Genomic DNA, 72,089 nt, shown 5'->3' on the forward strand with positions numbered 1-72,089 from the left:
CTATAGTATGCTAGCGTTAAGCTAGCGGTATGCTAAGCTGCTGATGCTGTTTTGAAAGTACATTCATAATAACAAATAAACAGCTTGAAGCAAAAAAAACAGTTTGAATTTCATACTGGATACATTTTCCTCCATGTTTCCATTCAGGATAGATTGTGCCAAAGTTGCGGGTCACATGGCCAGATGGCGCCACCAGCCATGCGTGAACGCCATAAATATTGCACGCCGCCACCCGGGACGCAAAGAATGGGGAAAAATAAGAGAGAGAGAGAGAGCTAAAAACTATCTATCTATCTATCCATCCATCCAAAGTGGAAATGAATGCTAAGTTCTGGCTACATGCTAGCTTTTTTAGCGCTATGCTAACTGGTCAAGAATGTAATAAAGGAGAAAAACTGATATTTAAATATATAATTTTTTTCTGATAAAATAAGTAACAGGGTTGCGTTTGTTTGGATGACTCACCATTACGGCTGAAAAGATGTATAAAATATGAAAAAGAGAGGTCGTACCTTGGGTTGACCAGTGGTCATAGCAATAAGCTTGATGATGTCTATTTTGCTGAGTCATATACCTCTGTTTTTTTTCTCTTCCTCTAGAACGCAAACTTTTTTTTTTTTTTAGTAACAGGGTTGCTGAGTCAATTTCAGGGCAAAATTTCTGCTTGGACAGAAAATGTCCTCCAATTCCGAAATGAGCCACAGATGTTCTGGTACGCCGCATCCTTAGACGATAGGGACTCGACTTGTAGGGCTTGTATCAGAAGAAAGTTCCGAAGTCTTCACAGTGACACATGGCTGCTGATTAGCGGCTTACGGCGCAGTCAACTCGACATATTTTTTATTTCCCATCGTCGGGCCGCAGCGCTGACAGGAGTCAAGGACGCCGCTGTCGCTTTGCATTAAGCGACACATAAATCGCGACCGGGCGGCAGGAGAGCAGCTGAAGTTGGACGGCGACAAGCAGAGCGACGTAAATCCAGCATGATGAGTAGCTCGCTGTCGTCACGACGATTGTGACTCCGACCCACGTTCGCGGCAACGAGCAACAGCGTGGCTGATTTAGTACGAGATACAAACATACTTGAGATGAGTTTTTTCTTCTTCTTTATTTTTAAAAAGCAGCGGCCCTTCAAAAAGGTCAGCATCACAAATTAGAAGTTGTTCTCAAAGGACTTAATAAAAGTGACTGTGGTTACACTCCGAAGAATTTTTTTTTTTTTCAGCCCTGGGTTCCAGTTTCACTTAGCAACCTGAAATTTGGTAGGCGTGCCTGTTGCGGCATGAGTCGCCCCACAAAAAAAAAGTCTCAACAAGCCAAACCGGAAAAGACACAGCAAGGCAGCCATTTTGGCATGAAGCGGCCTCATGTTTGCCATTTACAGGATTCTTCACAGGAAAATCATCAGAGGTTTTGATTTCTACCAAATTTGCAGCCCATATACTAAAAAGTTGATGCTGAAGTGCAAAAAGGGAGACTTTCTGCCATCGCGTGTTAGTCAAGCAGCAAAATTGGATGGCACTGCCAAACTCTTCTTAACTCAATCATGTTATCGAACGTGATATCGCATCAAGTCCTCCACTTTTAAGAGATGCTGGTTAGACTTTTGGATGGATGAATAGACAAAAGGCTGCGATGTTCATCGATGAAAGATGGAAAGCAGAGATCAAAAGTAGAATGTTGGAAGAGAAAAACAAAAAGACTGTTGAATGTGAACCTTTTGAGATGACGGATTCGATTTGTTCGACATGTCTCTTGTCAAGTAGCCTCACAAAAAAATATCAAAAAGCCTTGTCTGAAAAGACAAAGAAAGTGTGCTATGTTGGTTTCGGGTCTGCCCAAATTCCAGCAGTCCTTCAAAAATGACCATGACGGGTTGACAAATTGATGGACGAAGGATGGATGGACAGAAAACTGACCAGTGAACGATGGTCAATCAGTGGGTTGAAGGGTAATGAGGCGAAAATCGAGAAGGCAGGGTCGAAATGAAAGTTTGGAAGATGCAAAATGGCAAATTGATCAGAAAGGCTCGATGGTAAATTGATGAGTCATGGAGACGTCAACATTGGACGGACGGACGGACGGACAGATGGACAGAAGTATTTTAGGTGAAGAAAATGAATGAAACTTATAATTGTTTTATGATGATTCATGGAACGATTGACGCAGGTTGAAGATGCATGTATAAAATGAAATATGGCTGTTGTGAATGCTTCATTGGGTTGTTAAATATTCGATTTGTGTGTGCGTGTGCGTGTGCGCGTGCGTGTGTGTTCACCTGACCAATACAACTGCGTATCGCTTTCTAATCAGCGGCTGCTCGTCAATAACACCAACGTCAATGTTGTCGTTGCTCTCTCCTTCCTTGCTAATCACGGCAAACATTTGAAGGGTGAAACACACACACACACACACACACGCACACACACACAGTCACGCACACACAGCAAAGTGTGTGCTGTTGTAAGCGAGGCAGCTCCATTGATTCGCACTTCCAGCTCTTGTTGGGGCCGAGGAATTAGCCCTCTAATCTTGTAGAGACTTATTTGTTGGCTACCAATCACACAAATTAGACTCCTTGAAAGTGCTCTGCAATGCACACACACAAATGTAGAGACACACACGACAATGCACACCATGTGGTACACTATACTGCAGCAACACACACACACATATACGTGTGTCAATAGAAATCATCCGTTCGTTTTTTTTTTGTTTGTTTGTTTTTTTAAAGAAAAAGAAAAAAAGAAAAAAAAAGAAAAAAAAAAAGGAATCATCCGTTCGAAACTGTTGACAGGATAACAATCTTTTATCTTTTTTTTTTTATTAATCAGAGTTCCGAAGCTCGACTTAATGACGCAGTATTTGGAAAGCAAAGCAAAATAGGACTTTTTTTTTTGCGTTGCTCTCGGTGAATTGTGCGTCCAAAGAAGCAGCTTGAATTGTTAGCACGTTGCTAACGACGCTTGACAACGGATCAGAGGCGCTCGGCAGGCGTAGTTCACCAATGTCAGCCCTTTCTAATCATCTCCGCTCCTTCCACTTCCTCATCTGCCGCCGTCATTCCCCGCTCACATCCCCCCTCCCTCGCTCAGCCCTCATTCCGTGGGGGAGTGCGCGAGTGCGCGAGTGCGCGAGTGCGCGAGTGCGGAGACGGCGACAGGCCAAGCAGAAAGTCATTTTTCACTTTAAATGCCAAGTGGTGATGTAGCATAATATTCCGTCAGAAATTAACCATCTTTTTCCGCCACTGCTGCTGCCTGTCAGCAAGTGAGGACGGAAGGCGGGTGAGGCGGGTGGTGGCGGGTGGTGGCGGGTGGTGGCTGCTACCACTGCATAGAACATCACAGTACCACAAGATTTCATATCTTCTGGTCGCTTTAATGAGCACCTGTTTGAGACACCATTTGCTTTCCACCTCCCACGCTTTGGCTGAATTTAATCGGGTTGAATCGATTATGAGTCGAGTTAAAAGGAACTCGTTTGCTCTATATTATTTATTTGGTTGTTACTAACATAACTATGAGATTCATTTTTCAAAAAAAAATTTCAGTTAATTTGGACATTGTTATTTACGTCGCAACGCATTCAGTGCGTAATGACGTAGAATGGCGGCAGGCTCCCGTAAAGAAAGCGAGGTGTCTGGTCGGTGCTGGATTTCACCTTCCTTGGTTTTCTTTGGTCCTTCCTCGGGTCTCCTGACGGCGGTGTTCGGTTTAGGTGAACGGTATGGGATTTTTTTCTGATAGGTTTTTGGTGAGCTAACAAATACACGCACGCACGCACGCACATACAAAAAAATAAAATAAATAAATAAATAAATAAAGAGCAATGATGATGACATTTCCGAATGAACAATACTAAGCTCTTTAAGAAAAAGAAAAGAAAAAAAGAAAAAAAAGAAAGCAAGGTCAATCTCGTAGCGTTCCTAAAGAAACAACATGCGATCGGGAGAGCCACCCTCCCCCCACGCCGTGCTCTCGTCAATCACCAGACGCATTTAAGAGTTTTGATCACTTCAATTCAACGAAATCACTCGTCTCGCCTTCCGATGGGTTAATTAACAGATGACTTTTGACTTAAACGTCTGCTGCCGTCAGCAGATCGTAACGCTCTACCAAGCAGCCAAACGTCGGACCAACAAGACAACACAGTGTCCAAAAATAAGATAAGGACAAGAATTGCGGCTATCTTTGCTAGCTTCGGTTTTATTCCGATCACTGCTCGTCTTGAAATATTCACACCAGCAGGACCGCACGATTGGTGGCAAGGATCGACGGCGATGAGGATTTCGCTCCACTTTAGGTCAAAATGTTGTTTGTGTTACCACACACACTTTTCATTTATCGATATAAGTTGTTTACTGCATACGATATCGCAAAATACTCCAACACAGACTTCAGTATACGGCCGTATGGTCGATACAAGCATATGGAAATTTTTTTTTTTTTAAATAAGACCCGTTAGAAAGTCTTTCCACAAACACACTAAAAACAGTAATAAACATTTTTTTAATCCTGCCAACGATGTCCCGTCTTGCAACACGTTGAGACTGGCCAGTTTGTTGAAGAAAAGCTTGCGCTGAATTCCTTTCATTATTTGGTTGGGGCTGAGGCATGCGTTGTCAATTCATCCCTTAAAAAACAAAAAACTCGACGATTGTTTAGTAAGATCCCGCTCATTTGTTGACTTGAAAAACGTTGGGTCGGAACGCCGCCACTTTCCAACTTTTCCCATCCCTAACACCAGCGGGAGTGCCATTCATCTTCCCAGCATGCATTGGGAGCGGCGCTGGCTTTTTGGACACCGGGAAAGTCATCATTCTCCGTGCTCCGATCCAAAACTCAAAGTGCACCGCAGGTAGGACAAGTCACAAGTCTTAACCTTCAACTTTCAAGACATTTCCAAGTTGCAACGTGAAAAATAAGCAAGTCGAGTTGAGTCCAAAATTCCAGTTAAGCAAGTCATGCAATCTTGCGTTTTCTCAACATACTTGCACATTTTCACTTCGTAATCTGTTGTCGCATTAGTTAACGGAAGCAACATAAACACAACGGCAATGTTTTTAACAGTTCCTAGAGTTTCTGTATTGCCGCTTTATCTTGACATATGCATAACCCACATGAAGCTTAGTTCAGGTTTGACCTAAGCTAAGCTAACCTGAGCTAACCTATCTTATGTAGCGATCTGCTGGAAAATGTATATGGAACCTTGAAACTGATATCGAGTCACATTTTTTCCCATGGCGGCGTGTCCGTAGACCGGCGGTGTGCAATTGCTTGATGCGTGACGAAGAGTCGTCAAAGTGTCATTTTTCGACTCCGTTTGGCCGCTTTTGCTTGTTTTCGCAACGGGCTTCATCTTTGAGTTCTGGTCGTCGTAACCAAGCAAGTCCTAGTCGTGTGACCGGAGTACCCCGCACCCCCCCCTCACACACACACACCTCCCCCACCCCGCCAAAACCCTTCGCCACATTCCGGCCTTTTTGATTGTCGTGGAAGCAGGAAGCGGATCGATTGAGGCTTTAAGAAGCAACTTCTTCCATCCATTCCGCGACGTTAACGACAGCCATAACTCAGTAGGCTGGCGGCGGGCGGGCGGGGGCGGGCGGGGGGTTGGGAGGGGGGCATCATATATATATCTAGCACCCCCCCCCCCCCATCCCCCTCTTGAGGTGTGACCTTTCTGTCTCCCCGCTGACAGCTCCTACAGAAAAAGGTGTCAATTAATGACATTTAGAACATTTCATATCACTCCCAATAACTCTCCGGCTTTTTACAACAACTCCTTTATCGCTGCTGAGGACTCTCGGGTAAAAGGGGGGGGGGGGTTGGCGGAGGAGACCTCGGTGTGTCATTAATGTCGAGTTTCAACACCATTGCGGTGAACTGGAGATGTTGTAAAGGCCAGCGTGAAAGGGTGCGCAGACAACCATCACTCAGGCCGTCGCTCTGCTGTGAATATATAAGCGACGTGCTGCCAGACACGGAAGACGCTCGTCGAATTCGACGGGCGATTTGGTCCAACTTGTTAGAACACGTTCGGTGGAACAGCAAGAGTAAACATTATAGGATAAAGGAATTATTTTCAGTTCAATTTGGGCGCACTGCTTCATTGTCCCACTTTTCAGCGTTTTTGTGAGGTTATCAGAGTCCTTGGCGGCTTCAAGCAATAATGTACATCCGATTCACATAATATTAATGTTTTTTAATTTGATGTTTCCAATGTAAAATGGATTCCAGTGTGAATCATCCCACTTTAAAGTGTGAAGTCATTTCTTGCGCAATTTCGCTGCAGTTACCAGAAGTGGATCCATCTTGTTGTTATGCTAGCTTTACACCGAACGCCAAATATTGTACTTTTCCTCACGAGGGAACTAAATGGCCATTTTCAAGGACCAAAGACTTTAAAAATGGGACCCATTTGCCTCATTGCTTGACACTTAGCATTAGGGTTGGAATTGGGGGGTTAGATCACCAAATGATTCCCGAGCGCGGCCCCTGCTGCTGCTCACCGCTCCCTCGGGGGATGGGTCAAAATGCAGAGAACTAATTTCGCACCACTTAGTTGGGTGTGGCAATCAATGGTACTTTAATCTTAATCTTTGTCGAAGCAGTGAAGAGGAGGGGGGGGGGGGGATCCTCCTTCTCCCCCCAAAAAAGTTGAACATCGTTAGTCAATCTGTGACCGGTTGTTGCTCTAAATGCTATTTTGTATCTTGGTTGACAGTTGAACAGCTGCAAACAATCAATGCACTCACCAGATACGCCAACTTCCTCGCTCGCCTTCTTCTTTTTTGGCTGGGTTCCGGTTGCTATCGGAACCCGACTGTGTTGTATACCTCTTGGTCTCACAGACCTCGATGACATTGTCCTACATTGTTTTGATTTGTTTGATCTTGTTTGTGCTTGTGCTGTTGCCGTAGTGACGACGCTACAAACGGCGATTAGCTATCGGCGACGCCACAAAAAAGTTTTCGTTTACAAAACCCCGGATAATATGGCCGAAGAAAACAACATTTTCACTTCTAATGCTTCATCTGTGCCGACCGCTTTGCAGAACTGTGTTGACGCTATACCACTAATGGAAACGTGTCACCTGAAACGCTCAGCTTATATTCCGAACCTACGGGAGCATTCGTCCCACATGTCCAAAGCTGCCTGAATAAACTTAAAATCGGCACCGAATATAAACGCAAACTGCCTTAAAATTGATTAAATTCATCCGGTGAATGCCCATCTTTCAGATATGTGAAATAGTTGAAAGCAAACATCTGTATCGTTTCTTCTGAAGCATCTGACCGTCGTTAGTTCCCACATGACTAAAGCTGCCTGCATCATCTTAAAAATCTGAGTTGAACATAAACAGAATCTGCCTTGCGATGTAAACTATTCACAGGACCTCGCAATGTATGTCCATCTTTCGGATAAGTTTAATAGTAAACTTTTGGCGAGATTTCCCGTATCGTTTGTTGTGCGGCAGCGTCGCGCCGGTTACCTGCCCGCCGCGGCGTCGGTGTAAACAGCCAGCGGGCGACATAACCTTTCACGTCGCCGTACACAAGTAATTGAAGCCCTTGACCCCGTCGAGCGGCACCGGCTTGTAAGTACAAACCTGACATTTTGATACCGCTTCGGGGGTTGGCGGCAGGGAGGAGGAGGGGGGGGGGGGATCCCTCACACCCGTTTATTTTTATATTTCAATAATCCATTAAGGCGGTCGCAGGGAGCAAACAGTGAGCGCGCCCGAGCGAGCGAGCGAGCGAGCGAACGAAGCGGGCGGGCGGCCACCGCCATGTGGGAAGTGTGAATGATTAAGATTGTCAAGCTCAAATAATGCACTGGCAAGACAGACCATAAATCAGCTTTTGTGACATTTTGCGAGCGAGCGGCGGAGGTTTTATGCTTGAAAGCAGCCATGCAATCACACACAAACAGCTCCCTGCCCCAAATGCCACTCATTCATTATTAATATATGCTATATTTATTTATTTCCCGCTCTTTTCCCGCTCAGTCGCACTAGGCGTGTAACCTTTTCCCGCACCAACATATACTGGACTTCTTTGTAATTACGTGGCGGCCGGCGAAGGTCAGCCCAGGACGGTCAATGAATTTTGGCGTGGCTAACGTTAACGAACGGCAGATATTGACCGCGGTGCGGGGCCCGGGAAGCCGCGGCGTGACCTCGCCGGCCGGCTTCTTCCGGTGGCTTCACGCTTGATGGTTATCCGCCTCTGCCATCCTCATTATCGCCAACGCCGGCCCCCTTCTTTAACATTCACACTTTAATCACCGCTCGCCGTCATCCCCCCACCAGCAGGAAAATTTACGGCGCCATCAGCGGCATTTGCATGTCGCTTTCCGATTGAGGTCGTCCCGAAAAGGCGGCTTTTAAGTCGTTACTCCACCGCCAGCCGCCGCCTCCCCCCCCCCGACCTCATCCGCCCGACAAGAGCAATAAAGTTAATTTCACATCAGCTGATTGACTCGCACCAACCTGCTAACATAGACAAGAAACAACATGCTAGTCTAAATTCGCAAGCCAATGCTAGCGCTACTGCTAATGCCCAAACAAGAAAATCAAACGCAAGTTATAGGCTTTTATACCATATTGCTTTTCAACTGATAATGTATGAAAAAGATCCCATTTTGGCTTTTTATTTATTAATTGTTTTGGTACAATGTCATTCCGCAACCAAAAAATGCTAATAGTTCAAAGGGTTCAAAAACAACAATGTGAAAACAAAGGATATGTACATGTATTAAATGTTCCATATTATTCTTTAAAAGAAGAAGAAAAAAATAATAATTCCATATTCTGGAGCAGGGGTGGCCAAGTTGGGTCCTCGAGAGCTCCCTCCCTCAGCGCAGCTGAATCTAACGATCAGCTCATCAGCAAGTTCTGCAGAATCCTGATAACGATCCTCATCATGAATCAGGTGTGTTAGTGGAGAGAAACATGGAAAACAGGCCGGATGGGGGCTCTCGAGGACCCAACTTGGCCACCTCTGTTCTAAAGCAATCGTGCTTAGCCAATGCTAGTGCTAATCAGTGGCTGCTGATCAATAGAGGGTGCTATGGCGTTAGCCCACCGCTTCGGAGTCACTTTGAAGAAAGCGAAAACAAATGCTTGAAATATAGCAGAGATATTTAGAAAAAATATATGTACTTATGTGTTAGCTAGCATTAGCACTAAGTTAGCTGAAATGAAAGCAAAGCTATCAATTGTTTTAAAGACACGACATATAATTCTGGTTTAAGTTAATAAACTACTTTAATTGTGTCTGCCAAAATGCTGCTTATTATAAAGTAAAATGTGTCAGTGCTACTATAAAGTTTGCGCTCACGAAATCGTGAAAAATGTTGAAATAAGTTGAGTCACTCATATTTCAAGGCACCTCTACATTTCCTACGTGCCTCGATGCTAAACAAGGCTAACGGTGATATTACTCCCCCCCCCCCAAATTGTTGCTTTTGTCCTTGTGGCCCCCAAATGAGGCCGTGTTGCATTCAGGGCCCGCGGGATATTGGAGCATTCTGCGACGGTGGCGCTGTTTTGATACGCAGCCGCCATCTGCGTGAAATATTAATGCAGCCGGCTGATTTGGGGTGTCGAGCGGCGTGTCACTCATTTGCCTTTTAATCATGCGGCAGCTTGAGGAAGGGAAAAATAACTCTCCCTTCCTGGGTGGCTGTCAACGTGTCGGCAAAAAGTCACCAGGCTGGCGGCGCGTCATTGACAGCTGCTCCTTTGGCTCGTCGCAGGCCGCCTTTCGCCGCCATTCGCCGCCTTTCGCCGCCTTTCAGCCCAAAACAAGGAACGCGCCGCATGAAAATTTAAACGCGCCGAAATGTGCGAATTAGGAGGATGCTAAATTTTTCAACGCCGCCAAATTGGCTGCACTCGGGACAACATTTGGAGGCGCGCGTGATGACGGTGATGGTTTTGACAGATGATGTCAAGGTTCTCGCATTGTGCCTCTTGTCACTAAAGAATGTACATTTGTCACCAAAATTCCTCAGTGCATGGAGAGCAGCTTTTGGGGATGGCCTTCCGAATACATCATGACTGCACTTTGAAGGTTCGACCCAATAAGTTGAGGGTTTGTTTCATCATCTGAAGTATAAAATCGTTGTGAAATGTCCTGGCATGTGGGCAAGGAGAGCCACAGTCAGAGATGCACTTTCAACCAAACAGTCAAACAGACAAATGCAGTTTGTGAGGAGCTGCTGTAGGCCACAGCTCACGGCCGCACGTTAACACACGGACTGACTCCATCTTCTGATGCCATTCATTAGGCCACACCCCTTAACTCATTCAAACCCAAAAAACGAGTAAATACGTTTTGAATACTTTGTCCTGCACTCCCAAAAACATATTTGTTTTTTAGGGTTTTTTTTCATGCTAGAGCATACAGAAGTCTTTGATGCAGCTTCTGTCATGAAGAGGTGGCTTAAAACAATGGTAGTTATTACAAAAAACGGCCAGCAGGTGGCAGCAGAGTATAAGAGATCAGCCAGGGCCATGTTGCAAAGAAGCTCTTTTTCCCAGTGTTTTCAACAAGTTTGTGAATAATGATGAAACTTAGCGAAATTCTAATTGCTGCAAAGGAGAAACCGATACAAATGTCCTTTTTTTTCCTGATGAAAGAAGAGACTCCAATCTTTCTTTTGGTAGGTTTCATGTTTGTTTTTTTATAGCAATAAAACACAATATTCTGTGGGCCTTGCAAAATCTGTCAAAATCCAGTAAAACAGCCGGAAAGCAAAGGTTTTTTTTCTTCAGTGAAAATTGCCAGGAGTGAATAAGTTAAAAGTATGCATACATACTAAAGTCATTTACATATTTTTTTTAATGATGTTTTATTGTGTTCTTATATATTATACTGCGGTTATAATACTTTTTTTTTCTTCCAGTAAAGGACTCGTGCCATCTTTTTTCAATTTCCGCTATTGGCGGACAAAAACTGTAGCAGTTTTTTATCAATGTTATAAAATTGCTTTTATGACTACACACGTTTCATTTGCTCTTTTTATTTTTATTTCCACCTTTTTAATGGACTGGCTGGATCACATTTAAAGGCAATAAAGTGCATTTTTGGGTGATTGCCGTTGATGAAAACCTCGGCCGAGCATATGGACGCTGATTATGCCACGACGGCGTTACGGCTGGCGTGTAATTACTTTTATGGAAAGCATCACACTTGACAGACATGACAATGTTCCACGCGAAACAAGAGCGATTAAAAGCGACAGCCGTTTCCGCTCGCCGCTAATTGAAATTTGCACTTTTTTTTACACTCAGACAGAACCTTCATTAAGCACAAATCCAATAGGAGACGAGTGTCAAAAATGCTGTGTTTACAAAGGTAATAATGATATTTTAATTGGCGGCTACACGTTATACCTCTTCTGCATTTTCATGGCCGAGCTACACGAGAAGGTCAAAATATTATTTATAAATATAGTAGCTGTTATTCGGTTAATTTTTTCATTAGTAGGATTTCACCATTTACAAAGTTTATTTGTTAGTTTGGCAGCATTTAAATCACGCGCTTGGCATTTTCTCCGTTTGTTAGTTTGTTCAAAGGTTTGTGATATTTGTTGGGGTTTGCAGGATCACGTAAATCACGTCATTTGGTCGTTTGCTAATAATAGGACAACACCGTTCACGCAGTTTGTTTGTTAGTTTGGTTGCTTGTTGAAATTCATACAGGAAGTTAATTTGTTGATTACTTTGTAATATTGTCGAATTGCTGTTTGTTATTTTGTTTGCTCTGTTCGCTGATTTGTGAGTTACTTCAGTTTGTCCTTCGCATCAAGCAGTCACTTTGTTAGTTTGTTCAAAAACAAAAGAACAAAAAATAGGAAAAAAAAATGTTGGATTGCGCAATTTGTACCGTTTTTCTTCGTTTGCACGACCGTTGGTAGGATTACGCAAATCATGCATGTAGTTTGCTCGTTTTGTTGAAGAAGAGTTTTTTGTGAGTTATTAGGATGCCATAAATTACATTTTTTTTTTGTCTATTTCTTAGTTAGCTAGTAGCATTACGCGAATTACTTAAATTTGCTCACTCGATTGTTCCGCGTGTCACCGATCTCGCTGCCTGAGAGAGCGCTAGGCTAAAAGCGCCGGCTAGCTACCTGCTGGTCTGCGCCACTCTTAACGCAAACGTGAGGTTTGACTACGTACTGTGCTTGCATCAGCTGCCGTCATTTCATGAGCGCCACATCAGGTAAGCGCGAGTGTAAGATAGCAAGCAATGTTGTAAATCTCACCTTCAAAATTGAACCGGAAAACTTGAAATAGCATTTCCAGTAGAAAACAAGTCACCGAGTACTTTTTATGGAGGAATTGATTTTCTCTTTTTTTCGCCGTTTGATATGCGATGAAATTGGCACGTTAGCAAACATTGGACAAAACGGTCGACGGATAAAACCTCATATTAGCTCTTTTTTTTTTACCCCATCCGACTTGTTGGATGTCTTATTTTCCCCCTTTCTTTTTGCTTTTTTGACAAGGCTCCAGATTGCGCGCACATCAGGTGACAATTAAGACATAACAACGCAAATTATGTGCCGTCACATCCACTTACCTTCACTGGCTGACAGTTTGTAGTGCGTTAAATTAACAGCGCCACTTCACCGCCGCAACGCTCACCTGTAATGAGCAATTAACGCCGACGTCGGCCCCATCTGTAAAACTTGATTTCCCTTCCTTTCTTCTTTTTTCCCTTTCCCAAGACAATGCAACGACCGGCATCTTCACCGCCACTTAACACGGCGCATTTCAAACTATGCCGAACGCGCCTCCTAAATAATTCAGCGGCTGCAAACATAAAACAACTGTTAACACGCCAGAATAATTAGTTATGCTTGCTTGACATGTTTGCGCCATTAATAATTAATGCCTTTGTCTTAATTAACAACAACACTGCTTTTCTCCCCTGTTACAAAAATAAAGCAGAAAACAGGCAATTACGCCATAAATATTCAGCACGGCCGCTTATTTCCAGCTGGCATAATGGGCCGAAGACATTCCGGAATGATCTGTTTCAAGAGGCCACTCGTGCTTTCGCCATTACGAGTTGCACAAAATGCGGGCTAATTATCCGACGGTATAAAACACCTTGGGCCGGAGAGCCGTGTTGCCGTGGCGACCGCTGCGACTGTTGACCGGTCGCACCCACACTCTCACTGACAATTATTATTATTATTATCCATCCATTTTCTTACCCGCTTAGTCCTCACAAGGGTCGCAAGGGGTCGCTGGAGCCTATCCCAGCTGGCTTCGGGCAGTAGGCGGGGTACGCCCTCAACTGGTTGCCAGCCAATCGCAGGGCACGCAGAGACGAGCAACCATCGACACTCACGATCACACCTAGGGACAATTTGAGAAAAAGACCCATGTTACATTAAACAATACGTCAAAACAAAATGCTCAAGGAATATAAACCCAGAAGGTCAGCAGACTCGGGTCAATGAACTAATTTGCTCCCAAAAACCTATAAAAAAAAGTTCCATTTCAAATATTTTGGGGACCGAAAACGTTTTTTTTTTTTTTTAATGCTCGAGCATACAGAAGACTTTGATGCAGCCTCCGACCTGAAGAGGTCGCTCAAAGCAATGGTAGTTATTACAACGAACGACCAACAGGTGGCAGCAGAGTATAAGAGATCAACCAGGGCCATGTTGCTTGTTTTCAACAGATTTGTGAATAATGATGAAACTTGAGCTACAAAACGGAAACATAAACAAATGTACTTTTTGTTCCTGATGAAAGAAGAGACTCTAATCTTTCTTTTGGTAAGTTCCATGTTTCTCGAGCAATAGAAGACAATATTCTGTGGGCAATCAGACAAAATCCAGTAAAACAGTCCAGAGCGAAGGGGGTTGCTTCAGTGAAAATGAGTTCAAAGCAAAATGGGGCATCAGCATTTAGCTGTTGTGCTGCACACACATGGAAAAAAACTACGAACAGAACTGAGGTCTGAAGTTAAATGCTTTTAAATCCAGGTTAAAAAAATATATATACATATGATTATGATCATTAAGAGCAATTTTTCAAAAATTGTGCTCTGTTCTTTTAGTATTTCGTAATTTCGTAAACGACACTACTTTTAAATCAGATTTTAAATGTCTTAAATGTTGTTTCGTAACAAGCACATTGAGGTTTGTCGTGTATGAAAATGCGCTAAATAAATAAATAAAACAGCCTCCCTTTGCCGAAATATTTACAAAATTGTTCAAATTGAAGACTGAAACAGTTTTATGTCCAAAAACGTTTGCAAGGTTCTCTGACTGCACTTTAAAGCGTCTTTTCGGGAGGCAAAGGTCAAGCCTTTAGCGGGTTGCGGGCCAGCGTAGCGAGTGAGCCCGGCTTTCGTCAAGGTTAGGATGAAGCGAGCTTGACAGCCGGCGAGCGACTTGTGAACAAAAATCCCACGCACAAGTTGGCCAGTCCATTTGAAAGCGCTGCCGTCGGTGCGTTTGTTGCTCAAAGGTCAGCGAGTAATACGGCGCCGGCGTACAAACACGCGGCGCCACTTCCCTTCATGCGTTGTCACAAATCGCGGCGGCTAATAAGCGCACGTAGGCGCCGTAAATTGGCTCTCGGGGATGATTTATACGCCCACGCTGACCCGCCGCCGCTTGACAGTTGCTTTCATTTTCTTCAGCGCTCGCCAAGGTCGTTTGGCGAGCGCAGGAGCCTCTCCCAAGTTTTTCACCGGCTGTGAGCCCCCCCCCCCCCCCCCTCACTTAGTTCCCCATCCCCCGACGAGCACCCCGGCCTGATGGCCCCATGAATCATCCCGTCTTTCCCCATCGAACCATCGGCCGCCGCCTCCTCGCAACCGGGCCGATCCTTCTTCATCGCGGCTAACAATTTGGTAATGAAATATTGATTTTTAGTTAGATTCAAATGGATGTTATTAACTTTGCATTGATAAATCGCTGCCCTTCCCTTCTTCTTTGTCTCTCGGCCCACCTTCGCTTTTTTGCGAGACGCCTCCTGACCTACAACGTCTCCAACGAGCTTTTGCAACCTTTATTGAGCCAACACGCTTGCGGGCGGCGCCGTGACGTACGAGTCGGGCCGAACAAACAATTTTTAAATTCAAACGCACATCCCAACGAATTTCTGCACTGTAAAAAACACGACTTTGCAAACACGTTGGAACAACCTGAAAGCATAAATTGATATTTATGGCAACAATGTTTGGCAACAAGCAAATTGCTCCAAAACAATATGCTGAGTTGATTTTCCGGAAATCTTTTTTCTTTGGTGTGATATGCGAGAGAGTCAATTTTCACAACAAAAAAACTGTTGAATTGCTTTAACTTGCCTTAAAAAAATATTCATCCATTTCTTTTTTTACAGTGTAGATAAGTTGGCGCATTACTGTATTTTATAAATGTGAGATGGTTTATTGTAGTGCCAAATGATTTATTGCTCGTGTTTCTTAAAACTTATATGGCAAGCGGACCTTTTCAGCAATAGAAAGTTCATATTTTGTCCAGAATGAATTTGATAACTTCATTATTTTTCATGCGCAATTAATACCTTTGAAATCAAATGTTTCCACTTGCTGTCGACTGAAGATGACATCAGCTGTGCTGAGGAAGTAGGTAACGACCAATCATGGTTCACCTGCTTTCTGGGTTTGGTCTGCAAACTGAGCCATGATTGGTCGACAGCGACAGCAAGTGGAAACATTTGTTTAAGAAGGTATTAATTCTACATGAAAAATAATGAAGTTAGTACAAGATATGAACTTTTTACTGCTGAAGTATTAAATCACAATCGCGATATTGACGATACCAAAAAATATACAATTAAAAAAAAATTCAAAATGGGTCAGCCCAAATTAATACACAAGGTCAAATGAAGTTCATGTAAATGCTCAAGTGCTTTTTGTGATTTTAGGCTCATCCCGGAATTTGACTTGAGAGCTGAATAAACTTGTTTTACGAGCCAACATCTACCGATTACTGGCGGCAGGTGAATGACGGTCGTCTTATCGAACCCCTGGCCACCGACTGGCCTTTTCAGAGCGGTTGATGCGTAACGCGGGCGGCGTCCCGACCACGCCGACTCGACCGGGACATGATGACTGTATCAGTCAACAATGAGCTGCCGCATCCGATCAATGACGCTCGTTTCCAATACAACAAAAGGCCCGCATGCGATGAACTTCATTTCCACGCGACGCGTTCACATCAACCAGCAACGACAAAGGTTCGGCTTCAAGGCAACTCAATTGTTTTCTTTCTTTCAGAAAACGTCTGTAAAGTTGAATAAGTCCATTGGGGTGTGAATGCGTGTGTGAATTGTAAAGCGCTTTGAGCATCATCACATGGTGCAGTTAAAGCGCTTTATAAAAATAAGTCCATTTACCATTTTTTTTTTACCATTAATAACTAGGGGTGTCAAAATGAGTGTGTTCATTTGGAGTTAATTTAAAGTTCCTCTAATGGCACACATTTTTTTAAACGTGTGATTAATGACTGCCTCTTACTTGTAAATCCTGTATGGGGGGAATTCCCGTCGCAATGCAGCAGACACGTCCGCATCAAAATTGAGCAGTAATAATATTTCTTATATTTGTGGAGACTGGAAGAAGTTGTGTTTGACAATTTTAAAGAATTTCGTAAGTTACTTCATGTTAAAGATGAGATAGCTTTGAACTCATTTGCTCTCAAAAACGTATAAATACGTTCCATTTTAAATATTACCATGCTCTCAAAGACGTATTTATATTATTTTATTATTTTATTATTTTTATGCTAGAGCATAAAGAAAGCTTTGATGCAGCCTGTGAACTGCAGAGAAACGGTTGAAGCAATGGTAGTTTACAAAAACGGCCAGCAAATGGCAGCAGAGATCAACCAGGGCCATGTTGCAAAAAAGCCAGTGAATGAGTTAATATGAAAAGAAAAATGCACTGAGCTGTCACCGACGTCTTACAAATGCTTTTAGTTGAACATTTTCCCACTTTTATGTTAAGTATGAAAACTCCTTTTATTGCACATTTTGAACAGATTTAAAATTGCGATTAATCGTGAGTTAACTATTGATTAATGACAATAAAAAATTTCAACACCCCTATTATTCACGCTTTCATTTAAACGTCCACATAAAAATGTCTTTTCCTGCTTCGTCTTCTTGCAGTGCACACACGAGCGGCGTATTAAAGGCGCGCTACTTGACACAAGATGGACGCGGCGGACAGGCGGGGCCCAGGGGACGCCACCGAGGGCTGCATGTGACGCGCGGGTTACACGGAGGAGCATTTACATTTCTGTGCGCGCGTCCTGCCTGACAGCGACACAATTTCCTGTTCCGAGTGGCGAGCTTCTTGACTGCATGCGCGGCCCGCGAAGGCGACTGAATGTAATTTTTCGGGGCTCACGGGGCGAGAGCCGCGCCTCCCTGGAGGATTCCCTCAAACCCAAAACCTTGAACTCCTACTCGGCTAATATTTCCGTGCCGCGGGGACTGCGGGTTTGTTTGCTCTGACAAAACAGTGCGCGTCAGTGGGGGAAAAAAAAAGGCCTCGTTGAGCGTAAATATGGCCGCCGTTAATTGTGCTGTCGTGTTTACGTTGCACGGTTTTGAGCCTTCTTGTCGGGATTTGTTCAAAACCACAAAGTGACAAACACCAAATCGTAAAAACAGTGAACAAATGAATTCAACAATTCCACATTAAGCATCACTTTTACAAGGGCTCGCTATCGATAATAGGATATTTATAGTCAGCTAAGTGTTAAACAAACATATCAACATATATATAACAAAATATCTTCATTATTCAAATTTAGTCTTTGTTAATATAGACTTAAAATATTCTGAATGGTCGTACGATGCAGTAGGTCGGGTCTTTCAAAAATGTAAGGAAATACATTTAAATTGATGTGAGCAGTACATTTCAAGAAAACAGTCAAATGATACGAATATAAAATAAATTGGACTTTAAAATTCCATTTTCTTAAGAATTTATGGGAAATAATGGATTCATGGTTTTATGAATCGATATTGGGCTCGAAAAGGGAAATCAATTTTATATCGATGACTGGATTGTTTTGACCTTTTATTGAAAACTTTTGATGACGTCTGAAAGATGGCAGAACCCGAACACTAAAACCGCAAGCCCGAATTGGTCCCGCGGTCCTCCCACGCCAAAGCCCAATGCGGGATCCACTTCAAGTCCTGCCGACCCCGACTGCGATAAGCAGCACACAAGCCGTCTGAATGGACATTTTGAAATGAGCTTCCTGCAAACAAATTCTGCGTAAGTGACCGCGTCGCGTGGCGGCGAATGGCGCCGAGCGCCTTTGATGCTGCGGCGATAGCGTTGACCTCTGTTGTGCCGGGCCAATAAGGACATATTCCATCAAGATAAGGCGCCGCGTATTAAGTAGCGCCGCAGTCTCATGCTACATGTAGATAACCTCCTGTTATTAGCTCCCCGATGGCCAATCAATACGCCACTTCCCGAGCCAGTCCCGAACCGAGATAATCATCTCTCGGCGCCTGACGCCCGATAATTGCTTGCCGCTCAATTGCGGGCAGCTTTGACAAGGCTGCTTTGCATATTAAACCGGAATAAACAGGCACGTATGCGTCCTATCGGGAGATAATTGAGCTGGGAGGCCTCGTCTGACCCCGAGCAGCGCAAGAGTTGCCGCGATGAAGAGAAGCGCGCTTGATTATTTGTGTGATGACTGGAGGATGGCGTCTGCGAGTGGGCGTCGTCCCTGATGGCCGCCCCTCTGCGGGACGTCTTTCACGCCGACCAAACTGACACCCTGACGACGACGGCCGCGCTCCAACCGGAAACCCCGTCCGGATAAATGTCTTTACTCGTCGTTCTCGTCAAAGCAAGTTTGTTTTCATGGTTTCAGTCCCGTCCTGACGTCCGCTGCAAAACCGTTGCGATGGTGACAAAACCAAAAAACGAAATATGCCCCTCCCCTAAACCTGACCATATCACAACAAATCTGCAATTCGACACTTGCCTGAACTCTGAACGAGAAGCACAAACCCTGAAGGGGGAAACCTGAGTATTTATTTTTGTATTAAATTTTTTTATTTTCGGATTTGACCCAAAAAACTTGATAGTATAAACCCGAAATCCTAAACTCTAACCTTAATAATAATAATAATAATGATACATTTATTTTCCGTTCCGTTGTATAATGCTTTTCAAGACACTCAAAGAGGCTTTTTTTTTTTTGGGACTCTCTGTGAAGTCTCTTTGAGTGTCTTGTAAAGCGTTATACAAAAAAAATGTTCCGTTCCGTTCCGTTCCCAAAAAATCGAGAACGATAAAATCAGTACAAAAACGCTTAAAAACGTCCAAAACATAAAATCAAAATCAACACAACAATAAAATCAGTACAAAACCAAGCATTCAAAAAGGGGCTGACCCAACTTTTTGGGGTTATTGAATTAACCCAAAAAGTTGGGTCAAATAAATAACCCACAAACAACCCCCCAAAAATGGCTTTCTTTGTGTGACCCAACCTTGTGCGTTAAATAACTCAAAAAATTGGTTTGAATCATTTTTGACTCAATTCAATTGGGTTATTCAATGAACTCAAAAAGTTGGGTCAAATGAATAACCCGACCGATAGAAATTGGGTCACTTTGTGGGTTATTAATTTGATTTGATCCAACTTTTTGGAACTTAAGAATTTGGGTCGGCTCATTTTTTAATCAACCTGAAAAGTTGGGTCAAATTAATGACCCAACTTTTTTTTAAATTGATAATCCACTAATAATTCATTCCACCTTACTTTTGGGCTTAACAACTCCAAACGTTGAGTCGGTCCATTCTTGACCCAATTTGGGTTATTTTTGACCCAACTGTTTTTCGAGTGTATATTGGAGGTTTATCAGCGTTTTCTCCAAATTTGCCCGGGAATTTCAATAACCGTCAAGTCGAGACGGGTTTTTGACGATACGCAGGCCAAAAACCTAAAGCTATGAGTAATTATTTATTTATTAATAAAAGGTGTCATTTGATTTGTGAGGAAGAATCAATGAAGGAAATCACCTTTACATTCAATTGTTCAACTTGTCTCGTCTTTGGACTCCAAAGAGAACTTTTTGTTAGCACTGGACTCTTTAAACAAACAAACAAGACAAACACTTCTTGAGTTTATTTTCATTTTATTTTTGTTGTGAACTCGGCTGTCATGCTCGTTGGTCCCGCGGCGCCTGCGGGGGGGCGTGTGCCAGTCTTGCGAGGGCAACGTGCCGTGTCAGAACCCGAGTCTAACGACCCAAGCGCTTGGTTGGCGGACGTCGGCTTTGCTTCCTTCCAGCTCGCCGGCGCCATGTTTAGATGTTGACACCGGCCCACAGGGGACGCTATTTTTTTGGGGGCACGGCTGCGGCCGCCCGCCTTGGGAGAGTCGGGGAAGGATCCCTGCTTTTTTTGGGGAGCAGATGTTGTCATTGCTGGATCAGTGAAGGAGGCCTGGACCCGCAGGTTGAGACCGCAAATGCCCCCGGGACGATCCCGAGCTGCAGAACGTCGGGAAGAACAGAAGCGGTATGAAATCCTAAATGTACGGTCACAACATTTTGGAGTGACAGGCGCGCAGACGCATCTTCCGTCTTCTGGTCCCGACCGCATGTCGGTCAAAATGAAAAATGAAGTTTCACAGCTCGTTGTTTGAAAGCGATGCTTGATCATTGAGACGTTTTTAGCAGTAAAAAGTTCATATTTTGCTATTTTGCATCAATTAATAATTTTGTTTTAATTTTTTTTATTCCCAATTGAAGATGACATCACCTGTGCTGAGGAAATATGGTAACGACCAATCATGGTTGACCTGTTTTCCAGGTTTGGTCAGCAAACTGAACCATGATTGGTCGTTACCTGTTTGAGCACGGGAAATTATTTTTGTAGCGGTATAAATTTTTTCATGAAAAATAATGAAGTTACACATTAATTATAGAAAAAAATATTATTTTCTTACTGTTAAGTATCGCTTAAAGTACATGAAAATGTACAGCCAATGTCACCATTTTTCCATTTTTTGGGGGGATATTTCTCTTGCTGTATAGATATTACTTTACTGCAATTTAGCTCCCATAAAATCTTCTCTGAAATTAATGTACTTTTGCGATTTTTTTTTTCTCTCAGAAGATGATATTTTGGAGTTTAATGAATTGTCAAAAATGATCTCGAAATTCACACAGGGATTCTCTTTTGGTGGGTCGGGACCTAAAACTGGGTCGTGGATAGGGCTGGGTTTAAAAAATAAATTGTTACTGATATCAAATGGATTTCCCTTTTTTATATCCCAAGATTGATTTATAAAACCATACATAAATACTTTTTTTTATGACATTATTATTTTCCAGTCAAGTCAAGTCCACCTATACTGGACAACCGACACACATGATTGGATGGTTTTCAGGATTGTTATCAGCTGACTCTTGGTATCACTTCCAAATTCAGTCCCAGAAGCTGGTTTCACTTGTCAGCATGAAATTTGGTAGGTACATTTATCATGAGAAGACCCCCCCCCCCCCACACACACACAAAAAAACAAAAAAAACCTCAAGAATCCATTCTTGAAAAGACACAGGAAGTTTGTTTGAAATGGACAAACGGACAAACAAACTCTTCATGGAGATCGAGTGGGATTGTTTCGTGTCCTGAAAGCGCTTTTTGTGTGCGATCCGTTGTGAGCCGACTGCAGAAGAAGGCGTCAAATGATGCCAGTTAGCCGACCCGCTAATGCAACTGTCAGGTCCAATCCATGTTTGAGCGCAATTTTTGTGGTCACTTTTGCATGTCGCTCGTTAGCATGGCTGTCAATTGTGATTGTTTGTGAGACGGCGCAGCTTTGCGCCGTCGCTTCTCTTTTTCATTTCATTTCAACTTTTTTGAGAAGAATCGCTTCGACGGGGGTCGGCCCAAAACGAAACACTTCAACTTTTTCTTCATTTGATCTCATTGACACACATTTATTACAAAATGGATTTCTGAAACACAGTTTTTAATCTGGTTACTCTCTGACACGCAAATATTGTCTTTCCAGAGGAAGTTCCAAAATTGGGTTTTGTACAAAGTATTTTTCCAACCCGACAATCTTGAAATGTGTTTGTGTGTGCGTGCGTGTGCACGTGCGTGTGCACGTGCGTGTGCATTTTGTCAACATGCTGACAAGAAGTTGATTTGCGAACCCGGCGCGAGTGTGAGTGACTGAGGTGTGTCGTGTCTCCGCTGCAGCTGGGAGGCGCCACTGAGGAGTGACGAGACAATCAGCAGTGGTGTGTGTGTGGGGGGGGGGGCAGGGGGGGGGGCTACATCCATGGCAGTGGGACACGCGTCACATTTACTGCAACACTGACAAGGTGAACGCTGATTTATGACTGCTTATTTTTTCCTTTTTTTTTCACACCACACAAAACGCTCAACATTTGACAGTCAGCATCTCATCAACTTGTTACCTCCGCCAAGGAGGTTGTTATTGTTGATTCTTGGCACAGATGACACCTTAGGTAGAAGCCTGAGCCACGTACGCTTTTTTTTGTTTTCGTTTTTTGCATAGGGAATAAAAGTAATGGATATATTTTATGCCAGGGTCAAACAATATAAAATAGTAATAGTATATAAATATAAACATAGCAATTTGCATTTGTAAGTAACAATTGACCATTCTTAATTGTTATAAAAGTGATTTGTAATATTCCCTGTTATTCAAGGAAACGCCCATTTTTGTGTTTTTTACCCCGCCGCCTGCTTATTCACCTTATTTACAATTACAAAAATTTGCGCTACTTGCCGTCGAGTTTGGTGCCTGTCACGTTTGTTTGATTCTTGTAAGTAATAAAGTAAAAATATGTGTTGAATAAACACATGTACATGAATTTAATTAACATAATTAAAGACCCTATTAAGTGGGGGGAAAAAGTCTTAATTTGACAGACCACTGAAAATAGTTTTCTTAACAAGTCTGCCAAATTTGAATACATTTTTTACGTGTGATCCACACTAAAGTTTGTCGCTGTTTTTAATAAACATTTCCTTCAAGTGTCTTTGCGGACCCGCAGAACATCAAGTGAGGCTGTCGTAGAAAACGAGTGACCCTTTAAAAGGCAAGACAGGACAAGCGGTTTGAGACGTCTCGGACAAGCCCGTCACCAAACCAATTGTTGTTAGCTTGCTAGCGGGCTAGCAAACGTAACAATGAACTTTTCCTGAAGTGTCTCTGCAATGTGGACCCACAGAAGAAAAAAAAAGTTTGACACTGTGTCCCCTCTAACGCAACATTTCAGTACAATTGATTATTTTTGTTATTATTACATTTGTTGTAATTCATTCACAAAATACTGAAGTGGAGCTTCGGTGTCTAAAAACGGTCACAAAAAAGGCCAAAATAAAAGTTTTGCAAATAAACAGTGAATCAAAATCTGAAGTTCTGTGCGACTTTCAAGGCGTATTTTTGGACCCAAAGATGATGTAAGCCTACACGTGCACAAGTTGGTGTTGGTGTTGGTGGTACAAAATATCAAGAGGATTCATTAAAAGTCAATTAGTGGAAGCGATGACGAGGGTTCAAACGAGGCCCTTTCATCTGCGAGCCACTCAGCGGACCTCCACTATGGCTGTTTATATCTGTGCACGTGCGCGTGTGCACGTGTGTGTGTGTGTGTGTCTGCACTGCCTTTAAATGTGGTCGCTTATGCAAATTTAATGAGCGTTTTTTACTCGCATCTTCTTAATACGCGCGCCGCCGCACGGCCGATGCATAATTAAACAGGCGGAAAATATCCAAATCAGCTCGTTTTGCCACCTTTTCATTTGACATAAAACAATTGGATGCCGCTAAAACTAAAACAGGGCGCAGGGTCGGCTTATTTGCTCAAAATATGCCCCCCAAAAATGACCAAACGTCACTGAGGTCGCTGAAAAAAGACGGCAAAAGATTGAAAATATGTGAAGGCTGGTTCAAAAGTTGTTAGTCACGTTTACACTCGGGCTGAATCGAAATGAAAAATATATTCATATTCATCCTTGGCTCTCTGTCGCCTTTGTAAAAGCGCTGCAATATATGCAATATAAATTAATTTTTAATCCCTATTAGATCCTATTTAATCCCACTCGATTTTCATAAAAGATACATATGCCGAAGCTCAAGGTTAAAGGTTTGTGTTTAGATTTGGTCCTAATTTGTCCTCGCTTAAAATCAGTTTACAAAAAGCTGTAGATATTTTAGCCACACGGGAACCGGTTTGAAATCGGATTTGCTGCACATGGAGTATGTCGAGTGTAAATGTTACGAGCAACTTCAGATGAAAGCGTTGAACACATGCAGGCCCCTGAGGGACACCAGGCAAAAAAAAATTCAATCCAGATTCAGTCTATTTTGGCTTCGTGTAAACACAACTAGCATCTTCAATTAAAACAGTTTTACACGTACATGTACGCAATCGGTAGTTGTAGGCAAGGTTAGAAATATTTTGTCAATCCAGATTTGGTCCATGTTTGTCTCACGTAAACACAATGCAACATCGGTTCAAACGGTTTACACACAGTTGGAGATGTTTTACACAAGTAGTTGGGGTTAAAGGTTCGTTCTGAATCCAGATTCAAGACACATTTGTCTAACATGTACAGTTAAAACCAGTTTACATAGACTTTAGCTGTTAAAAGGTTTATTTTTCATTTCAGATTCACACATTTGTCAAACCCATTCTATACACATTTCACATAATAGCGTGTGAAGGATTTCATTTTTTTGAATCCAGATTTGGTCCATATTGATCTCGTGTGAACACAATAAGATCCATTAAAATCAGTTTCACAAAGAAGTGTGAGGCGACCAACATTCCAGATTTCATGCTCAATCTGGATTCGGTCCGCATTTGTCCAGTGTGAACACAACATCTTCAGTGAAAAGCAGTTTGCAGACACTGCGGCTGCTTTCTCGCGTCGCTCCATGCGAACAAGACGGTCCACGTCCAACCGGGTGTCAGCTTGACACATCCTAATAATACAAATAACGGGCGCGAGGAAATGTAATGATGAAGGTGCAAGGAGGATGATGAGGGCTGGATGAAGGGCATGCGCGTGCACAACACACACACACACAACACACACACACACACACACACACACACAGATAAGAGAGCAACAGACAAGCCATAGCGATAAAAAAGACATGATGGACACGTCTCATCCTCCGTATGACAGCTTCATCAATAGCCTCAGGGCACACACTCCCCCCCCCCCTCCCGCCAATCTCCTCACATTTGATTGACAGCTAGCAGGTGTCTGGTGTGTAGTGAGGCCAGCTGCTGTGTCGCCGTGACAACAGCCCGACGGCGTGACTTGACTCATGGACCCACTTGAGCTGACCCCGCCTCAACTGGAGAAAAAAAAAATAACACAACACTTACTCAGTGGCCACTTGTAGGCAGTAAAATTGAATCAATACTTTAGCTCCCGATATTGTCTCCTAGGGACGGAAAATGTCCTTATTGGGGGACATACAGAAAAAATATCCACATTTGGGGACTTAAAATGTCCTCTTTTGAGGATAATAAATAAATCCCTCCCAGTTTACTCTTTTAGCAACCTTTTAGTGATCTCTTTTGCAGCCCTAAAATTGAAACTTGCCTTTAAAAAATGTCATTTTGGGGGAATCTAGTAATAGTAAATTAATATTTCCACTCCCAATATCCTCTGTAGCCATTTAATATTGTCTTTTCGGAGTGTAAAAATGTGAATCAATATGTGCACTCCCACCAGTGTCCTCTTTTGGACAACTAAAAAAAAAAAAAAAAAGAAGATCGTTTGTGGACTGAAAATTGAATCCGTTAATCCCAATATCGTTTTATAGAGTTTTAAAAATCTCTTCTGAAGAACTAAAAGAAAAAGATCCTTTAAAAATGCCCCCCCAAATGAGACATTAGGAAAAGATATCCTCTTTTGTGGACCTAAAAAACCAAACGATCTTCGTGGAACCTTTCAGGGCTCTCAAAGTAAATCAATACTTTTACTACTAATGACCTCTTTCACAGACCAACATAATATCTTATTTTACACCTAATGTCCCCTTTTAGTTACCTTAAAATGCCCTCTTTTGGGGACCTAAAAGAAAAAAATATATATTTTGTGTTTTCTAAAACAAAAAAATCGAATGAATTATTTTACTCCCGATTGCCGTTTAAGAAATCATTCTACCCCTTTTGGAGAAATACTGTAAATAAAACGACATTTTTTACACCAAATATATGTCATCATTACGTCATTCCGCACCAATCGTTACATCCGCATCTTTCTTTTTTAGGTCCCGCCTTCTTGTCTGGTCACTGCATGCAGCTTCTGCACCACGATTGGTCGAGATGCATGTCAATCATCCTGGGACAGATGTTTTTTTTTGCCAGCGCGCTTTGAGACATATTGAAGTTAAAAAGAATTGTGCAATCAACTTAGCTGAGCAAGATTATTCAAGTAAAGAAGCGCAGCGTCGAGCCCCCCTTTTGTTCCGACATGCAAACTGCAAGGGATTATGGGTATCAACGAGCGCTGCTTCATAAACCTTCTAAATCCCTTCAAAAGACACGCACACACAAAAAAAAAAAGCCTTCGCACTATCCTTTGTCTCAACTTTTACACATTTTTACCTCCAACTTCTCAAGTCTCTTCCAACCAAAGTACCTTATTTTGCCAGGAGGGGGCAGATTACAAAATATTAAGCAGATCATCTTAATTCTTAAGGAAAAACCTTGGAGCCAGACAGAAAATGAAATTAACGTCCAATGTTAATCTTTTGTCTGCTTAATTTTAACAGATTGGATGACTTCTTGGGAGATTTGAGGGTTTCTTGCATGATTTAGTGCAAGTTGTTTGAGATTTGATGTCTTGGGAGATTTAGTTGAAGCCCGCTAAATTTTGAGGAGATCCCACAAGATCTGAGAATATTCCGTGTGATTGCACAGAAGTCTCAAAGGATTTAAGGAAGTCTTATACGTGATTTTGTGGAATTCTGGGATTGAACAGAAGCCTTGTGAGAAGTCTCGCATCATTCAGCAGAATCCTGACAAGATTTAATGGATGATTTGAAGAGATTTCGCCAGATTTGAAGCCTTTTGTGATTTAGTGGAAGTTGTGTGGGATTTGATGAAATCTTGTGGGATTTTGCAAGATTTTAGCCTGATAAGATTTGAGGAGTTTTTGCAAGATCTGAGGAAGTCTTACGTGATTTAGTGGAAGTCTGGGATTGAACAGAAGTCTTGTGAGATTTTTTCAAAGTCTTGCGTCATTCAGCGGAATCCTGACAAGATTTAATGCATCATTTGAAGAGATGACGCCAGATTTGAAGAAGCCTCTTGTGATTTACAGCAGTTTTTGCAAGATCTAAGGAAGTCTTACGTACATTTAGTGGAAGTCTGCTGAGATTTAATGGAAATCTTGTAAATCGAGAAAAATGGAAGTCTTTTGAAGTGTTTGAGGAGGTTGTCTGGGTTTTGATGACATCTTGTGCGATTGTGCAGAAGAGTCCTGAGATTTACAGGAAGGCTTGTGATATTAATTACGCAAGATTTAAAGAAGTCTTGCACGAGTCAGCTCGTGAAAATTGAAGAGGTTTTTATGTGATTTCGAGGTGTTGCCTGATTTTGTGAGAATCTCATGAGATTTTAGGACGTTTTTTTTTACATAATTTGTGGACTTTTTCAGAACTCTCATGAGATTTAATGGAAGTCTTATGAGAGTAAATGAAAGTCTTGTGAGATTTACAACCAAAGGCTTGTGTTATTTCATCGAAGTCTTGTGAGATTTGAAAAAGTCTCGCGTGATTTAGCTGCTGCCAAATGCGCAGTTCGCCAGCGTCTTCCCGTGTATGGAAAATGTCCAAATAAGGAAAGCATGAAAGTAGCTCTGGAGCGCCCCCTCCAGCGAGTGTTTGTCACACTTCTCGACCTCAGACGGCAAATAAATCGCATCGTCTTATTGCGCTTCACATTTGATCTTGTGGGACGATCTCGCGCACAATCAAAGTCATGATTACGGACACAGTGCGGGCGTGGGGGGAGGCCGTGGAGGGGGCGGGCGTGCTTTTTCAAAATGGCTCCGAGGTGACCAGCGCTCATCTATTTATTTTTATTGGGCTTTTGCGCGTAAGCCACAAAGTTGATTTATAACCGTGTCCTTTTAGGGGGGCGAGACCCAGACGTTCCGGAATGAAGTGGAGCGCCGCGAAGAATTCCAAATGCACTTTTAATACAACATATACACCCTGTCCCCAAACCGCCCCCCCCCCCCCCCTCCACCCTCACCCACCACCTATTGACGTTTAGCTGGGAATCCGTCTTTTTTATTTCTGTCATTTCTGGCATCGCCGGACTCGCTCACTGTATTTGTGTGTGCGTGTGTGTGTGTGCGCGTGTGCGTGTGTGTGTGCATGGCAACATTTATTTCCCCTCATCGTCTGTTGGGAGCAAGAAAAGAGGTGAGGAGGGGATGAGGGTGCGGGCGTGTAATGGTAATTTTTTTTTTTTTTGAGTGCTCCCAGGGTCTGAAGTGGCTGTTGTAGACGACTTTTAGATTGATCTCTCACATGCACACACACTCACACACTCACACACACACAGATGCATCCCCCTCGCTCTCCCTGTGTGTCGCCGTTTGATTCATGGTCCAAATATGCCAATAAAAACATCAACACAATTTCCTTCCTCTCCTAACACAGGACGTCCACGGAGTTGTAAAAAGTCTTTGGTATGAGTTTACGTCATGAAGGCGTTATTGGACTCAAAACAAAAAAAAAAGACTTTAAGATCCTTTAAGTTTTGATTGTAAAGTTGTTAAATGACACGGTGCTTTCTGTTAATTGCCACTTCCAGTTGAGGTTTACTGTCAAATTAAACATAAAACAAGCAAACATAAAACACGAGAATTACGTGGCCTAAATTTAACAGTCATGTTAGCTTGATGCTAACACAATGCAAAATGTGTGTTTATTTTAATACACGTAAGAGACAATGTATGTAATACTAACAGGCATATATTGATTATTTTTTATAAAAAATGATTATTATTACTGCAGCTTACTGAGTTGCAAAACTATTCTCCTACATGACTTTATTATACTGCCCCCAGTGGCCAACTCGCACAATATTTGCATAAATGTTCTCCGTTGCCATGTTTACCACAATTTCCATATGTGTAGTCTGAATTTTTGTCCATCATTGAGTCCAAACTTTATCCCAACTGCGATACTTCAGGACCAAAAATGTACCCATATTTTTGTCCCATGTGTCTCCATTTCCATATTTTAGTCCAGGTATATAATTTTGGGGTCTAAAATGTATCCAATTGTCCACAATTTTGGTTCAAGCATTTCACAAATGGTGCTAATAACCTTCTACCAATGTTGATATTTATTATTATTATTATTATCAACAAATCTTAAAATGTAACAAAATCCATATTTTTAGTTCATATATGTATTTACAATACAATATATGTGTATATGTTTTTTGTTTTTTTTCTAAAGAGTCTCTCCATTTGCTCTCAATTTCAATAAATGAAAAAAAAAGAATCTCAAGATTTCAATGGAAAATTTCTCCCAATTTCCATATTGGCGCCATGCATGAGCTTTACACAAAGGCTGCAGTTACACTTCAAGCCAGAGGTGGCAGTCGTGAGTAAAAAAAAAAAAAAAAAAAAAAGTGGCAATGCTACTTTAATATTTCAATACAATTGGTTGAGGTGCCCAAGGAGATGCCTGATAACAATATTGGAGCCATTATCCTGCACTCTAAGTTTAAAATGAGATGAAAGTTGTCTTAAATGAGGGCTAGAAAAATGTCAAACTCCTCTCGACTGTTAAATACGGCACTGCAGAGTGACGCGGTTAAAAACAAGCAGCAAATGCTGATAAATGCTTGCGCGTGGCGGTTGCACATCGCCGTCCTCGCCGTCCTCGCCGTCCTCGCCGTCCTCGCCATCAGCTTCATTTCCAACACGCTGACCACTAATTGACATTTTCATTCTCAGCATATTTATGGTCCTATTTCCTGTGGGTGATAATGACCATTTCACCAGCGCTGTCCTAATGGACATGAAAGAACGCAGGAATCCTGTTTAATTATGCCAGGGAGGGGGCGAGGGTGGCGGCGGGGGCGTCGGGGGAGGGGAACTGTCTTTTCACGCTCTGTGGCCAAGGACAATCATATTCACCAATCAACCGCTTTCATTTGGAAAATAAACAAGCTTTATGTCTGTACCTTTTGTCGGCTTGTGTACGTATGAAAACGCATCTTTGAAATGATGTAAACGAGGAATTCGGAGTTCGGACCGACCGTTTGAAAAGCCCGTTTCACTTAATCCATAAAAGCAATCGTTTTGCTACATTTTTTGTTGCGTTGCTGTTTTGCATAAATTGCAGCAAAATGGCATGAGAAGGACAACCTTGATCCGATCATTTTCCCTCATTTCCGCGCGACGCGAAAGGCGGCGGCGGCGGCGGCGGCGGCGGCTGCTCACGCGTGCCGGTCACCAACAATGTACATTTCTTGAAAACGATCTGTCCCAATTTCTACCTTTTGTCTTTATTTTTGATTCTTCCAGCACAAGCTCATGTTTCTGAGGCAAAACATATCAAAGTTAAATATTTTTAAATTCATATCAGTTCATTTTTGTCCAAATGTTTTCCCGCCTTTTGGTCCAAAACAAGTTGACATTTTCAGATTCTGAATCATAAACATGTCCCAAGTTGAATACTTTTGTCATAAATTTCTTTCCACATATTCTTCTCGTGTCTCTCGTTTGCATATTTTAGAAGACAATTTCTCCCAGTGTACACATTTTTCATCCAAAATGTTTCAATAGTTCTGGTTTCAGTAGTAATTTTTTTTTTACCCTTTAAGTTTATACTTCCCAATAATCATATTTTCAAAATGGATTTTGGAATAAAAACATGAACATTGGTTGAAGGTTTGAAAATATGATTATTGGGAAGTATAAACTTAAAGGGTAAAAAAAATGGAAGTATCAAACCGATTTTTGGTGTAAAAATATCCTTTTTTCGTCTCTTGGGTCGTAAACAAGAGCAAATTTCCACCTTTAAGTTTTCTCCTAGGTTTGATTTGCTTCCCAAACTTTCAGAATCGTGCCACTAGTTCCACATTTTTTGTCCAATATTGCTTCCAGTGTTCTGGGTTTTAGTCTTCCAAACCTTCAACCTCATTTTATTTTTGTAACAAAAATTAGAGTAATATTTTTGTTATAAAATGTTCAAACTATCCATATTTTTGTAATTGAATATTTCTGCCTATTCCCTTTTTTTTTTTTTTTTTTACTGCAAAAGATTTTTTGTCCACTTTTGGTTTTGCATTTTCAAGTTAGCATCTGTTAGCATCTGTTAGCATCCGGAAGTGGCCGTCAATGAAGTGGGACGCGTTTGCAAGTCTTCCAAGAGGCTTTTTGTCACGTTGACCATGAATTATTGGCGGGATGGCGTTCGTTGATGGAGACGGACGAGCTGGTCTCGGCCTCACGTCAACAACTTTGGAATCGAGCACCGACGCACAAACGCTTGCTAAAGTTAGCTCGCTGCCATTTGTCATGTTTGACCGGACAGCGGGGGATTGACTGCACTTCCTGTTTGTATGCGTGTGCGTGCGCGTGCGCGTGCGTGTGCGCTCGGACGCGGCAAACGGAGACGTTAGCGCTGACACTCATCCTCGCGCGGAGTAGCGAACCAGATTAGATTAGCATCATCGCTCGTTTTTCCAGATCGAGGCAAGCTCCAGGGAACACTTCACTCGTCACTCAGTGGCATCTTTCACGCAGAGAGACTGCAAAACTGAGACCAAGCAGTCGAAATGGCATCTATCTGCCTCTGTATTTCACACAGAACCCCAGCAAAGCAGGATGTGTCCATGCCTCTTTCCTGTGAAAATGGCATTTCATGGATGAAACAATTGAGCCATCGTTTATCTGCCTGCATCTTTCACACAGAACACAGAAAAGTAGGGGATTTCCATGTCTGTGTAGTCTATTTCACTCAGGGATGCTGAAAAATTCGAAAATATCAGAGACGAAAACAGTAGAGCGGGAATTGATCAGACTCTGCATTTCACACACAACCCAGTAAAGTGGAGTACTTGTAGTTGTGTGACTGTTTAGACTATTCCATGCAGAGGTCCTGCAATTTGATTAGATTTATCATCTTTTGTCTTGCACACATAATGCAGCAAAGTGGGATATCCCAGCCTTTTCATCAAAGGGTCAGTACAAATTGTGGTTAACTCTTTCAAACAGAGATCTGTCACAAAAGCACAGCTGACATTTACCCGCTCCTGCCCTTTCATACACAACCCAGCAAAGCAGGATGTTGAGACTTTTTAGCCTCTTTCACACTGACATCTCACAAAATTGGTAGCGGTCCTCAAATGCTGATTACCCTTTGAACCTCTTTTCATGCTAAGATCTGGAAAAAGACAGAACTCACTTCATTCACACTGAGATCCTGTAAAGATGGTACCAGTCATCAAATGGTGGTTTTAAACTCTTTCATGCAGAGATCTGGGGGGGGGGGGGCAAACTTCCCCCCACCTTTGACTTTTCACTTCGAACCCAAAGCTATTAATGTGTCTATGTAGCCTCATTCACAAAGTACATCTGGCATTTTTCCACCTCTGCCTTTGACACAGAACCCAGCAAAGCACAGCTGAACTTTGAAGTGTTTTTCTGCTTTTTCCTTGACTTTTTGGGTTCGAAAAATGTGCCAACGATGAAATGAATTGCCACGTGATAATAAACCTTTGGAGTCAGTCAAACGGGAGTTTAAAACTCCTCTTCTTAAATGTACAAAATGTCAACGTAGTACATGTTTTGGTGTCTTTTCATCAAAGTCATAAAGCATTTTTTTGCAGGTTTTATTTGCTGCGTATCCGCATCGTAACGAGCGCGTTTTCAGCCGACATTAATAAAGGCTGACTGCTTATTACCGTGCGTGGCCGTACAGTGAATAATTTTCAAATAATTAAGCGCAGGATAAACAAAACATAAATTTCGGTTGGGGCGGGGGGGGGGGGGGGGTGCGTGTTGCATTTATTTGGACGCGCGCTCAAATATGCGGCGCGCACGTTGTTTTAATTAAAAGATAAATCTGCGTGACACGCCGCTTCCCAGTTAATTATTCAGCGCCGTACAATAAAAACAAAAAGCCATTAAATATGCCACACACTCTATTTCTCCATTAACAGTAAAAAGCGCTCATCCTGGGGACGACATTTCACATCCGCGCCGCTTTTGCTTCTTCTTTTATTTCTTATTTCATTTTTCTTTATTTTAAGGCCCCCAAATGCACATTTGTGTGCTTTGCTGCTCCGACTCTTCCTCCGTCGGCGCATTTAAAAGTTTACAGCGCAGGAGGAAATTTCATACAAAGTTTTCCTCACTTTTCACGTTGCTCCCCATCATCACCGTTGAAATGAATTAACCTGTTCACTGCCATTCATTTGAAATGGGCTGGCACTCAATGAGTTACTCCATTTCAGACCCCCCCACCCCCCCACCTAAAAAAAGTTTGTGCGTCATGATTATTTCATTGCACTCCTTCCTTGTGTGTGTGACTTGGCCACCAGAGGGCAGTGTAATAATCATGCAGACACAAACAAAGGAGAGTTTCACAACTACTGTAAGTACTGCTAATTACCAAAGAATGGAAAAAGCTAGAAAAATAGTTTTTTGTTTATATATATATATATATATATATATATATATGCTTGACACTTTTTAAGGGACTTAAGAGTAATTGGGCAAACTAACAATCCTAAATCAAACGTCCACTTTTAAGAAAAAATAATAAAATAAATATATATATAAGTAATCATGATTATACTAAATCAAATGTATCAAGTTAATTGATTAAATTCAATTAATTACATTAAATTATCATTATAATTAAAAATATATATTTTAATTTCCCCTCATTTTTGTCTGCGGCAATTAAATGAAATGCATCCTCAATCCCATTCCCATCAGGTGATTGACTTGGCAGTTGCATTTTATTCCACATCTTTGCCTTAAAAAAAAAAAAAGTTTTGGGGTCATTGTCCATTTGCACTGTGAAGCGCCGTTAACTGAGTCCTGAAGCATTTAAGTGATTATGAGCAGAGAATATCGTCCGAAACACTTCATAATTATTATTATTTTTGTTTTGCGTATCATTGGTAAATACAAGAAGGGAAGCAATTCTATTGGCAGCCATGATGCCCACCTGGCCATGGCAACCACCACCACCAGGCGGCACTGATGAGGCGCATGTAAATCCATTTGATGAGGTATTTACCTCTATTTTGCTATTTTTGAATGTTTGTAGGCAAAAAGTGGTGAATCCAATTTGATGTCAAATAGAAACATTTGTAAGGCATTTTTGCATTTCCAGCTCATATTATTTGTAATTGTATATCATTATAAAGTCTTAAATTTGAGGATCAAGATTATTTAAAGTTGACTTTTTTTTTTTTTTAAGATCCCACAGTAGTGTAAAAAAAAAAATAAAGAGAGAGAGGACACAATGCAGTAGCGATTATAACGCGAGACGTCAACAGCGAGGCCGTCGGATCAAAGCGAGCGGGACAATGGCGGGGATTATTTGGGGATTACAGGAGCGGCAAGATGACATCATGCTCGCAGACGGACAAAGAAAAAGTGGCCTCAAAAAAAGTCATCGGAATGCGTCTTCAAATGGACAAAATCATTAATGCTGTCTTTAAAGTTTATTTTCAATTTAAAACAGACACATATAATTATTTTGCCCTCATATAATGTTACGTCATATTTTAATGAGAGAACATGCAATTGTTGATACAATTGCATGAAACTGTTCCGACTGATGATGAAAAAAAAGACAATGTCATTGTTCATAACGTCAAATGTAACTGAACACAAGACACAACAATCCTCGTATGTTTAGGTACAAACTATTTACATCAAATTAAAACAAATTATTTGTCAACAAAACATATTTTGATCCAATTTTCTTCAAAGCCACTTTTTTTTCCCAGGACCCAAAGCCTGTCTCCTCACGTTCTACACTGTCGTATCTGTGACTTTGGATGTGGCTGCCTTTTAAAAGGCGTGGCCTGGCCTGGTGAGTGATGTGGGAGTCAACAAATGAGAGTGTTCAGTTGTCTGCAATGAGCTCAGATTAGCAGCCAGTTGTTAACTAGCTAGCCATTAGCCAGTTTTGAATTGTTGTTTATCGTAGCATGTTTTCCTTCCGATCTTTATAACACGTTAATAATGTGTTTGTTTGATCAATGCTAACGATTACCATCGCCGCCGCTCGTGCAAATTTTGCCTTATGTTAGGACAAAAAAACAGAACGTACATTTCTACATCAAAAGTTTGGAACTCTTCAAGAGCACGTCAGGTCACTTTGATTTTTGATTTTTTTCAATTGAGCCTGATTTGTTAAAGGAACAAACATGAAACGTTCACAGCCCAACGTAGCGTATGTCGCGTTCATATTTATCCATGAGTGGCAGTGTTGCCATCTTTGCATTAGCCTCTCCTTGCTAGCATAAACATTTTTGCAACCCTCTGGGAGTACGTCTTTTTTTATTTGAGCTTTTATACTTTCATGTATTCCGTCTTCTTCCCAATGTCCGAACGGAGAGGACTTTAATTGTTTGTTTGAGAACGAACGATAACGCCGACCCGTGTAACCCGGCAACTTAACTCATGCGCACACAACAATTGGGGATAGCTTTGCATATACAATTTGACTTAACTTCTAACTATTGTTGTACTAAAATCTCATTAGCATAAGGAGCGCTCTGAGAGTTGGTGCGGGTCAGTAGGCAACGTGTCGGGAATTAAACAGGGAACCATCACTACGGGTCGGACAAACGTGATATGGATTCTCTGCCTCTTTTTGCGCACCTCGGCTTTGCGACGCTACATTGTCGAACAAAATGTGAGGCGGGCGGTGCGTTCGCAGGCTTCTGGACGTTCCGCATGTCTGAATTTGCAGATAAACCGGCGCGCCAATAAAAGGCAGATTATTTTCCATTGACTTCACACTCGCTTACATTACGTTAAGGCCGACAGGCGGAGGATTTCATCCCGTTTTCCGCCACGGCGCGAGCGGGTTAAGAGCGCGCCACGCTTCCTGGTGTTTGTTTACGCAATCAACGTGACTTTACTCGCGCGGCAATGCGGAGGTATAAAAATGAATTAAAAAAAAAAGTTGTATAAAGTTGAGTTAGTGGAATGGCCGCCAGATTATTTTTTGTTTGGAATTAAACCAGTGGCCCACTTCAACTTTTTACCACTTGACTCTTTATTTTCTTCGTCCTCTTTTCCCCAGTCAGCAAGCGCTTTCACCTCCAAGTCAGTCGGCATGCATTCTTCCGTTAGGCGGTGTCTTGTCTTTCCCTTTCGAGAACATATGTGACGGACCCGAGTCACAGTGACCCATATTTACTTGTTACGTCATTATTACTCATTACATTATTACTTCAAATGTGACTTGCCTCCTGTGAGCTGCGCGGCTACAACGATGCTAAGCTAGGAGGGTCAAAGTTGTCAGCGTGTTGTTGCGTATCTGTGGACGGCAAGAAAACAGAAAGTCCAAGCGTGCTGCTACGTTGTCAATTAGCAATCATTACTAGCGACGCCACGAATAGGCTTGGCTTAGTCACAGTCCTCGTGCCGTCATGACGGTCATTGGATGGGCACCTTAAATTAAGGAAGGGGGCTAAAATTTGCCATTAGCAAAACTGGGGGGGGGGGGGCACATAGGACCACACTCTCCCCAACCAGGTCTTTGACAAAAATACAATTTTAAATAGAATAATGTGCTAGTCTGCAAATAGTGAAAATCTGACACCCAATGAAATGCATTGAGGAAACCATATAAAATATTTTATAAACTCCCCCAAAAATATTCAAAAAAAAACTTTGATTAACCTCCAATATGCATATACATTATCTTATATCCTAAAAACTCCCAAAAAACACACACAAAACAAAACAATGTGGGTTTTTCCCCCCAATTTTTTATTTATATATATATATATATATATATATATATAACTAAAAGAAAATCTACAAATAGATGATTTTTATTTAATTTTTTTATTTAATTAAATTTTTTTCTTCTTCTTTTTTTGTTTTTTTGAGTGCCAAAGATATTTGAAGAGATTCTGGATAATTTTAGGCTCATGCAGAGTCCGAAAGTGACATCCGTTTTTTTTTTTTCTTTGATTGAAATTCCTTTAGTTATTGAGATCTGAATGTTTTGGACAACGATTGCGTCAACTCTGCAATAACGATCGCCGTCTTTCAAGATCCAAAACATCCAAAACGACAGAATACTGTATGAACAAACTTTGAAGAGACACGTGCAGCCTCTTCAAAGTTGTAATGTCAATGTCACAAGTTGTGTATTATTAGCACTTTTTAAAAGCAAAATAGAAAATGCATCAACAACAACGACAGCCAATTGGGACAAACTATTGTCATATTCAGATTGAAATACCCGAAACACTTTCTTCCGTTCCAGTCCTCGTTCAGTCAATGAGCAATTTACACGTTGGTCCTTTTCTGTCACAGTCTCAATACTGAACGGTGATTGGCCAGTTAACTTGTCAGTCGTGACAGGAAGTAGCAATCATTGGTCACACTTTTCGTGCAGTCGTTGTTCCGTCTTCATGTCGATCTTTAGATTCCTCTACTGTTAATTCCTCTCAGCTGGAGTTTGACATTTGCATGGCTTGCCTGATGAGGATTCTGGTATTGTGCTGCCCCCTGCTGTGCGTGTGCGGGTGTGTGTGTGTGCGCGCGCGTGTGCGTGTGCGCGCTCGCGTGCGTGTTATTTTCTTTTCTATTTCTATTTCTGCTGATCTTCCGCTCCTGAATTTTTGCATCTTACTTTTTGTTTCCTTGGTTGTTGTATTGTTCCCCCCCAAGCATTATTATTATTATCATCATTATTATTATCATTATGATCAGCGCACAGTGACGGCGGGTGCGAGCCTGGCCAAGAGCCTTTGAGAAGAAAGAGCCAAGAAAAGACCGAAATAAAAGAAAAGCGTCTTGTTTTCATTAGTGTGGCGTTATCTGAGCCGCTTAATTAACCCCCTAAGGCCCCCCCTGCATGGAGATCATAGGGAAGCGTGCGCGCGTGCGTGCATGTGTGCGCGTGTGCGTGATCACAATGAAGGGGTTATTAGAGGACGGAGGCGTACATTTGTTTGCGTTTGACCCAGCCGTCTTTCATCTCCTTTTTTCAGAACAAAAGTCTCACATTTGATTTTTCCTGATTCGTCGGCCATCAAATGACTTCAAAGTATTCGCAAAAGAATTTTGACATCATCTTGTCAATAGTCTGGAAAATATTACAATACGAGAGTGAGCCAACATCGTCCACACAAATCCACTTTTAAACCTTGTGGGCGTGTCTACGGAATGCCACGCCCCCACTCCGCTGTCAATCAAATACCTCCTCAAAAAATGGATGCTACGTTGCCTCGCGTATTTCTTATGCTTAGACGTAAAAGCATGTTTGAGCTACAAAAACATATTTCCTTAAATCCTCCCGTAGCATGATCCTCACTGCAACAACGAGGCGCTCTAAACTGTCCACACAATGGCTGTGAAGGCAGACTTCTTTTTTTTTTCTTTCTTTTTTTTATGTACTGCCGCCTTGCTGATTTGATATTCTCTCTTTGTTGCGCAATATGGTGCCCCATTTATAAAACGGATGTTAAATAAATCAATAAATATGTAAATCTTACATATTAAAAATGGTTTTCTGTTGGTTTTTTGCTGCCTTTATCATATTTAAATTGTCACTGGGGATACATCGGTTGAGATCACATCACGCACACTGCGCAAGCTAAAAATAGACTTTTGTGCAAGTGCGTGTGTGCGGTCGCGTGTGAAAGGAAGTACAGTCAACAGATGGTGACGTTGGCATCAAACGACTTTTAAATACGCACACTGCTTGAACCCCAGCACAAACACACACTTGCTGTGTGTGTGTGTGCGCGTATATCTTACTTTAAGTGTGTGTGTGTGTGTGTCCACAGGTAAAATCACTTTTTTTAAACTTTGTAATCAAATGAATCTTTTCCGGAAGTAAAATGCTGGACTGTTTCCGGAATATTGTTGACGTGTGAACACGCACACACGCAAACACGCACACACGCAAACAGAAGGTGTAAGCAATTAAATGTGCTAAACCATCTGTTCACTAATTCTTCATTCATATGCATTTTTATTCAGCACACACACACACGCACTCTCACATTATTAACCAATAAGCAGCTTTGTCCTTAAGTATTAGCCAATCAGCTCTTTGCAAACTCTACGTTAAAAAAAAAGTAAAGGAACTGTACATGTTGAAAATTTGAAATATTCTTAGGAAGAATGATTTTGTCCAACTGGAAGAAAAACATTTTTTTTTAATCTGTTTGCAGTGCTTCACTTCTTTTTACACTTGTGTGACATGCGAGTTACGGTTTCAAAGTAGGGTTCGAGTTTTGAAGTAAGGTTTGGATTTTAAACACGGGTTACTGTTTCAAAGTAGGGCCTCGGGCCTCGGTTAAGGTTTTAAATTAGGATCCGCGTCTTAGAAAATGTTTGAAAATATGAGGTTTGAAGCCGCGATGAAGGTTTCAAACTTGGGTTCGAGTTTCAAACTTGTTTAAAAAAAAAAAATGGGTAGTGTTCCTAATTCGAGTTTCACAAAACATGAAGGTTTCAAGCCATGGTTGAGGTTTCAAAATCACACTTTCAAGGTCAATATTTCAAATGAGGGTCTGCTACGAGTTTTAAATAACGTCGTATGTTCGAAAGTAAGGCATCAAGATGAGTTGAAGGGTTTTAAATTCTCTGAGTTCCAAATGAGGGTTTCTCACCAGGGATAGCGACTGAGGTTACAAATGGATTTAAAAGCAGGATTAGGCTTTCTGGCCTTTCTGAGTTTTTCAAAGCGGGGTCAAGGTTTCAAATGACAGATTTAACACTGGATGAAAGTTTCAAAGTTTGGGTTTGTTGGGTTTTACGTTTGCATGAAGGCATCAAATTAGGGTTCCGAGCAATGCAAAGCATTTTAAACCAAATCTGTCTGCTTGTTCTGATTGGGCTCTCAAACCATTGGGTTCGGGTTTCCAGTCAGGATCGGGTCAAAAGCAAACCCAAAGTCAACTCGATTGTCACTTTCTAACAAACAAAATCAACATTTTTTTCCGCTTTTGTCAACATCCTCAACACACGCACGCATGCACGCACGCACGCACACACAGAAGCAAGAAAGTCCACCTCGTCCTCCCAAATAAGTTCCATTAATCACCGGCTGCACTCTAATGTAACTAATACTTTACAATTAGACCAGACACCACACGCACGCACACATGCCATCCATCTCCCTTAACACACACACACACACACGCACACACACACAATTGCAGGAAATAGACGAATGCACTAGGTCAAATATTATAGCAGGTTTTTGGAACCATGTCTCCAAGATAGAACACTTACTAATAAAATATATATATATATGTGTGTGTTTTTCTTACATAAGCATTTGGCTTTTTCACCTCTTTTTTTTTTTATTGTGTGTTTGTTTTTTTAACAATTGCCAATCTGCCATTCTGGTATTAGATTTACATACATTATTACAACAAAAAAAGTCATATACTATTAGATGATAAGGATATGAATTAGAACATTCAAAATTATTGAAATGGGTAGCGTTTTGCATTTTTGCCTCACATAGCCATAATTCAATTGTTTAATGATAGATGCCTACATAAAAAAAGGCAAATAAAAGAAAAACATGATTATATAAATAGAACCATGTTTTTACTTTTACGTAACAGGAAATGACGATATTCATTGATACTTTGCTGTAGAAATACAAATGCACATATTAAACAAAATAAACAGTCACCAAAAATGTATTATGAATAAGTTTTTTGTAAATATAATATGTATTTCGTATGGAATTTGTTCTTAAAATATGTTTAGAATACTTGCTCATGTAAATGAATCAATACAATCTCAAATATGAGCCCGTCAATGAGCTAGCTTGGTGTATTGCTTTAGTGTGTGGCGCCATCTTTTGGCCGATAGATAGTACTGCAGCTTGCCTCTCAGAGCACAAAAAAAGGAGTCTTGTGCAAAAAAAAAAAAGGTCACAGTTGCACTTAAAGGACAATTGGTTATGACGTCATACGTACTTTCGGGTTGCAAAAAGATTTTGTCGCCACTCATATCAACCCGTACATGTTATTTGAAGCTATTGCGAAAACAGCAAAAGTGGCTTCACTTTCAGCACAAACGCATCACGAAAGCACAAGCAATCATGAATAGATCAAAATAAAAGCTTTACATACCAGGGTAAAAGTAGTATTTCTTCTTAAAAAATACTTAAGTAAAAGTAATAAGTATGTTTCATGAACACTACCAGGTTAAATGTATCCATAATGTTATGTTAGAATGAAGAATTTGAATATTGAGTAAGCCAAAATCTCTTCCTGCGTCTTCAAAAACTCCAATAAATGGACATTGGCGAGAGCAAATTTATTGAGGTCCGCGCGCAGTCAGCATTTGACCTTATTGTGCCGCGCGTCCGCTGAGCCGTCTCATCTTTGTCATGAAGTTGTTGACCAATTTTGTGTTCAGCTCGTTGCTCCACAAGCCGCCGTCCTTGAAATGCGAGCCCACGATGAGGCCGCCGGCGTCAAGGTAGCGATCCACGTTGTCGTGAGTCACGCCGGAACCCACCAGAACCGGGAGGCTCACCGCCCGCCTTACCTCTGAGTGGGATGACAAGCACAGAACAGGAAGTTGGACTCACCGTGCACCAAGAGGACAAAATGGAGGCGGCGTGGACGCACCGCGGAGTTCTTTGGGGTCGGCCTGGGCTCCCGTGGACGTTCCGGTCAGGATGAGTCCGTCCGACAGGAAGAATTGGGCAGCCCGAGCCGTGTCCGCCACGCTCAGGTCCGATGTCAGAGCATGAGAACTGCGGCCACATGACGCCACACACACAAAATCTGCATTTTTTTGTTTCTTTGTTTATCTATACATGCACAATTATGGGGTTATTTCCTTCTGCTAGTATTTTTTTTATTTTATCATCATATGTATTTTAATTATATTTATTACTACTTTTTCATTCGTTTTTTTGGTTTTTAATTTGAGTCTGTTTTCATTTGCAATTTTTGCTTGATTTTCTATATGATTTGTTGCTCGCTTGATAATTTTTTTAACTCTGTTTGCAGTGCTTCACTTCTTTTTACACTTGTTTGACACCCGAATTACGGTTTCAAAGTAGGGCCTCGATAATTTTCTATGTATTTACAATTAATGTATTTAGTTCTGAAGTTGTACAGATGCTTTAAAATGTTTTTTTTTATCAATATAATTTAATAACTACAATTCTATTACATTTTTACATTATTACTTTTAAATTGTATTTTTAATATTTTCATTTTTTAGGTATTTAGTTGTATTTTAATTTTAAGTGTATAGGTTTCAAAGTACATATTTTTGATTTACTGATTGGATTTTTTTTTAATGTATTTAAATTATTAGCCATTTATTTTAAGAGCATTATTATTATTTACTAGTTTATATACTATTATATACTATTTAATAGTTTATTTATAGCTATGAATGAATACATTTGTAGTTATGTATACATTATTTTTTTTAGGCATTAAAATAATATTGTTGAATTGGTATCTATTTTTTTAATGATAATTTTGTCATTCTTAATGATTTTATTTTTACAATTTATTATTTGTTGTATCTTTTTATGATAATGTGTATTATCTATTTTGATTTATTTGTTATTAAATGCTTTTTTTTTATATGTATGCATTTTTAATTTTATGTTTATTTGTATCCATTTTCATGTACTAATTTTATTTTTATTTTTTTATTGACCTTTATTGATTGATGGTTTTCCCCCTTTGTTATTCTTTCTGGAAAGTGTCATCGTGTATCTCGACAAGTGCTGTTTCTGTATTCACACATAATGTCCCGCAAAAAGGAGGCAAACCTGTGTTTCTTCTTGATGTCCGTGAAGACGAGGATGTCCTCGGCTCCGATGCTCTTTCGGTACCTCAGAAGTTCTCCGGCACAAGCGTTGACCAAACCCTCGTCGGCCACGTGGGAAAACACGAAGCCCTCCGCCCGGATGAAGTGGGCGCCTGACAACGTCAAAAGGAAAACGCATCAGCCCACCGGAACCTCTTAAGATTTTCATTATATGCCGATTCTATGGAGGTAAATTTGGTGCAAAACTAACTTGTGCAAAAAATTTGTACCGGTAGAAAAAAGTCTAAATTTGTTCCTCAACATACATATTAAGAAGTATTCTTAATATGTATGTTGGTTGGCGACGATGTGTCCTGCTTGTATCCTTCCGCGAGTCCCGCCACCGTCGTTCGCTAAACCAATGAGGTTGCGCTCCAATCCGCTCAAATCCTTCTCACTTGATTGGTCAAAACAACCCTTCATTACACCAGAGCCCGCCCCCTTCTTTACAAGTACAAATCACGGCGCTCTCCAAGTACAAATTAGTTTTTCTCCATTTGTAGCGCGACAAATGGGGCAAAACTCACGTCACTGAACAGCAGCAGAAAACCCACTTGTGACTCCTAGTGGCGACTTCTTTGACTACAAGTTGTCATTTCTACAGGTACAAATCGCAACTTTTACAGATACAAATTTATACTTTTTGTACAGGTACAAAATTTTTTTTGTACAGATACAAATCATGACTTTTACAGGTACAAATTTGTTTTTACAGATACAAATTTGTTTTACACATACACATTTTTTTTTTACAGGTACAAATTTCTTTTACAGACACAAATTTTTTTTTTTACAGGCACACATTTTTTTTACAGATACAAATCACGACTTTTACAGATACAAATTTAGACTTTTTTCTACAGGTACAAATTTTTTGCACAAGTTAGTTTTGCACCAAATTTACCTCCATACGATTCAAACAAACCCGTTTATGGTTTGCAAACTTGCGTTGCCCTTTTCCAAGAAATTCGAGCAAGCGGAGTGAGATCACCTGCCGCGAGAGCGACCGCGAGCGCCTGCCGGTTGGCGGCCGACAGAATCTGCACGCCGACGGGGATGGACGGACAGACGTCCCTCACGGCCGCGCACACGGATGTCATGCATGCGATCACCTCCGGACCCGGGGACAGCGAGTACGGGACGTCGTGCATATTCTCAACCATTACAGCATCCTACACACGCAAATATCATAATTATTAAAAAAACAACAAGTTGTGACATGCAAAACAAGATTGAATTCAAAGATAAAAATCAACATGGAAATACGCGGGATTCACAAAAAAAAGGTACAAGAATACTAAAATGATCAAATATATTCAGCGCACTATTAATGTGAATCCAAATCTGTACAAGTCACATGAAATAAAAAATAACTTTCCAAAAAGGGAAGTATTAGGGCCACGTATAAATATATATGTTTTAAGTGGGCGGGGGCAATATTCCGAGAAAAAAACTCACAACTTTATAAAGAGAAACAACTCAGAAACTAACGAGAAATACACGCTATAAGCTATAGTCTAACGTGAGGATTTGTTGGTGGTTAACGGGACACTGTTTATAAAATGTAAAAGCAGGAAGGAGACGGATTCATTCTTAATTGAAACCTTACTCGCCAAACAAGGCAGCAAGAGCGACAACACTTCCTGATTCGCTGACTAACACTAACCAATCAGAAGCTAGCATACTTTAGGTCAATGCAAGTGAATGACGGAGAGCAGCAGATTCGACACATCAACTTAGATACTTGTACAAAAAAAATACCAAAATGTACGAATGTGTAAATAATAATTCTGGAAACATAAATGTACAAGTAAATATTTATTTTAACAAATGAACTAAAACGCTTGATCCTCAGGGTGTGAACCTTTGCAAAGCCAAAGCCAACTCAATGCTTCAAAGTGCGAATGCTTAACATGATATGGTCAAAGAAGCCATTACTATTTCCTTATTTGAAAGCACGACCGAAAAGTCTTGGCAAAAAACATCCGAGTTATACGTTACGTGTATTGCTCAAAAGTTTCAGAATTTTTTTTCTCGCAAATCTGACATTTTGTAACGTGGCAAATTTGCCAAATTTTGCGAGTTTTTTTTCACGGAATATTGCCCCTGCCCTCTAAAAAAATAATAATAATTATGTGGCCCTAATACGCCATTGTAAATCAAATTAAACTGAGATGATATGGTTGCAATTGTGTGCACACACTTCATAAAATGAATGTGGCTGTGTTCACAACTGACCAATCACATTTAAGGGAGTCACGAGACACCTGTCACTATTAAAAGTGCTTTTGATTGCCGGTAATTCCAAGGTTTTGTGATGAGTTACTATTGTCTCATTTGTAACAGCAAAAAAAAAAGAAGACATTTCAACAGGGGTGTGTAGACTTTTTATACCCACTTTAGATGGGTTTGTTTCACCAGTGTACGGGTGATAAATCATGTTCTGATGTGTGGTGAGACTTTTCGATGTTCTGAATTCTAGGCAGAATGGAGTTGCTGAACTGAAGCGTACCAAGAAAAGCGCCTTGAGGAGCCCCCGCATGTGACTTGTCCTCGCTCAGAGTGACGAAGACGAGTGGACAGTTTGCGAGTTTTTGATGGTGAGCATTCTGCAACTTACCAGGCCTGCGTTGTGGTAGATGCTGGCCTCCCTGCGGGCCTTTTCAATGATTTGGGACATTTTCATGCATCCAAGTGGCGAGCCTGTCAAACGCAACCGTTTCACATCATTTGTTTTCCCATGGGAAATAATGGAAATCCAAAATTTTCTGTTTCAGGGTAGCAAATGTAATGTAGGTACACTAATGCAATGTAATAGATAAGTGTTACCTGGTAAAGCTTTAACGTGGATCATTCCAATAACGACACATTTTAGGTGTCCGAAGAGGTCCAACCACTTCATGTTTATCACTTTGTGCTCTGTGTAGCAACCAGGGAGCAAAGAACAACTTTATTTTTTTTAAAGTCAATCATCACGTGAGTGTCCAAAAGTCCACTGACAAGGTATTGACATCCATTTAGCACAGACTTTTCTAGAGCACTTGTCCTCATGAGAAAGATATTTCTTGCCGCCCGTGGCCATGCACCCAAACGGGGGAAATTGATGCACGAGCTTTACAGCCGGGAACGGACTGCCGTAATGTTTCCCAAACTTCCCGATAGCCAACGGTACCAGGAATTTGAGATGGAGATTCCCCCTGGTGCGTGTAACCAGAGGCCAAACATTTTTGTTGTTGTGTATTTTAAATTTGATCAATTTTGTAATATGGCACACATTCTCTACTGGTCTGGCTATTTCTGCACGAGTGCAGGAAAGCCTAAAAGTCATCCTATGTTGTTGAACAGTTGTCTGTGATTTATGTTTTGTTAAATGATGGCTGTCTATATTGGAAATGATATATGAATTGGGGCCTATTTTAAAAAAATAACAAAAAAAATGCTGGGCCATGTTGGGCCTGAATGGACTGACCTGATGTTGAGTCCATTGTGTCAAACAAGTATTGTCATTAGCTAGCAGTATATATTTCTGTTTTAGAGTGGACATATGTGTGTACTGTACTCTCTCACTTTTGCTAAAAGTTGCACACACATTTTTAAAAGTATTTGGGGGAAAAAAAAGTATGGTAGTTTAAATAGTTGCTAATTTAGTCTGAAAACTTGCTAAATTCAGCAACAAAGGTGCTATTGGCATCAGTTCTGCAAAAAGTGGGGGATACGCGCTGTATCTGGCAACCCGCAGCACAAATGAGCGCCATGGCGGAAAAACCCGCGAGCTAACGTCATCAAACTTAGCTCTAAAGCCGCGAAAGAACCATCGCGACCGGCGTGACAGCGAGCCACAGTCTTCCCCGAGAGTCACCGAGTCACTCTGCTGCGCTTGCAAGCCACAGAACGGTCGTTTTTGGCTTAATCGGCACCGAAAGTGTGTGGACTCGAGGCTTTGTTTACATCCGACAGACTAGCCACGCGGTGCCGGCTACTTCCGCCTCTCAAGCCCCGCCCACGCAGCTGTCACCCGGCCGTCACGCCTCCCTGCTTTTACCGGTCAAAATTCCACCAAACTTAAGTTTGGGAGCCACTCGCCGCGCTTTTTGAAAACTCTCCCCCGAGCGAAAGTGTCCGTTTGCCGCTGGTTGAGCGACGCGGTGGCGGCTTCCGAGGCGGAAGAGGGTCGTCGGGAGGCGGAGAAGAACAAATTTGAGCGCCAAGTTAAATCGCCTCCTCCCCACTTGACGTGACCGTGGCGCGCCCGCCTGCCTCCCCGCTCATTGCAACCCGCCGTCGGCCTGCTGCCACCACGCACACGAGGAGCTCCCCCGAGACGACGGCAGACATCCGCCACCTCCTTCATCGATTTGATGATCGATATCGATTGTGACCGCGAATGAACTTCAAGGAGCATCTTGAGGCGAGTACAACCAGCTAATCCGGCTCACTGCCTGATTTAAACATTTCAGCGACAAATGCATGCCAACGTAGCACATTTCGCTGCTTAAATCTGTTCTTTTAAAGCGTTTTGAGTTGGTTTTGGTGTCATTTTTTGCAACAAATAACCCCGAACAGCTGCGTCGGCCATGATGATGAATCGAGCCAGATGTCCAAAGTTTGTGAAAGAAAATGAACATGTTACCAAGACAAATGCACCAAAAACACCTTTCGGTGGATTGCCTGTCGTGTTTTGTGGCCCGATGTTGATTTTGGCGAGCATATGTGTCGTTTTTGGTCACTTTTGGCGACTCTAAATGTCGCCAGCGTTGCCGTGTGCCCGCCAGGACGACTTGGGCTTTGTCAGCTGAGCGTGGGGGGTTGGGAATGTGCTCCTGCCCTCGCTTAAAACTCCTAAAACTCACTTTAAAACCTTTCTATCCTGGCAGGTTTACCCCCCACAAGAGAGCCAGCCTTGTTGACTAGAATGCTGGGAAGTCGGTGAGTGCTCGTTTGCCCGCTCTTTGCACTCCCCGTCAGCGCCAAAGTTTAGCCTCCTCAGCTAGTTAGCTTGTGGCTAAAAAAAAAAGCACCTTGTTCTCGTTTTTGTTTGAGCTCGCCAGCGCGACGTCCCAATTCGCACTTCACTGACAACTTTGTGCTCTTCTCGCGCTCATTTGACTTGTTTTCCCACAGGGAAGAAGCCGAACAAGAAGCCGAGTGTGTTGCTGTCGGGGCGGCCAACGTGAAGACGGCCAGGCCGAGGAAGAGGAAAGCAGATGTTGCCATTGTGAGTGGAGCCCCCTCTCTCCTTCTCTCTCTTTCTCTCTTTCTCTTTCTCTTTCTGGAAAAGAAAACTTAGCAACACTTCACGCATGGAATGTCTAACTAACGTGGAACTTTTTGACTTCAGTATTTACACGACGTGGATGAGGACGCGGCAGAGATGACCAAGAAGAAGCAGCGAGACTGTGAGGTAAAACTTGAAAAACCGGACCGAGTATTTCTCACAATCTTCTTGGAAGACTGCTGAATAGGATGAAAGATTCGAAAAGTCGGGGGTCCTACTCGACAAATGTATTCGCAATGCGAAACAGGTCATCAGACACAAAATTGACTTCCCCCATTTTCTTTCATGTTTACCTCACAGGTCCATTCATGTTGGAATCATTAATTCCAGGGTCAAACTGTTATCATCAAACCTTTAACGGTGTACTTTCAGAAATAACATTTCAGCATTGTTTATAGCCGTAAATGTTAGCGAGGGGGATGGCCTAACATTTATACTCTCATAAATTGAATTCACTCTGGGTTAACAATCTACATCACAGTATTAACGAAAGTGGGAACGTTATGATGGAATTATTTCTGAATAGTTTGTATAGTAAAAAAAAATCAAGGTTAAGTTGTTTAAAATAAGATATATCATTGAGAACTTCTGAAAAACATGGCGGCTGACAAGGGGTGTTAAAAAAATCGATTCGGCAATATATTACAGCGCACAATTCTCGTATCGATTCATTATGCAGCCAAATCGATTTTTAAAGCTCAATTTTTGATGGAAATATTCAACAAAATGTCTTAACTAGAATTAGGGTTCACATTTTAAGCATGGAAAAAAATGTTTTATTAATGGAACATTAAGCCTTAAAATTTGATTTCATTGCTGTTTAAACATGAAACAGATTGTTTAATACAGTGGACCACAGTTATAAGCCTCAAGTCGATTTTCATACAAATCTTAAAGTGTACAAGTTTACTGATGAGTATTTTCTAAATTTGAGTTAAAAAAATTGCAATAATTGACTTAGATTCGTATCGGGTTTAATCGGCATCAAATCGAATCGTGATACAGATCGAATCGCAAGCTACTAGGCCACACCCCCACTGCTGACCACGATTAGCTTCACGTTTAGCATTACAGTCGATTCTATGAATAACGCGCAGATATCCAAACAGCAAAAGTGCTTTTTTTTTAAGTAACATGCTAACGGTATTTGATTTTGCATTTGGTCTTTACTTTTCGGTCCCGGGAACTATGAAGTCCTCCAACTAAGAACATCTGAAAGTTGCTCAAAGTTTGGAACTTGTACTGAGAAATCGATTGCGACACGTCAGACAATCGAGAGGAAGTCTTGACATATTTCACTGTGAACTTCAGAAGTTTAAGAAACTGGGTTGACAACTTAGGAATTGCAAGTCGTTTAACATCAGAGCTGCACTGCAATTGATATGTTAGCCGCTAATAGCAAAATGGTAGCCAAGTAGCATAATTGGCTGCCATTGGAAAAATAAAACTGTCCAAAAACAAAACAGAAATTCAACAAAAAAGAAGACTCTATCTGCCTCAACTTTTAAACTTTTGCGGATTAGTAAAACTGTGATGGCTGAAAATGTACACACACGTGTGAAGAAATTATTTTTTTTAGTACTTTAGTGTATTTTGTTGCTGTTGTGACAGCAAGTCAAAAATGAGTTGGGCAATTGTGCTAAAAAGTATTTGTTACAAATATTTTATTTTTAATTTTTGTTACAAATAATTTAATGCGCACGACAATTACATTTTCCGCGAACTTCTGGCATTGACACAAAATGGCGTCTGGGACAAGAATATCTTTATCCACACACACTACAAAACATTTAGATTTTTTTTTCTGAACTAATGCAGATGTCTCTGATTGCGGAAAACCGTTCTATATAATTAAAGTGTTTTAAGGTCTTAATTTCTCTGTTGTGTCCACGAAGGCGACGTGGCGGTCCGAGGAGGAGGACACGTACACGAGTCCTCAGCGCTGGATGTCCACGCTTGAGCGCCAGGACGAGCGTCAGCAGCAGATCACGTTGATCAATGTCGGCTTCCCGCACTACAACTTCACCAACGTCTTGGCGACCCCCGTTCATTGTGCACCGTTGCCTGCGCTCTGGTCAGTACGCAAGGTCGCGCACACGCACACGCACACGCACACGCACACACACACACACACACACACACACACGCACACGCACAAGTAGTAAAATAAGTCGTTTAAGTAGGAATTGTGTGCAAGTTCTTTATACAGTACTTATTACTCGTACAAGGAGTAGAATTAGTAGTAAAGTAGAAATAACTTGGACTACTAATATGGGTGTGGCAAAAAAAATCGCAATTCTCATTTAGTACGATTCAGAATCGATTTTAAATGTCTCAAAATCGATTTGATTTCAATTATTTTATCCTGTCTTCCCTTTGTTTGTGTGTGCCTTTATTGGGAGCGCTGTTCATGTTGTACTCGATCTGGCCACTTAGGGGCAATGTGGTTCCCCGCAGTCTGATACACTGTTAAGTTGTAGCCACATTAGAGAGTAGAAGGAAAAAGTCACGATCAAGTTATTCCAAGAAAAGTTTTTTTGTTTTTTGCAGCGTGGAGCCGTTCTTTTGAGTGATAAAAGTGCCGCGAGTAGAGCACTAATTGGCATTAGCGAGTCAGACTGGAGTAGATCATTACGATTCCTTGAACGGCTATAAATTGAAGCAAAAATCATTGTCAATCAAATAATTTGGAATCAAAATCGGTATTAATCGAAAATCGATTCTGAATCGAATCGTGCACCCAAAAATCTGAATCGAATCATGAGCCATTCAAAGATTCCCACCCCTAACTACTAATATTGCTTAATTTTTTTTTACTACTACTAGTACTTTTTGTACTTGTACTACTGCTACTCCTTGCCTATTTATACATCTTATACTATGACTCTTATTTTTTTTATACTGTTACTTGTACGACTTATTAAACCGCTGCTTGCACTACAACTTTTAAAATGTGCATTTCCTCTTATACTCCTACTGGTGAAGTTATGCTAATAATATTTATTTCGACTTCCTATGTTTGCTGATGATCTCATACTGCTACCTCAACTGAATCTTATACTATGCTACCATTAGCGCTATTGTCTTCCTCCTCCTGCTGCTGCTACTGAAACAATATCGCTACTTCTACTACTTGTACCACTATTTTTTTCACCACCACTACTACTTCATATATCAGTGCTTTTTCTACTACTACTTTTTTTTTTTATCTCTCTTGAGAGCTCAGTATTGCCCATTCGGTAATTTTACCGATTCGACATGTCATCATCATTGCTCTTTTTTTATTTTTTATTTTGTGTGTACTCATGAGTTCACCTCAAACCTATTAAAAATCTACTACTACTTCTTATACCATTACAATTTTCCTACTACGATTTTTGACTTGGTGTTACTGTTCCTGCTTCTTTTACAAGTACTTGTACTTCTACTACGACTGCAAGTGATGTTTTTCGTTGCACGTGTTTGCGTCCAGCTGGGCCAGCAAGGACGTGGTATGGAGCAACATGCTGGCCAAGGACAGGACGTACACGCGCAACGTCAACATGATGGTCAAACATCCGCACCTGCAGCCCAAGATGAGGGCCGTTCTTCTCGACTGGCTCATGGAGGTGAGTATGGGCGTGGCTAAAACAAAGATCTATCCACGCAACAACACGCACTTTGCTTAACGTCGAGTATTCTTGAGGAAATGAGAGAAAAAGTTTGAGTTTTTTTTTTCTGGCTCTTGAGGTGAGCGAAGTGTACAAACTCCACCGCGAGACGTACCACCTGGCTCAGGACTACTTTGACCGCTTCATGGCCACGCAGACCAACGTCTTCAAGTCCACTCTGCAGCTCATCGGCATCAGCTGCCTCTTCGTCGCAGCAAAAGTGGAGGTACGCGCCGCCGCTGCACCTTCAACCTTGTACAATCCACTCGCGAGGCAAGAGCAGTCGTCGTCGTCATTTCGTATTCATCATGTGACACGAGCTAAACTTGCACATTCAGGTACCGTATTTTCACGACCATAAGGCGCACCGCGTTATTGGGGCGCAGGCACGGTTAAACGTACGCTAGCTCAAAACATTTGTAGCACGCTTTCACTTGCTAGCGTATGTTTTTGAAAAGGCCGGTGGAGTAAAACGGAGTTTGCTTGTACTGGAAGTATTTAACAACGTATTTAGGTCACACTTGATCAATCCTCATCCACAAATCCAAGGGTCCGAGTCCATCTCGTTAGCGTGCGGATCCTCAGAAATGATGCCGGCTTTTGCGAAACTTTGATTAGCGCAAGCAAGACACGTTTAGCCCAAGCATGCGTGCACAATCCGTTCGCAAACGGTGGCGTAACTCACTCCAGTCTAGCAGTTCCGTTTTATTTTTTAAGTCTTTCTGTTTTTTAAGCACCATGACGTCCTCTTGTAAGGAAACCCGGCCCTGGTTGAGGACTGCAAGGCATGAGAAGCCAATAGTCTTTCAGGTTCTCATGCCTGCCAGTCCACAAGCAGGGCCTGATTTCCTACATATGTGGGCACTTTTCCACTGTCTGTTGGCAGAAATGCTCCCTCACAGACGGTCAAGTGGGCACTTAGCGAACATTCACAGATTTTGGAACTCGGTGCACACAAAAGGCGCGCTTCACTATTAGGCGCTCCATCGATTTTTGACTTTTAAGTGCGCCTTATGGTCGTGAAAAAACGGTATTTTGTCTGCTCCTATTTGTCCTATTCTCCTACCACTTCTTCTATTGATACTTTTGATGCTACTTTTCCTGCTACCTATACTACTAGTAATATTAGGACTACTCCTTCTCACATTACTCCTACTTATTCTCACACATATTTGACTTCTACTTAATCTCCTTCCATTTCGTCCTCTGCATGTACTGCTATTGATACTTTTGCTGCCACTACTTCTAATACTAGGACTACTGCTTACTCCTATCCTTAAACTACATGTTACTAGTAGTTGTACCACAACCGCTTATCTTCTTACGACGACTACTTATTCTTATCCTTAAACGGCTATTTCTCGTATCACAACCTAATATAATGCTGCTGTTTGTTATACATCTTGTACTTTTACACCTACTGCTACTTCTTGTACTTGCACTAGTGTACAGTATACTTTTACTACTACTTGAACTGGTGGGCGCTTCCGTCGCTCCGTCGTTGACAGATGCCCACCTTTTTCGGTGCAGTGTGCGCTTTTTTTTTCTGCGAGTGCTTTATGATGCAAATCCTCGACAACAACAAAAGTACACACCGGCTGACACTTCTGCTACTGACACTTATACTACTTGTGCTACTAGTACAACTTAATTTGATGGCAGTATTTGAGGAGGTGTTCATGAGTGGCAGCCGACCGGCGCCGGCACATGACGTGTCTCGATTATTAAGATGGCCGTGATGACTTTTTGCTCCGGCAGGAGATGTACCCCCCCAAAGTGCACCAGTTTGCCTACGTGACGGACGAAGCCTGCACCGAGGACGAGATCCTCAGCATGGAGATCATCATCATGAAGGTGAGGGGCGTCGCGGTGCGAGGCGTCGCGGTGCGAGGCGGCCATGTTGTGGTCCATCCGCCGACGTTTACGTTTTTTGTGCCGGTCACGATCAGGACCTGAAGTGGAGCCTGAGCCCGCAGACGCCCGTTTCCTGGCTCAACGTCTACATGCAGGTGGCCTACCTCAACGAGTCGGACCAGCTGCTCATCCCCAAATACCCTCAGGCCACCTTCGCTCACATCGCGGAGGTTCGGCCGTTGCCTTTTTTTTTGCAATATATTGCGTATTATTCCGGTTAAGCGAGTCCGTCCCTCATTTGGTTTGTTGTTTGTTGTCGTATGTGTTTTGCGTGTGCAGCTTCTGGACGTGTGCATGCTCGACATGCGCTGCCTGGAGTTCTCCAACGGCGTCCTGGCCGCCGCCGCCCTCTTCCACTTCTCGTCTCTGGAGCTGGTCGAGAGCGTGTCGGGTACGCTTAAGAACTCTGGTCCTGATCCGTGCCTCGTTGGTTTGCTAAACGCGAGTGTTAATTGTATCCGACGTTTTAAAAATGGAGCCTCGGTTTTAGTCCAGTTTCAGTCGCACTGGTTACTTTTTATCGTAGTCGACCTCATCCCGTTTTTGTTCAGTTCATTTTTAGTCGACTACAAATCTAGAATTTTAGTCCAAGAAAACATCATTTTATTTGTCTAGTTTTAGTCAACAAAAACTGTCATCGTTTTAGTCATGAGAATCATTTAACCCCTGTTTTTTTTTTTCTCAGCAGATTATGTTGAGCATTTGGGATCTAAAACTTATTTCACATCAAATGTGCTCATCTTTTTGATGAAAAACAACTTGACAAACAATCACAGTATATCAACAAGTGGCTACGATTAACATTATTGTTGGAACGTTAGTCATTAGATTGTTACGTTATTTATTTATTTTTTTTCCTTTTCTTTTTTCTATATAGAAAAAAGAAAAAAAGATTGTTACGTTATAACTCTAATTTACTTTTGATTTTTAAATATTTTTTTTTCACTTTTCACCGTGAATCCTACTACCTACTGTTTGTACATGTTGCGTTCGCTAGCTGCAGATTTGTCACTGTGTGTCACGTGACAGATTAGCAGAGACGGGATTGAAAAAATGTGCATTGACAAAATGTGCACGGCTAACCGCCGCTGTTTTGTTTGCGTAGCGTTAAAGAGGGCGGAGCTGGAAGAGTGCATGCGGTGGATGGTGCCGTTCGCCACGGCGCTGCGGGAATCGGGCGGCTCGCCCATGAAGACGTTCGACGGCGTAGCTGCGGAAGACATGCACAACATACAGACGCACGCCCCCTATCTGATGTGGTTGGTAAGTACACCTCCACTTCCTAGACTGTGAGCAGCAGCAAGAATAGTAATTATTATTGTTTTGCACTATAAGTAATAAAAAATAGCTTAAGATATGCATACATGTGAGCAGCGCTAAGATTGTCAGCTGGAGACGTTATTTAGCATTAAAAAAAACGACACATCCAATGATCAATGCTGGTACACAGTTGAAAACAAAGTTAGCAGCAGAAATATTAGCAACGTATGCCGCATAGAGGCTAACCATGTCAAATCTTCTGGAATAAGTTTTTAACGAGAAAAAAATATGACATTAAAAACACAAACTAATAATAATAATAATAATAATAATATAAATAAATAAGAGACTAATAAGAAAATATTGCAAAAAGAAAAAAGAAAAAAATATGACATTAAAAACACAAACTAATAATAATAATAATAATATAAATAAATAAGAGACTAATAAGAAAATATTGCAAAAAGAAAAAAATATGACATTAAAAACACAAACTAATAATAATAATATAAATAAATAAGAGACTAATAAGAAAATATTGCAAAAAGTTCTTCTGACCTTTCTGTATATAGACATGCGTGAGTAAAATGTTTTATTTGATAAATTACTGACAATATAACGTCCCAATTCCCACATACTTTTTTTTTTTTCTTCCTCTCAGCGCAACGAGCCTCAAACTTTTTCACACTAAGAAACATCTCATAAAAAAAACACTGCGGTCATGACCAACATTAAAATACATGCGTGCTGATTCTTGTCACGCTTGAATGCAACAAAAGTACTCGAAGCCGCCGTCTGAACATTAACACGACGCTTCCATTGAGAAAAGCAAAAAAGCTCTTTTGTGTTCAAATGTACTTCATGTTTTCATATATCGCTGGTGTCGAACCCAAACTGCCGATGTCACAATTTGATACATTTCTTATTTTTTCCCACAAATCTATATTTTTATATCAGTTGCACACACGTGGGTGTTATTTGTCTAAATGATTGACCTTATTGATATTGACATTATCGAGAGTGTTGAAAATGTCTCGCGCTTTTTTGATGAAGCCGTTTTGAACAAACGTGCTGTTTTGGGGCTCTCGTGAAGGGAAGTGCGGATTTTGGCAAGTGCAAGCAATATAAACCTTCAATATCAATTGTACCAAAAATACAAACGTATTGAACTTCTTAAAAGTGAAATACAACTGAAACTAACAAATATTGAGTACTGGATTAAAAAAAAAACACTCTTATATGATGCAGTTTGATTATTTAATTCTTTGACATACTTTTAGAGGAAGCCCGCATACCGTTCGGTCTCCCTGTCTAATTCGACGCCCCCCCCCCCCCCCCCCCCGATTATCAATGAATGATCTTCCGTCCCCCCATTTGGCCGGCGCCTCCGTTCACGCGTCCCGTGTGCTGTTGCGGCTCAGGAGAAGGCGTCGTCCTACCAGGACGCCGACCTGGAGCGCCACCGCAGCTGCCAGCTGCCGTCCGGCGTCCTCACGCCGCCTCTCAGCAGCGAGAAGACGGACGAAAAGCCCAACGCGGCCGCCGCCAAGCTGCAAGTGCGGCCCAGGATGCGTGCGGCTGAGTGGACGCTGGCCCCCTAGAATCAACTTTTTTTTGGAGGCAATTTCTCATTTTTAAGGAATCGTTTGGGACAGGACGCCAATTTTTGGGTGTGGATTTTTTTTGGACTGTTTCATCCTCAAGTGCCAGTCACAGGACATCTTTTATTTAACACAAGCGTCTTTTAAAGAGAGAGAGAAAAATAACGGGCCCATGTACTGATCCTGGAGTCGGGAGACTCCGTGCTGCTACACAGTCGGGCTTTGCATCGTACGTGTGTGTGTGCGTGTGCGTGTGTGCGTGTAAGTGTGTATGCCGATTTTATGGGAGGGACCATTCACTTGACCCGAGCGGGTCGAGCTTCAGAAGCTCAATTACACAACTGGTGACAAGTTGGGATGTTGGGCTTTGTGGTGTCGCAGTCTGACGTTAGCATGTTGCAACGGAGAGACTGGAAGATTCACAGAAAGGAGGTTCAACAGGAAATTTCACCTTTAAGATCAATATCCCGAATCTTTATGAGTGAGTGGGTGTATATAGATTGTATTTAACAAGAAGCTTTTTTTGCTTTACACCCTTAACCGAACCAACACCCAAAAATGTCGTGACTTTTTTTTTTTTTTTTTTTTTTAAATCAAATGCTGCTACGTATTTTTCATTAAAGATGTTCTCAAGATGCTGGTCTGGTGCTTGCAATGTCAACTTGTGGGAAAAATGTTATGACAAAATTTCTAATATTACGATTCTCATCTCAAAAGGTATGCCACTGTTTTCTTTACGAAAAGCGGTTTGAATAATGGATGGATGGAACTAAACTCTTGCAAGATTATGATTTCATCTCAAATATTTATGATTTATCTAAAAAATTAACCATTTTCAAATATTTTTGTGTGAAAATGTAGCTATTAGAACTGAACTGGAAAATGCCCATCTCTTTCTTAAACATTATGACTATTCTCTTAAGAATACAATTTCAATCTAATCAGTGTTACTTTTTTTTTTCTCAAATAAGCCCCCCCCCCCCCCCCCCCAAAAAAAAACCTATACTACACTAAGAATTCAATGTAAAATGTATATAGGTTATCTAAAACTATATCTGACTTTATTCTTGAAAATATAGGACTAAATGCTTGACAATGACATTTGAACCAAGTAACCCCCCCCCTTTTTTTTTTTTAAATCTCAAATATGCAATTGTCTTTACTGAAATATTGTAATATGAGTTCAATGTCAAAAATATGTCTTTAGTTGAAATTATTTTTGGAAAATGTTTGGTCTTTAAGATTACATCTTCACTTTTAGTGTATTTTCTGTTTCATTGTTACACCACGACTAATGTAAAAAACGACTTTGCAAAAAAAAAAAAAGAGTCTCAAATGTACCAATAAATAAAGGGGGGTGGGGGCGGGGGCAGTCATAAATATGCAACTCGATGTGGGTGTCCACTGTTTAGCAACATTGACGTCAGCTTCAAATTGGTGGTTGTCTATAGAAGAGCAACTCTGCCTCCCTCTTGTGGCTACTGAGTGCATTGCTGACAGACTTTCTTTTCTCATGCGAGTACAATCATGAAAAATAATACAGGTATGATAAAATATACAGCAATGATCATAAAGTAATTTATAAATCATTTAGAAAATAATTGACTTAAATATCTCTGAAAATTTGGTGACTTGTACTAGTTTATTAATAATTATGTCACAAAATAAATGGTAAATTAGGACTTGAACTTTCTACTTAAAATTTGCAGACATTGAGTTATACCACCACCTCTATTTAAAATAAGTAATACATTAACACGTAGATTGACATGATATAAAAATAAAGAAATATTTGACTGTCTATTCCCTGCCTCCATCTTTGTCATGGCTCTTGCTCATAATTGATTCGCGCACATGCACGCTCCCGTTAGCGTCCGAGTTTGTTGTGTGTTTGGAATGTATTCATCATAGATTGTTTAATTAATTATTGAATTTCCGACCGGGGAAAAACAACAAAGAGGTGCGCTACCGTTTTGTGACCTCTGAACCAGTCAGATGTCGCCATTTTCTTTTATAATTTATCATTTTTTAGGCTTTTGATGCTGACGTGGCCTTCTTGCGCGTGTCTTCGCTTTTATGAGATTGAAGAAAAAAAACATCTCATAAAAATCTGGTGCTCACATCGACTTTTTAAACTATATTGCCTTAAAAGTCAAAAATAATGAGAAAAAAATCACGGCAATAAATTCATATTCAGAGAGTAAAGTCATCATTTTATGAAATTAGCATAAGATTTTTCCGATTTTTTTTCCCCATTTTGATCTCATGTCTCTGTCGACACTTCATAAAGAAATACCACATTCTCATCTTGTTTCAGGATACGTCCAACATTCCTGAAAAAAAAAAAATCCTGTTCTCACAAATTTCCGACTATATTCTCATAAAATTGTCTTCTTTTCAGGCTCAGTAGGACTTTTATTCCTTGATGAAATATCACATTCTTATATTTCTTCAGGATCCCTCCCACTTTTATTCTCGGAAAACAATGGGACATTTTCCACATAAAATTAGATTTTTGTAGGGTTCTGACGACATTCTCATAAGATTGCCTTTTTCAGTTTTTTTTCCTTCTGTCCTATTTCTGTCCTATTATTGTTCCATCCTATTCTTATAGGATTGCTGTATGTCTTTTTTCTCTCCAGAATGAATAGAACTTGTTTTTATTCTTGAAGAAAAGTGATTTTTTTAAATCAATAAATTTTCTTTCATTTTAATCTCATAAGATTTTATTGTTTTTTTTCCTTGACAAAATTTGTATTGTCATCGTCAAATGTTTTTCTTTTTCATTTTTCGTTCTTTCTTATTCTTCTTTAAATTTTGATTGTTTTTTTTAGGCTTTTTCTGCTGATGTGGCATGATGGGAATATGCTGACTCTGCCTTTTCACACAAAGTCTTTCATATTCCTCGGCGCTCATCTTTTTTGGGATGCAATTGTGTTTGTCTTTTGTGTGCTGCTTTGCATACGCCGCGTGTGTGCGCATGTTGTACTTAAGGGTGGTAACAAAAGGTACGTAGTGCGTTTTGACAGCCAAAGATTTGCCTGGCTCGGCTCCAGTCGAAAATAGCAGATTGGATCTTTTCGGGATTGGGATGCATTTTATGGAATTCCTGTTTTTATGTTCTGTTTGGTTTTTTCTTTGCGATTTAGTCAACAGCAGACAGACAGACGTGGATTGTCCCCGCGCTGGGAAGGAAGCGAGCGTGTTTGCCGAGATAAAAGGCAGCCGCGTGTAATCCTTATTGACGCGGCGGCGAGCGCTTAAGTCACGCGCGCGTCGCCGGGTCGCCTTCGCCTTCGCCTCGACGTCCTGACGCGTTCCCGGGCAAAGATTTCCTGACAAGATTGCTTTCAAGGCATCGATTAGCCACCAGGAAGTGCCTCGGCTCTCTTTTGTGCAACTTCTGGAACCTTCTTTTGTCAAAAGCAGTGGGTTAGCGGCACCGTTTACCGTAGCAGGAGGCTAGCAACGCTGACTGCAGCGTTTTCCGCAGGAAGTGAAAAGAATAGAACTTAAGATAATAAATTGAGGAAGGATTTCGGCGACAATGCGGCTGAAGCTGAAAACACAATGAAGATTTTATTCTTGTAACATTACAACTTTTTTCCAATAAATGACTTTTTTTCTTGAACGGAAACCAGAGATTGTGATAGATTATGTTTTTTTTTCACCATTAATGACTTTTTTGAAGACTTTATTCTCAAGATTGGAAGTTAGTCGTGAGTCAACTTTTTTTTTCTGACTTTCTTGTGAGATTTTTTCAATAAATGACTTTTTTGTCCTTAAAAATACATTTCTACTTTGTTTGTTGTTGAAATACAACTTTTTCCCATGACATATATTTTTTTAAATGACTAGGAAGATTACAATTTGTAAATCAATTCTTGAGAGATTATAATTTTTTTTATGACAACTTTTTTCTTAAATACTAATTGATGAGAACTTCTTTCCGATACAGTACATGACATTTTTCTTGAATTTATTCTTGAGTCAGACTTTTTAAATAATGACCTTTTTCATGAAGAAAGACTTAATTCTTGTGAGCTTATGATTATGTCTGGATGGATGCATGTTATTTCTTAAAAAAAAACAATCGTCATAAAAATTTCAAATTAATTTGAATGAGATTAAAGACGTTCTCAAAGAAATACAGACTCATAAGATGACTATTTTATCCAGAAAAAAACAATGTCAATAAGAATAGGCCTGTTTCTTTTAGTCGTAGAATAAAAAATGTTCACCTTCAGAATGAGGAGTTTACATTCCTGCTTTCCAATATTTTAGTAAGATTCAAATTTAAGAAATGTTCTGAAAACAAAACTGTACAGTAACATTTTGGCGTTATTCTCACAGAATTGTAATGTTGTTATTATATGGCCTTACAACTCTTCAAAGTCGTAAATATAGTGCCATTGGAACTAAATAAAAGACACACACATTGATCAGTGGCGATTTGTCGAACCCCGCCCGAACCCCCCCCAACCTCCACCCGCCTCTTATTGTCTTGATGTGCTCTCCTCACTCCGCCTGTTGCCATGGCGCTGGAGATGGCAATTGAGCGGCGTGCTTAATGATGTCTTGGATCATCGCCTGCCTGTCACATCCCCAACCCCCCCCAACACACACACACACACACATTTATGTATTAGTGAGGATGGACAACTGCTGTGACCCCCCCCCCCCCCCCGTCCTCGGATCCATAATGATCTACATTGCATGAAATGGCGTCAACGCTTCAATGCATCCCGGCTGCCATGGCGACCACGTTTACTGTATTCACATGATGCGATTGTCACGATAAATGTGACTGCGCCCTACGCGTGCTAACAATGCTAACGTCTTTAGCATTTCCATTCCTTGCTTTAATTCCTCGTAATGTCTGCCTGTCGACAGTATTTTTCCATGGTGTCGAAATGATGTGACTTGAAGGAGATGAAGCCCCGCCTCCTTTCCTTTTTATGTAAATATGGATTCGGATGTCGTCGTGGCCGTTTATTGATCGGTCTTCCTGGAAAGCACGCACGCACACACGCGAGGCCAAATGTGCTTGCTTTAAGCTTTAATGAACGTTAGCTGCCTTCATGCTAACGTGCAGCACATGAATGCAAAACTTCGCATGGACGTGACACTAATTATTAGGCAGGACGATCAACTACTAGTACTACTAGTCCGCTACAAGTACGTTTAACTATTACTAGACCTCATTACTGTATCTGTTTTCACTGAAGCTATTTTAAATTGTCAAAACAGAAATCTGTTTAGAAAAAGAGAAATAATGATGCTGGTAGTTTGCATACCACAATATTTTGCACTGTACATTGCCAAAAAATAAAAGAAAAAAAAATAAGCCTTTTTTTTTATTTTCCCAATATCGTGTAGCCCTAATGCAATACGAGCTTCTTTGACATTGAACTTGCTGGTGTTTTGCAATACTTTCCTAGGCTACGAGCTCCAACTATTCCGCTGGCTACTGCTATGCTACAAGTACATTCATGTCTTTGTACTTGCTCATGTGTTTTTCAGTGTTCCTTCACACCTACTAGCTATTGCTGTGCTACTAGTTCATTGTCGTTGAACTTGCTCGTGTGATTTGCAATACTGCTTCTGTGCTACCGGCTATAACGTTATTCAATTATTTGGAAATGCTAGAGCGGTGCCACCAGCGCATTCATGTTGTTGAAGTTACTCGTGTGTTCCGCAATGCTTACACTCGTCTACGAATTAATGCTCTGCGACCAGTTTGGGGCGGCCAGACTGTCGGTTTTGAGGCCGGACAGTCCTACTTTTTTACAGTGACGAGTCCGGCGTCCTGCGCAACCCTAAGACGGACGTTGGTCTGTCCGCCTTTTAAAGAAAACGAGCCGTGGTTACTTTTATGTGACCCAACATCAGCCCCACCCGCGTTTGTCACAACTGGTCTTTCAACAATAATTCAATTAATGGAAATTATAAACCTTCAATATATATATATATATTTTTAAATCAACAAACAAATGTTGCATCTGCGGGGTACGTAACTCCGTATATATATTTACCTTCGACACTGGAGCGCAGTTGTAACAACCTCGGGGGGATGGATTCGTCCTTTCGGTTACAAGGCCGTCAAAAATCATCCTCATTGTCTACAAACAAATATTTCTTCACAGAACGTCACTGTCGACTCGTTACACTGATTCTTATTCCTCCCGTGCCGTCGTCAATCGCCTCGTTTATTTCATAACTCATAAATGCTAGCTCCCTAGCAGGTAAACAAGCACCTGGGGAGCTAGCTAAGGAGCTAGCTAATGTTGAATTATTAACATTGTTTTTCAGTTTCAATTTATATTTTAGCCGTTTTGGATTTAGTTATAGCTGTGTAGCTCAATGAATAGAATAGTATTGTATTCTTATCTGTCTTTTTCGCCTGAGAAGAAAAGGGCAACGGGTTTCTCTTCCACTATTATCTACAAGGGAGTATAGCCTAGTGCCGGTCTCAGTCGGTTGAAGAATCCAAGGACAGGCTGATGTATTATTGTTTTTCTCTAATCTGATTTATACCTACGGGAACTTGCTGAACTTGCTGATGGGAGGAGACTTTTCGTATTCACCCACTTTTCAATAAATAATTATGTGCAGGAGGAGGAGGAGCACACTTTTGAACAGACCACTGCTTGGGTGACTTCAATTGTGTGATCAGAAGCTTCTGATAATTTTAATACCTTTGCAAAGGGACTTCTTCACCAGAATCTCACCATTCAGTTAATTGAACACGCAAAGAGTACAATACCAAATATTGTCTACTCTAACAAATGGCGACCCCGACGCTGAATTATAACACTAGCTAGCACCTGGGGCTAAAGCCAAACTGTGGCAGGGTTTTTACTTTGCGTACCTGGACATGTCAAGAGTACTGTAGGTTTTTAAACCAATGCCTTATTATTTTAGCATAGCTCTAGTATCGGCTACTATGCGATACTAAAGCTATGCTACGAGCTACTGCTTTACAAGTGTGATACTAGAGCTTAGTATTAGCTACTAATGCTATTCTATTAGCTCTTTAATGTGGTTGAAATTGCTCGCGTGTTCTGCGATTGTGAGCTCTGCTACCGCAACGCTAGCGCTAAGCTATTCGGCCGTTGCTGTTATTGAACTTGTGTGTGTTGCGTGAATTTTGCAAGTGTGTATTTCATTACTGGTACACTTCTTAATTGCTGGAATTTAAAAAAGTGAGGAGATCTTTAAAATGTAGCAATAGTACTAAAAATAATCATCACCATAATGTGTAGTTATGAGTACTTTTGTTGCGTCAGCGTTTATGAGTTCGTCACGCTGGGATCGGAGTGGCAAGTGTCAGGAAATATTTACAAGCGATGCCTTGAATACACGCGCTATTAATAATTCAATGGGCTCGTGATTATGCCAGATGAATATTTGATATTCTCGCAAAGACAAAAGGATCAAGTTCAACTTTGGCAAAGTCGCTCTTCAATGTTCGCGCCCTGCCCGCAAGCTTCCTCATCCTCAATTCACAATCGAATTGGGGGCGGGGCAAAATATTGATATCCTCATGAACGGCTTTTCCACTAATTTCCACGATCGATAATGGGTTGGCGCTGTTAAACTCTCCGTATCTATTCGGGTGGGACAAAATCCAAATATCAGATTATCTTTATCCATTAGGAGTTAAGCAAAATAATGAATGGCCACATATGGTATGGTACAAACAGTATCAATTTGTTATGGAACATGATATTGATGTCAATAATAGCATTCATTCATAATTCAAAATATCACTAAAACGATATCGCCGTGGATCATCAGTATCAATGTGGGGTGCAAAATGGCGATACTGCCATATATGGTGTGGTTATCAATAGCGATTACCGCTGGGTTAGGATACTCATATCATTATCGTTATCCGGAGGAGGAATAAAGTACTGATATCATCAGATATTGTTATCAGTACCAATTCGATTTGAGGGAGAAATTAATATGCTGCTTTTTTTGGTATTGATTCGGGGTGGGATCAAATTGTGATCTGCCATATTTTCCTTCCTTCCTTCCTTCAGTCCGTCCGTCCGTCCGTCCTCCCTCCCATGTTGTGTTGTCGAGTGGTCCAGTCGGACCCGGCGTTGTCGTCGTCGTCGTCGTCATGATCGCGGCGGGCCTCATTGATCCACTTGATTGGAGCCGCCCTCTAATGGGGGCGTTTAAAAGGCGGATACTCGAAGGTGGCTCATTGTCAACGCTCTGATGAACGCACAATGGACGATCTCTATTATCACACTTGCACCTCCTTTACACGCCCATTCAAAAAGTGGCTTTTCCTCTACCTACCTTTGTTTATCCGTCCGTCCGTCTGTCCGTCCAATACAATTCCACGTACTTGTTTAACCAGAAGCAAAAGATCGGTCGCAGCTTTTTCCGCTCTTTAACCACCAGCGTGGTCAGTTTCCGCACAAATGCGTCTTTCTGACCACAAAGCGGAGAAAAGAGTCACTTTTGGTAGTTCTTGCTCTTGTGACACTTCAAATGGTGAAACGGCAACAAGAGCTTTTAAAGGCAAAAATAATGACTTCCACGTACGTGCAACCACGAAACATCATGTGAGCGACCCTGACTCGCCGCATGGCTCCAGTGGAAACGGAGTGGCTTTTTTTTTTTTTTTACATGGTGTTCGCTAGTGATGGGAAAATGAAGCTTCATGAAGCACTTGTAATATTTTTTGACTCCTCTAGATGCCACTCTTGGTTGAAAGATGCAGTGGAAATGTAATCAATTTCCTTTGCACTAGCCTTTATATTTAAACCAAGAGCACCATCTAGGGGAGTCAAAAAATATTACAAGTGCTTCATGAAGCTTCATTTTCCCATCACTAGTGTTCGCCATTGAATTCATTATTGCAACACATTTCCGACTGTTCCATTTTGAAGTCAAAATCTTAAAAGAACTGCCAGATAAAAAAATTTTTTTAAAACAATCTGCAAGAATGTTTATTTTTTTTTACTTTTATTTTTTATTTTTTACTAATTTACTTTGAGGGGAAAAAGTTTGACTATTTTAAGGTTAATGTGTTTTTTTTTTGACAGTCATAACATCAGTTTAAAAGAATGGTCGTGACATTAGATTACTGTAACGTTAAAATTGTAGGCAAAAATGCATAATTTAATACCTCTATATGATATGACTTTATGTTCTTCTAAGATTGTGACCCTGAACCAAAAAAACAACACATGACACTTTTTTCACATGATTTTGTTTTTTGAAGAAAAATGCTCTCTCAAAAATATTTTTTTCCTTTGTAAAATATAAGCGATTCCTGAAAAACATGACTACATTTTTTTCCCCCTCTGGTTCTCTTGCTGCAGTACAACGTTTATATCAGCAGGAGGTGCTACCGGTCCTTGTTTAACACACCGAGACCTTTTGGGACACGCGCTCCCAATGCCAGGGAAAGGAAGCGAAAACAGAGAGAATGGCAATAGGTCCAAACAAACAAACAGTGTCAGAAACGAAAGATAAAGACCAAAAAGTGAAAGTTATTTTCAATGTTTTTGTTTGGTGATGTTTTCTCAGCTTGTGACATGAAATTCTTCGTGTGAATCTTTTGATGCCTTTCACACCCTTTGGGCTACCAAACATGCAAAGCACGGCTGAGGAATCATTATTTGTTCAGCTTTTTTTTTTTTTTTTTTTTTAAAGCACTTCAATAGAATAAGATGGTCCGGTAGTGAGCGGTTAAGACATCCGCCTCGCAGCTGTGAGGTCGCGGTTCGAACCCGGGTACCGGCATTCATCCTGTGAGAAAAATCTTTTGTGATCATGTAAGCGTGAAAGAGCCGACTGACTTATGAGGCTGTCGAGGCTTGACCTTTGCGCAATCAAAAATATACAACCGGAGATGTGATTGTATATGACTTGGGGGGGGGGGTGGGGGGGGGGGGGGCGTCGCCATGGAAACCGTCTCCGCCAGCTTCAGCGCTAATTGTCAGACACATTTAATGCTGGGTGCTTTTTTTTATTTTAAGCGTTAGGCTGTGTGGTCAAAGTCGAAATGAGTCAGTTTATTGTAACGATAACTTTAATTGGAAGTAAATATTAAAATGAGCATGAATTTAGGGGCACGTCTCTCCACAAGACACGACTCACGATTTGTCTCAATGTTTGAAGTTCAAATTATTTATGCATTAACAATTGAGTATGAGTATTATTATACTAAACTATTTTACATAAAGCACATAAATATTAGTAGCAGACAGTTTTTTTATTTTTATTTTTAATCTGTGAATGAACGTGTCCACCCGTCAAATTCCAACTGGAGCACGAAAGTTTTCCCAGCCCGTCTTTTAATCCTCCTCAACTTGTTAGCTGGTCCTGTCTGTGCCTGTATAAAAAAAACATAAAAAACATAATAATAAAAAAAAAAGTCGAAGCAAAGCAGCTGCCTGCCTTGCGCTCTTCGACACTAATATATTCTACAAGGTCAAAGACAAGTGAGATTAAAACGTCTAATCAGTTAATTTGTTTTATTGAGAGGGACTGACTGCCGTGTGATTGGACGCACGGAGAGATAGCGAGCGGGGCGGGAGGGCGAGAGACTGAGGGGGCGAGGGGGGCGAGGGGGAGGCAAAGATGGAGGCGCTCACATTTATTTGGACTGATGCACGTGACCAACGGCCAGCGTGTGTGCGTGTGTTTTGATGAGGTGACGAAAAAGGACGTGAGCTCGTTTGCATTCAGCCGCAAACCAACAAACCTTTTTTGGATTTGGCAACTCGAGGGGGGCTGACTCACTTTTTTTTTTTTTTTTTTTTTAAACTAATTGAAAGTTTGATGGCTGCAATATAATATTTACATCATGGCGATTTATAGGATTATGACTACTTCTTGTGGATATTGATTTAAAATAAAAAAATAAAAAATAGTTTCCCCCTCAGATTTTGGACGCTCGTCGTACTCATGCTTGCCTCACGGCTCCGTCAAAAATAAATGGAGGGGGGGGGGGGGTGTCGCTTTATTTTTGCTGATTAAAAAAAATACGTTTCTGTCAACCAGGATGTGGATTTAACACTTTTCTCGCTTGTTGAAAAACACAAAATCAAACTTCAAGATCTCTCCAATTTTGGAGCTGCTTGCATTTACTTTAATGGAGCTTCGGCACCCCCAAAACGGGGCCGGACACGTCCATGCAATATGTTTTCTATGAGAAACGGGGGTCATGGGGGGGTCAACCCTCCATAAAACAACGGCAAAAGTATGAACAAATGAGATTTTTAATTTTAATCCTCGGGTCCCGAACCACGAGTAGTCAGCGCTCCAAACGCGCATGAAAGCATCAGGATTTCATAAAAGATTATAAATCACATTTACTTACTTAAACTAACCAGGCACTACTAACTAGTTGGAGTTGTAACTGAGAGCCTTAGATCACATAATATCATAAATCTCTTCTTTTAATTTTTTTTTAATTATTATTGGTATTTTAAGTCTATACTTAAAATGACGTTCATTTCAGTGAATTAAATTAATACATTTAGAAAGGTTGTATACAACACAATGAAAACTTGACTAAAACAAAAAATGAAAATATGAATTAAAGCTGTCAATGTGTGATTTTAATTCAATATAATCATCCAAAAATCCCTCCTTATTTTGAACACAACATATTAAAAGAGTCTCCATTGAGTTAACATCGTTTTGCATAATTGATTGCAAAAAAAAGATTGTTGTGAATTAAAGTAAATAAATAGTTTAGCATAATTGATTGCGGTGAATTAGTTCCTCCTTTGAGAGTTGCGTTGTCATTTATTTTCTTATTTTTATTGCCGTATTGATGAGTTTATTGTTCGAGCAGTCGGTTGAATTGTTGACTCGGCTCAATTCAAAACGCTGCCCGGGCAATAACGAGCTTGCGGTTACGACGCACACGCAAATGCGCACTTGAACCGGGGCCATTTTAAAGAAGTTGAGCACGGGCCTCCGCCAAGGTCAAACGTTGTCATGATGAAGAAGATGATGATGATGATGATGAATCTTGTTTACATGCTAAATCTTCTTCTTAAGCGGGAAAACATTTTTGGGGAAGTCACTGCCAAAAGACAAGCTGACATGTCAGGCCTTACCTCAGCGCGCGCGCGCGTGTGTGTGTGCGTGTGTGTAGAAAGTAGGGCGTCGCCCGGGCGTGATGGACTGCTTCCTGATTGGACGTGTACGTGTCGTCAGGACAAAGTCATTAGACGTCCAGATGTTGCGTCAAGACGAACGATGCAAATAAATTTAGACTTTTTTCCTTGACCCGTCGACCCTTTGGCTCAATGTGAGTCGCGTGCGCACGCACACACAAACATTTGGACATTATATGCATCGCGCACACACACGGCTGATAAACGCACACATGCATTTACGGTATATACACACGTACAACATATGTTTATGTTGAGAGCCGTCTTCCTGGAACTTTTCGGTTGTTTGTTCATGTATTACTCATGCTCATCACACACACACACACACACACGCACGCACACACACCCCCACACACACACACACACACACACACACACACACACACACACACACACACACACACACACACACACACACACACACACACACACACACACGCACACGCACACACACGCACGCACGCACGCACGCACACACACACACACACACACGCGAAAATCCAAACACGAGTTTGCTGCCAAATGAGCAGCGGCGAGGTTAAATGAATGGCGGCCGACAGGTTAGCAACAGGCTAACCGGTTCGGAGTTCCTGGGGGGGGGGGTCGGAGGGGCTTGCTCAGCCTGAGGGTGCGTGAGAAACAAAAGTCCAAAAAGAGGACGGCAACTTGGCTGAACTCGCTCGCCATCTCGGCCGACGATGATTCTGTGTGTGTTGTACATTTTCAAGAAAAAATGGCCTGTATTGACAAAGTTGTTTATTTGTTTTGTAGTACAGATCAAAGTTGTACATTTCTGAAAAGTCATATAGTTCTAAAAAAATTTTTTTATTTTCCCCCAAAAAGTCATAAATGTCTGGAAAACAAAATCTGTATTTTCCAGAAAAAAAGTTTTCTATAATAAAGGCACACATTTTTTGCAAAAGTTGTTTCCGGAACGTTATCTCTTTGTGACAAAGTCTTGCAATTTTAAGAAAAAATACATTTTCCCAACGTTGTATGTTGCCAAAGCTCATATTTTCAATATTTAGTCTTTCTGAAGTCGGATATTTGTAAGTAAGTGTTTTTATCTTTTTCAGAAAAGTCATATTTTTGTCAAAAGACAGAATATATTTGTTCATATTTAAAAACATCTTTTTTTTTCTTAAGGTCAAACATTCTTTCATTCAAAACGCGCTTCGTAAAAAAAAACATCGCTAGCCAAGCGCGAAAGCCAAACGCCAAGCGAGGATCGTTCGCTGCGTGTGCGTGTAAATATACATGAAAACAACAGTTCCCCCCCAAAAAAGTTGTACATTTCTGTGCTAAAAAAAATATTTGTGAAGCAAAGTCTCATATCTTTAAAACAAAAAAGCAGCAATATTTTCCAGAAGTTTAGTTGTGACCAAAGAATGGAGAGTTTCTTCTCCTGAGGTTCGTCGGCGCGTCCAGCTGTCAATCATTAACCAAGGACACACACACACGCACGCACACGCACGCACACGCACACACACGCACACGCACACACGTCTCCTCTGTGTGATTTGGGCCATGAGCGCTCATTCTAATCATTTAGCTAAATGTGCTAATTAGCAATTACTTATCCAGCTCCCCGCGCGTGCTTTTGTATTCAAAAAAGCGTCCCGGCGCACTCGGAACTTTCCCGCCCGTCAGCAAATATTTACCGCCTCCAATGCACGATGGCCCAAAAGCTGCCTGTGAATATCTTAAAACATGGCCAAAAGCCCCCCCCCCCCCTTTTTTTTTTTCTAATGACCTTTTCAACTTTTTCCAATAGGCCACAATTGTTTTCACAATTGTTGCAAGTGTCGTCCGCTTAAACTTCCCCCATTGCTGATTTTCACATCGTTGAATTAAAACCTCGGCTAAACGCCGCCCGCGCGTGACGTCGCAAGTCCGCGCTCACGTTTAGTGATGCTAATATCTCCGCTCATACGATTGCTGCGCCTCAAGTGAAAATAGTCGGTTTGTGTTGAATCATTTCGCGAGCGAATAAAAAGATTTTCTGTAACAAAAGCTTCACGATTGTGCACGTGCTCGATTTGTATGTTGTGTTGATGTTTGATGATCCCGCCCCGTGTCAAGTGCTTTCCTGCCATTTTGTATTCCCACTGCACGCTTGAAGAAAAAAAAAAAGTAGATTTGCCACATAGTGATTCCTACATTGCCCCCCCCCCCCCCCCTTCACTGTGTTCTTCTTCGATGGTCGTTGTCAATATGTGCGTAATGAATAGTTGCGCTAAAAGTGATTGGACGCGCACGATGGTGCTGATATTGCTGCTCTGCATTTTTTTGATGGATCAATAAATAATTTGGAAGCGGCGGGAAACATTTGGCATAAATCTGCACTTTTATTGCCGCAACAACCCCCCATCCCCCCCCCCCCCCATCCTCCGCTGCCGTGTTTATTGCTTCATTATTATTATTATTATATAATTATTAATTGGGATTATGTTGCACTTTATTGCTGCGACTGCTCCATGCACGCTTCACACTTTTGATCGCGTCACATTTGGACTTTTTGTCAATTTTGACCGCTTTCATATTGTGAGTATGCATGATGATGATTATTATTATTACTAGTAATAGTTAGCGGTGCAACGGATCACAAAAAGTCATGGTTCAGATCGGATCACGGATTTCAGTCATGGATTGGATCGTTTTGGGATCAGCCCCAAAAAAAAAGACATCAATTGTACTTTTTAGCACTTTTTCCATTAAATTAAAAAAAAGAAATTCATTGAAAATGTCTAATATTGACATTTAGGATTGAGGAATACAACTTTTAAGTGGGCAGAAACGTTCTTATTTTTACATGGTTCATGTGTAAAATAAGGTATTAATGGCTTAAAGTTGTGTTCTTATAATCTAAACGGCTAAATTTGACATTTTCAGTGGAACGTTTTTTTTTTTTTTAATGGGCAATAAAAAGTGTTTTATAAAATAAATGAAGACAAAGTTTTATTTATTTATTTGTTTAATAATGAAAAGACCTCAAACTTACCAGCCGGCGGCCAGCCAGTCGCTGGCTATGCTAACAGCTAGCCGCTAGCCACTTCCGCCGTGTATGACACGGCGGAAGTGGCTAGCGGAATTAATTAGCGGTTTCTTAGCATCCTAAAT

General features: G+C 41.2%; 2 protein-coding genes across 2 annotated transcripts; one reads left to right on the plus strand and one right to left on the minus strand.

Annotated features, from left to right (window-relative positions):
• Positions 1-41,569: 41,569 nt before the first annotated feature.
• LOC147176598 (uncharacterized protein F13E9.13, mitochondrial) lies at positions 41,570-46,263 on the minus strand. The gene is made up of 6 exons (XM_086071683.1): positions 45,938-46,263; positions 45,729-45,811; positions 44,100-44,280; positions 43,071-43,221; positions 41,902-42,029; positions 41,570-41,820 (listed from the first exon to the last, which is right to left on the minus strand). Exons 1-6 carry the CDS (start codon positions 46,008-46,010, stop codon positions 41,618-41,620), a joined length of 819 nt encoding a protein of 272 aa, XP_085927809.1. The 5' UTR covers positions 46,011-46,263; the 3' UTR covers positions 41,570-41,617.
• Positions 46,264-47,170: 907 nt separating this feature from the next.
• Positions 47,171-57,536, plus strand: ccne1 (cyclin E1). The gene is made up of 12 exons (XM_086071602.1): positions 47,171-47,516; positions 47,983-48,034; positions 48,230-48,323; positions 48,447-48,509; positions 50,279-50,457; positions 51,856-51,991; positions 52,113-52,259; positions 53,792-53,887; positions 53,983-54,117; positions 54,227-54,338; positions 55,053-55,210; positions 56,629-57,536. Exons 2-12 carry the CDS (start codon positions 48,021-48,023, stop codon positions 56,806-56,808), a joined length of 1,314 nt encoding a protein of 437 aa, XP_085927728.1. The 5' UTR covers positions 47,171-47,516; positions 47,983-48,020; the 3' UTR covers positions 56,809-57,536.
• Positions 57,537-72,089: the final 14,553 nt, after the last annotated feature.

This window comes from Leptonotus elevatus, chromosome 3 (genome assembly GCF_054856555.1).
Source record: "Leptonotus elevatus isolate MCC_2025b chromosome 3, RoL_Lele_1.0, whole genome shotgun sequence".
NCBI classification, from domain to species: Eukaryota; Metazoa; Chordata; class Actinopteri; order Syngnathiformes; family Syngnathidae; genus Leptonotus; species Leptonotus elevatus.

Bases quoted from the DNA above. Each gene is read 5' to 3' on its own strand.
- LOC147176598 (XM_086071683.1), bottom strand. From the start codon at position 46,010: ATGAAGTGGTTGGACCTCTTCGGACACCTAAAATGTGTCGTTATTGGA. The intron at 45,812-45,937 runs GTAACACTTATC...TGCGTTTGACAG, and splicing joins CCACGTTAAAGCTTTACCAG to GCTCGCCACTTGGATGCATG. The intron at 43,222-44,099 runs GTGATCTCACTC...TGACGTTGTCAG, and splicing joins CGCGGTCGCTCTCGCGGCAG to GCGCCCACTTCATCCGGGCG.
- ccne1 (XM_086071602.1), top strand. The intron at 51,992-52,112 runs GTGAGTATGGGC...CTGGCTCTTGAG, and splicing joins TTCTCGACTGGCTCATGGAG to GTGAGCGAAGTGTACAAACT. The intron at 54,339-55,052 runs GTACGCTTAAGA...TTGTTTGCGTAG, and splicing joins GCTGGTCGAGAGCGTGTCGG to CGTTAAAGAGGGCGGAGCTG.